At 41.3% G+C, this 72,089-nt stretch overlaps 2 protein-coding genes across 2 annotated transcripts; one reads left to right on the forward strand and one right to left on the reverse strand.

The window, feature by feature from the left end:
- The first annotated feature begins 20,945 nt into the window (after nt 1–20,945).
- Nucleotides 20,946–39,190, forward strand: LOC147453394 (protein DELETION OF SUV3 SUPPRESSOR 1(I)-like). Its single transcript, XM_086517127.1, has 2 exons — nt 20,946–21,045; nt 38,908–39,190. Exons 1-2 carry the CDS (start codon nt 20,946–20,948, stop codon nt 39,033–39,035), a joined length of 228 nt encoding a protein of 75 aa, XP_086373253.1. The 3' UTR covers nt 39,036–39,190.
- Nucleotides 39,191–50,832: 11,642 nt separating this feature from the next.
- LOC147453395 (magnesium-protoporphyrin IX monomethyl ester [oxidative] cyclase, chloroplastic-like) lies at nt 50,833–53,437 on the reverse strand. Its single transcript, XM_086515583.1, has 5 exons — nt 52,825–53,437; nt 52,146–52,204; nt 51,701–52,028; nt 51,520–51,618; nt 50,833–51,324 (listed from the first exon to the last, which is right to left on the reverse strand). Exons 1-5 carry the CDS (start codon nt 53,335–53,337, stop codon nt 51,061–51,063), a joined length of 1,263 nt encoding a protein of 420 aa, XP_086371709.1. The 5' UTR covers nt 53,338–53,437; the 3' UTR covers nt 50,833–51,060.
- Nucleotides 53,438–72,089: the final 18,652 nt, after the last annotated feature.

The raw sequence follows: 72,089 nt of genomic DNA on the forward strand, positions 1-72,089 counted from the left end.
CCATAAGCTCTCTCTTTCCCTAAGAACTAAAAGGAACCTTGAGCAATAAAGATCACTAATCTTGAGAGAAACAACATTCATTCTGCTGCACCTAACATCTCAATCCCTAGCTGATGTGATGATGTGCTTATCTAACCAATAGTACATTGCATCCCATAGGATAAATGAGTGTCCGTATGTCCATGTGTTTCTGGTATCTAGTGGAATTAGGTCCTCCCTAGCGAACTCTGGTCGTGTGAGAGAAAGGGATCGTGTATCCACGAAGTGCTAGAATGGTGGTAGTCTACCCAAGCTGGAGCCATGAGACTGAAACCATGATGTCATGTGCCCATACCAGCATATGGGCTGTGAGAGATGCAATACGAATTCCTCCGAAGGCCCACTTTCTACGGTGAAAGCAGGCTACTACCGATTGTACAAATTTCTACAATGCAGTGGGCTTGTCAACGATGTTGATGACGATGAGGACGACGATGAGCCTAGCTGGAAACTGAAAATGCTAAGAGCTGAAATCTATAAGACTCTATATCGGTGAGAACAATGATGATGACGACATGACAATGATGCGTTGAAAATGCACATGTCGAGATCTGCGAACAGCAGGTTGAACATGCAAACGGTAACTAATCTAACCGTGCGGCGAGGACCTGCTGCGTAAAGGTTGTCTCCATATAACAACTCGCATATATTTACTTCTGGTGTTATTCTCCTGAATCTGTCAGTCTCAACCTCTAACTGATGCAATGGTGTGGCCGTCTAACCAATAGTACATTGTATCCGATAGGATAAATGAGCGTCCGTGCATCCATGTGCTTCTGGCATCTAGTTCAATCAAATTTTGTCTAGCGAACTCTGGTCGTGCGAGAGAAAGGGACAATGCATACAAGGGGTACTGGAATGACGGTAGTCTATCCAAGCTGAAGCCAAGAGACTGAAACCATGATGTCATGTGCCTATACCAACATATGGGTTGTGAGAGATGCACTATGAATTCCTCCAAAGGCCCACTTTCTATGGTGAAAGCAGTTTACTATTGATTGTACAAATTTCTACAATGCAGTAGGCTTGTCAACGATGTCGACGACGATGAGGATGACGACGAGTCGGGCTGAAAACTGAAAATGCTAAGGGCTAAACTCTATAAGACTCTATACTGGTGAGAACAGTGATGATGACGACGTGACAACGGTGCGTTGAAAACACACATGTCGAACTCTAAGAACAGCGGACTGAATATGCAAACGGTAGGTAACCTAGCTGTTGGGCGAGGACCTGCTGTGTAAAGCTGACATATGCGAAGTTTGGGGTTTGCGGTGCGGAATCTAACTGCTGGAAACTGAAATTTGAAAATACTGATGCAAGGGAGGCAAGTACTTCCGTTGTTTTCTACCATCAGCCTCATTGAAAAACTAGATTTCCAATCCTGGTTTGCATGGTGAATTTGTCACATCTGAGTACCAAATTTGCATTTTCTGTACCTGGGTTTCAGTTCGTTACGTCAATGCTGACGTCGTGGATTATCCGGAACTGCTCATTTCCCCGTCGCCCTCCTAGTATAATACTCTTTTATCGCTTTACCTCCAGTGAGGTTGTAAGACATAGTGCCACCGTCATTACTAGTAGATAGACGAGTAAAATCACATTTAGAGTCTCCACAGCGAGTTTGTTGTTGCTGAAAAGGGAAAATCTTGAATCTATATCTTCTTAGCGATCAATAGCCATTAATCCAGGGCCAACATTCCAGCCTGAGATAACCACCATGGGAGTCCGCAAGCATTGTGACTTTGCACTTGGAACCACATCTTTTACAGTCGAAAGCCCTCTCTGAATGGACAGTGAAAGCGGCCTCGTACCTCACAGTACACCGAACAATGAGAAATGTGATGTAGCTCTGTCTTTGGCTCTACATGACACAACTCGCATACCTTTGCTTCTGGTGTTACTCTCCTGAATCTGTCAGCCTTAATCTCTAGCTGATGCGATGACGTGCTCATCTAACCAACAGTACATTGTATTCCAAAGGATAAATGAGTGTCCGTATATCCATGTGTTTTTGGTATCTAATTGAATCAGATCATGCCTAAAGAATTCTGGCCGTGTGAGAGGAAGGGATGGTGCATTCAAGGAGTACTAGAATGGCGGTAGCCTATCCAAGCTGAAGCCATGAGACTGAAACCATGATGTCATGTGCCCACACCAGCATATGGGCTGTGAGAGATGCAATACGAACTCCTCCGAAGGCCCACTTCCTCTGGTGAAAGCAGTCTACTATTGATTGTACAAATCTCTACAATGCAGTGGAATTATCAACAACGTCGACGACGATGAGGACGATGATGAGCCGAGCAGGAAACTGAAAATGCTAAGGGCTGAAATCTGTAAGACTATATCGGTGAGAACAGTTATAATGACAACGTGACGGCGATGCGTTGAAAATGCACATGTCGAGATCTGCGAACAACGGGCTGAATATGCAAACGGTAACTAATCTAACCGTGCGGTGAGGACCTGCTGCGTAAAAGTTGCCTCCATATGACAACTCGCATATTTTGCTTCTGGTATTATTCTCCTGAATTTGTTAGTCTCAGTCTCTAGCTGATGCGATGATATGCTCGTCTAACCAGTAGTACATTGTATTCGATAGGATAAATGAGCATCTGTGTATTCATGTGCTTCTGGTATCTAGTTGAATCAAATCCTGTCTAGCGAACTCTGGTCGTCCGAGAGAAAGGGACGGTGCATCCAAGAAGTACTGGAATGGTGGTAGTCTACCCAAGCTGAAGCCGTGAGACTGAAACCATGATGTCATGTGCCTATACCAACGTATGGGTTGTGAGAGACGCAATACGAATTCCTCCGAAGGCCCACTTTCTATGGTGAAAGTAGTCTGTTGCTGATTGTACAAATTTCTAAAATGCAGTGGGCTTGTCAATGATGTCGACGACGATGAGGACGATGACGAGCCAGGCTGAAAACTGAAAATGCTAAGAGCTAAAATCTATAAGATTTTATACCGGTGAGAACAGCGATGACGACGATGTGACAGCAATGCTTTGAAAATGCACATGTCGAAATCTAAGACCAGCGGACTGAATATGCAAACGGTAGGTAATCTAGCCGTGCGGCGAGGACCTACTGCGTAAAGGTAAGATATGCGAAGTTTGGAGTTTGTGGTGCGGAATCTAACTGCTAGAAACTGAAAACTGAAAATACTGATGCAAGGGAGGCAACCTCTTCCGTTGTTTTCTACCATCAGCCTCATTGAAACACTAGACAGCGGACTGAATATGCAAACGGTAGGTAATCTAGCCGTGCAGCGAGGACCTGCTGCGTAAAGGTAAGATATGCGAAGTTTGGAGTTTGGGGTGCGGAATCTAACTCCTAGAAACTGAAAACTAAAAATACTGATGCAAGGGAGGCAACCTCTTCCGTTGTTTTCTACCATCAGCCTCATTGAAAAACTAGATTTCTAGTGCAAGTTTGCATGGTAAATTTGTTACATTCTGAGTGCCAAATTTGCATTTTTTGTATCTGGCTTTCAGTTCTTTAAGTCAACGTTGACATCATCAATTACCTAAAACTACTCATTTCTCCATCGCTCTCCTAGTGTGCTACTGTATCGCCTTACCTCCAGCGAGGCTGTAAGGCACAGTGTCATCGTCATTGCATATCCATGTGTTTCTGGTATCTAATTGAATCAGATCTTGCCTAGCGAACTCTGGTCGTGTGAGAAGAAGGGATGGTGCATTCAAGGAGTGTACTGGAATGGCGGTAGTCTATCCAAGCTAAAGCCATGAGATTGAAACCATGATGTTATGTGCCTATACCAGCATATGGGCTGTGAGAGATGCAATACGAATTCCTCTGAAGGCCTACTTTCTATGTTGAAAGCAGTCTACTATTGATTGTACAAATCTTTACAATGCAGTGGGCTTACCAACAATGTCGACGACGATGAGGACGACGACGAGCCAAGCTGAAACCTGAAAATGCTAAGGTCTGAAATCTATAAGACTCTATATCGGTGAGAACAGTGATGATGACGATGTGACAGTGATGCACTGAAAATGTATACGTCGAGATCTGCGAACAGTGGGCTGAATATGCAAACGATAACTAATCTAATCGTACGGCAAGGACCTGTTGCGTAAAGGTTGTCTCCATATGACAACTCATATATTTTTGCTTTTGGTGTTGTTCTCCTGGATCTGTTAATCTCAATCTCTAGCTGATGCGATGTTGTGCCCGTCTAACCAATAGCACATTGTATCCGATAGGATAATGAGCGTTTGTGTATCCATGTACTTCTAGTATCTAGTTGAATGAAATCCTGTCTAACGAACTCTGGTCGTGTGAGAGAAAGGGACAGTGCATCTAAGAAGTACAGGAATGGTGGTAGTGTACCCAAGCTGAAGCTATGAGACTGAAACCATGATGTCATGTGCCTACACCAACATATGGATTGTGAGAGATGCAATATGAATTCCTCCGAAGGCCCACTTTCTATTGTGAAAGCGGTCTACTACTGATTGTACAAATTTCTGCAATGCAGTGGGCTTGTCAAGGATGTCGACGACGATGAGGACGACGAAGAGCCGGGCTGAAAACTGAAAATGCTAAGGGCTAAAATCTATAAGATTTTATACCGGTGAGAACAGTGATGATGATGACGTGACGGCGATGCGTTGAAAATGCACATGTCGAAATCTAGCAACAACGGACTGAATATGCAAACGGTAGGTAATCTAGCCGTGCAGTGAGGACCTGCTGTGTAAAGGTAAAATATGCGAAGTTTGGGATTTGCGGTGCAGAATCTAACTGCTGGAAACTGAAAACTAAAAATACTGATGCAACGGAGGCAAGTACTTCCGTTGTTTTCTACCATCAGCCTCGTTGAAAAACTAGATTTCCAGTCCTGGTTTGCATGTTAAAGTCTTTAAGTCAGCGTTGACGCTGGTGATTATCCAAAGCTGCTCATTTCTCCACCGCTCTCCTAGTGTGATACTCTATCGCCTTACCTCCAGTGAGGCTGTAAGACAGTGTCATCGCCATTGCTAGTAGGTAGACGAGCAAAATCACATTGAAGAATTTCTGCAACGAGTTTGTTGCTGAAAAGGGAAAAGCCTGCATCTACATCTTCTTAGGGATCAGTAGCTATTAATCCAGAGCCAACGTTCCAACCTGAAGTAACCACCACAGGAGTCCGCAAGCATTGTGAACCTACATTTAGAACCACATCTGTTACAGTTCAAATCCGTTTTTGAATGGACAATGAAAGCGACTCGTACCTCACAGTACACCGGGCAATGAGAAATGTGGTGTAGCTCTGTCTTTGGCTTTATATAACACAGTTTGCATACCTTTGCTTCTGGTGTTACTCTCCTAAATCTGTTAGTCTCAATCTCTAGCTGATGTGATGACGTGCCCATCTAACCAACAACACGTATTCCAAAGGATAAATGAGTGTCTGTATATCCATATGTTTCTGGTATCTAATTGAATCAAATCCTCCCTAGCGAACTCTGGTCGTGTGAGAGGAAGGGACGGTGCATTCAAGGAGTGCTTGAATGGTGGTAGTCTATCCAAGATGAAGTCATGAGACTGAAACCATGATGTCATGTGCCGATACCAACATGTAGATTGTGAGAGATGCAATACGAATTCCTCCGAAGGCCCACTTTCTATGGTGAAAGCAGTCTACTAATGGCTGTACAAATCTCTACAATGCAGTAGGCTTATCAACGATGAGGACGATGACGAGCCGGGCTGAAAAATAAAAATGCTAAGGGCTGAAATCTATAAGACTCTATATCGGTGAGAACAGTGATAATGACGACGTGATAGCGATGCGTTGAAAATACACATGTCGAGATCTGTGAATAGCGGGCTGAATATGCAAACGGTAGCTAATCTAACCGTGTGACAAAAACTTGCTGCGTAAAGCTGAGGTATGCTAAGTTTAGAGTTTGCGGCTAAGGGTTGAAACCTGTAAGACCTCTATATTGGTGAGAACAATGATAATGACGATGTGACGGCGATGCGTTGAAAATGCCCATGTCGAAATTGCGAACTGCGGACTGAATATGCAAGCGGTAGCTAATCTAGCTGTGTGGCAAGGACTTGCTGCGTAAAGCTGAGATATGCGAAGTTTGGGGTTTGCGGTACGGAATCTAACTGCTGGAAATTGAAAACTGAAAATCCTGATGTAAGGGACGTAAGTACTCCCGTTGTCTTCTACCATCTGCCTCATTGAAAAACTAGGTTTCCAGTCTTGGTTTGCATGGTAAATTTGTTGCATTCTGAGTGCCAAATTTGCATTTTTTATACTTGGTTTTCAGTTCTTTAAATCAACACTGATGCTGTCGATTATTCAGAACTGCTCATTTGTCCACCGTTCTCCTGGTATAATACTCTGTCGCCTTACCTCCAACAAGGCTCTAAGACATAGTGCCATCGTCAAATGTTTTTTGCGTTATTTCGTGAAACCTCGTTGTAGCTATTTCAAAAGCTGATAGACGACGCCCATCTTGTTGTAGCAAGCTTCCTGCTGTTCATTCCAACAAAGCTCAGTCTGTAGCATTCAACAAGCCGCCAAAACTAGAGAAGATACTCCATTCGATTAGATCCAAAAGAAATGATGATACCAAACAAGAAGAATATTCTAAGAACTAATCACCTGAAGTTTGTTAATTTTTTGCATGGCTAAAGCAATTTAATCTTGCGGTGACTGTAAATTGTGGAGATATTTCAGAGTACTGCACGAGAATGCTATCAAACCTTCCTCTGAAGACACCACTCCCTACGGTGAGACTGATCTACTATTGATTGTACAAATCTTTACAATGCAATGAGCTTGTCTACGATGTTGACGAGGAGGAGAACGATGATGATATGGGTTGGAAATTAAAAATACTAAGAACTGAAATCTGCAAATCTTGTTGTTGCTGAATTCTGACTGTATGTCGGTGACGACGGCAAAAACGCCATCGCAACGATGACGGTGTAGATGATGAAATCTATGAACAGTATACTGAATCTACAAACGTTGGTTGACCTAATCATGTCGTGAGGATCTGCTGCAAGAGGTCAGGTCTATGAAGTTGACTAGTTACCTGAAGGTTAATTTTTTATATGGATAAAGCAATTCAACCTTCGTGATGAGTGTAAATTGTGGGGATATCTTAGAGCATTGCATCAAAATGTTGTCAAACCTTCTTCTGAAGACACCACTTCCTACGGTAAGATTAACCTACTACTAGTTGCACAAATGCCTATAATACAATGGGCTTGTCGACGATATGGACAACGAGAAGAATGATGATGACAGGCTGGAAACTGAAAATACTAAGGCCTGAAATCTACAAATCTTGTTCCTGCTGAACTCTGACTCTATGTTGGTGACGATGGCAATAATGACCACTCCCTACGATGATACTAATCTACTACTAATTGCATGAACCTCTACAATGCAATGGACTTGTCGACGATGTGGACGACGAGGAGAGCGATGATGACACAGGTTGGAAACTGCAAATACCTTGTTGCTACTGAATTCTGACTCTACGTCGGTGATGACGGCAAAGACGCCATCGCAGCGACGATGATTTAAATGATGACCTATGAACAGTATACTGAATCTACAAACGTTGGTTGATCTAACCATGTCATGAGGATCTGCTGCAAAAAAGTCAGGTCTACGAGGTTGACTAGTCACCTGAAAGTTGTTTTTTTTTTACATGGATAAAGCAATTCAATCTTCGTGATGACTGCAAATTGTGGAGATACCTCAGAGAATTGCACTAAAATACTGTCAAACCTTCCTCTAAAGACACTACTTCCTGTGATGAGACTAATCTACTACTAGTTGCAGAAATGCCTACAATGCAACAGGCTTGTCGACGATGTTGGCGACGAGAACGACGACGATAATACGGGCTGGAACTGAAAATACTAAAGACTGAAATCTACAAATCTTGTTACTGCTGAACTTCGATTCTGTGTTGGTGACGATGGTAATGATGACGACGCAACGATGGTGATACAGATACTGAAACCTGCGAACAGTGAGCTGAACGTACAAACGTTGACTGGCTTGACTATGTCGCGAGGATTTACTACAAGAAGATTAGGCCTGCGAGGCTTGGGGGTTGCACTACGGAATCTAACTATTAAAATTTTTGAAAACACTGATGTAGCGAGGGTAAGTGTTTCCGTTGATTTTTATCACCGGTCTTATTGAAAGCTGCATTCCAAGCCTTGGTTCATATGATAATTAGATCAGTTGCTTTCAAAAGGGATTGACATCGGGTCGGCGATGATAAGAACGACGACGGACTGAAAACTGAAAATACTAACGCCTGAAATCTGTAAATCCTATACTTGCTAAAGCCTGATTCTACAAGCGATGACGACGACGTGACGACTATATACCGAAAACGTAGATATTGAAACATACGAATAGCGGGCTGAACGTGCAAGTGATAGCTAGGCTGACCATTCGGCAAGGATCTGCTGTGCGAAGTTGAGATATGCAAAGTTTGGAGACTATGATACAGAATCTAATTATTGAAAATTGAAAATGCTGATGCAAGAGAGGTAAGTACTTCCGTTGTTTTCTACCATTGGGCTCATTGAAAACTGGATTTCCAATCCTGGTTTACATGGTGATTATCCATTACTCTCCTAGTGTAATATCTTATCGTCTTACTTCCAGTAAGACTATAAGACACTGTACCATCATTACTACTAGTAAGCGGACGAGAAAAATTATACTGAAAGTCTCTGCGATGAGTTTCTTGCCGAGAATGGAAAGGCCTGAATCTACATTTTAAACTGAAAATACTAAGGATTGAAATCTACAAATCTTGTGACTACTGAATTTTGACTCTATGTTGGTGATGACGGTAACGACGACGCCGCAACGATGACGCTGCAGATGCTGAAATCTATGAGCAACGGGCTGAAGCTATAAATGCTAGCTGGTCTGACCATGTTGCGAGGAATTGTTGCAAGAAGGTCAGATCTACGAGATTTGGAGGTTGCATTCCGGAATCTAACTGCTAAAAAATTTGAAAATATTGATGCAACGGAGGTAAGTGTTTCCGTTGATTTCTACCATTGACTTTGAATTTACGTCTTCTTAGCGATTGGTAGCCATCAATCTAGAGCCAACGTTCGAATCTGAGGTAACCACTATGAGAATCCGCAATTATTGTAAACCTACTCATACTGGCACAATAAAAAAACAATCTCTTTATCAAACCTTGTGACTCTCTTCCTCATTCCACAGGCCATAGGGAAGGTGGGCACTTGGACAGTCCCCACACACACACACACACATGCACTCACACTCACTCATCCCTTCCAGGGCAGGCACAGAAGTGAAGCAACTTCTCAAGCTTACAAATCGCTTCCCCTCTTGGCTCCTTTTTTGGGTACTCTGTGTTCCTGCTAAGGCTCTGTGTGGAGCATTCTTAGTGTCCTCTTAGCATCTTTCAAAATAGATAGAGAGAAAGAATGGGCGACTCCAACCTCCGACCTTACACTTTGCTTGGGATCCCGATTACAATAGTGCCAGCTGAGAACACAAACTACACAACCAGAAGGTGTCGAGCATCTCTCTTTAAGCCATAATTGGGTGTTTTGTACTCTTCTTCTATCATTGCACTGCCCTTTTGACTGCTTTTCGTAGACCAGCTATGGCTTCAATGGGGGTGAAATTGCACGATTTCTTCTGTATCCAAAGGTTGAAAAGAAAAGCATGTTTAAAGTAGTATAGAGCTTGTATGTGGAGCATTGTGCAAGGAGACAAGGATTTATCTAGAGCTTCCATCTTTTAGTAATTGAGTCAAAACCACAAAAAGAATCTCTATCTAAGGAGTGTTTGCAAAGTGAAATCCCGGTGTACCTATTCCGCAAGCTAGCAGATAACGTCCATGCTGTTGTAGCAAGCTTCCAGCTGTTCATTCCGACAAAGTTGAGTATGTGGAGGACTGGTCACCTGAAGATTATTAACTTTTTACATAGCTAAAGCAATTCAATCTTTGCGATGACTGTAAATTATGGGAACATTTCAGAGTACCTCACCAAAATGTAGGAAAGAGCTAGTTGAAATGGAATCATCCAATATCGAACAGGTAAGAACTTACATTGAAAAAAAATTCATTCATTTTGTAAAAGAAATTAGATACAAAATTGTTGAATTATTTAGGCCTAGATTTGTAATCGACCATACCATTCAAAATAAATACTGCAAGCTAAAAAAAATACTCGCACTACATTTAGCTGCAAAGAGATTGCATATTTGAATACACTACTTTGACTAGTCAAAATATAAACACAGTATAGAATACATATTTTAAGAGTGTAAACAAGTAATTCGACTGCAAAGAAATTACACGTTTGAATATATTACTTTGGTTGATTAAAATATAAACACAGTATAGACTACATACTTAGACGATGGAAATAAGTAAATAACTTTGATGAGAAATACTATTGACAACTTCTTCCCCTTCCTCTTCTTTGACCTCATTTTTTTAACTTTTTTATTAATCAGATCGTTCCTAGTAATACACTTGTAATGAAGGTTGGAGATTTCACTGAACAAATGAGATCTGGATTAGTTTTCGAAGGCTACATACTTAATAGGTACGGAACATACGACCAAGCCCTTGCTAGAAATATGACTCCATTCCTTCAAGCAGATCTCGTTGATAAAGAAGGGTTTATAACAATTACACTACAAATCAGTAAGTCCTAGATAAGCAAGTTTGAAACCATTATTCAAAAAAGAACATGGGTTAGAATAGAACGTTTCTTAATCCAATTGAAGAAACCTTTATACAACAAAGGCAACGCTCCAGTGATCATTGTCCCCGACAACAATACAGTAATGCGTAGACTTCCAGCGAAAAACATAGAAATCATGTTTTTCTCAAATACAAAAATCATTGAGCTAACTCATATTCCAGATCACATTGAAAAAGAGGACACGGTTTCTGCTGTAGTAATTCAAGATGGAGGTACAGAAATTACAGGCAAAGATAAGACGATTTTTCACATACAATTTGCAGATGGTGTAAACGAATATGATCGGCGTACTGTAAGTATCCAACTGACCTTCTTACATAGTGCTTACACAAAATTTTATATACTTGCTAACATTTTTAAAAATATATATGCATGAAGATTGTTTTTATGAGTGGATGCGAAGAAGACCGGAATTTTATTTTGAATGAGTTCTACAACAAACAGTACGCAGTGTTCGTACTAAAGAACTTGTTCTCCAGCTCATACAGAGGCAAACGCTCTTTACAATTTCGAACTTCTTCAATTGCAGTTCCCGTCATTGACAATGACTGTAAACAACATTTACAAAATGTTGCCAACTTTTGAAAAATGCTGAAAGAGGTAATATATAGTATTATATATGGTTCTTATCTTTATAAACCAAAAAAAAAAAAAAAACTCTACGTGCTTACACTTTCAAATACATGTACATAGACACGAAATTTAAACTATGTTTATTTGTATAGGTCAATGGCTGTTTGGTATTCTCTTCTCCAACTCGACCATTCTACATAGGCTGTGAACACTGCAACTCCAGAGTTCAAGATAGTTCTTGCTCTTTATCTACCATCGATACATTGGAACTATATTGTACGCAATGCGCCAGAAATACTCGTGTGAAACTTATCCCGTGCTTAACGGGAACAATCCAGAGTGACGAAATCTGCATGAATATATCTATTGTAAACGAGTGGGTGGCAAAACTCCTTGAAATAAACAAACCGATCCATTTATTTTTCCAAAATCATAAAAAAGACTTTTACAAAAAAGTAATTACCGCATGTATCCAAGGCCATTTCAAAGTAGATAATACGAACACTATTGTTGATTATGAAGGAGGCTCTTTTAAGAAAGCTAAAATTGGTGAATCATCACAAGTACGTACCATTCTTAATAAATTTTTAAAAAAATACTTGTTCCTTTTTATTTTTCTCATTTTTTTATGTCCCCATTTGCAGGAGTCTATCACACGCTCGCTGGAAATATAAACTCAGGTACTTACTTCCACGGTCGTGTAAATTTTAAATATTTTTATTGCAAAATGATATTTCTAATATTTGTTGCAGGATCTTGATACAAACAATTCCGAACATTCCAATTCCCTAAAAAGCTGTAATTGTAGATGTACTTAGCTCCTCTTTCTAGTATACAAGCATTTTATACGTACATGTTGTACACATACTTGTAAAAAATAGCAAGAACCTCTTTTAGCTTTATAAACCAAAATAAAATATGTCAAACAATTTGTCATATGCAAATTACACATATCTTGAAGTAGGATTACAATGTCCAGAAGATTATATATATGTACCAGGTGACTGTTTGTTTAATACCTTTAGTTATTTATTGCACAAAAGAACTTCTTCTACTATGATTCATAAAACTGTCATCGATAATTTCATTTCTTCTTTGCATAATCATGATAATAAGGCTCTAACATGTTTTAAGAACGTTTTTATCACTCGATATTTTATTGTCTCTACACAATGTCCACTCTTTAAATGAGAGTTTTGAAAAAATGCGATTGCCAACTTCGACTGGAGGTTTATGGGGAGATCACTTCTGCATTTTTTGATTTGCTCATTTATTTAGGAAAAGTGTTACATTATGGTCTAAAGAAACAAAAAAAAATTATATTACTTACTCAGCTGAGTTTAATGAAACTTTACATATGCTGTATTATGATCGAGCTGCATATACTGGACATTTCGAACCCTTTATCCGATATCGAACTATATCGACTTCTAGTTGTACAAATATAATAATGCAAAAAACTAATACACAATTTTCACAATTTCATGACTTTCAAACAATTAAAAATTTTAATTTTAATAGTGGTGATTGTATGTTTGACTCCATTTTATTTCTCTTCAATGACCGAAATATAGAAGGACAAACAGTTACTACAAGCGAAGAACTAAGACAAAAGTATTACTACACTAATTGAAAACTTCCGTGAAAATGATCCTACAGCTATTGAAACTGTACAAGTTCATTTAACATAGTCTTTTTTACAAGAAACTAATAATATTAATACTGTAGAAGAATATATGCAGCGGATGATACTGCCATCAGCTCTAGGTGGTTTATGGGGAGATGCAATTATATTATATTGGGTTGCACGAGCTTTTAATTTAAATATTAATGTTTGGGATTCTTCCCATCATACAGTACTATTTAATACAAATTTTGTTAGTAACAGTGAAACACTAAATTTACTTTTCCACGACGAGTGCGGAATAGACGGACACTATGAACCTCTTATTCTAATAAATAGAAATAAGAATAAGAGAAAATCAACTCAAAATACTAAATATCAAGACAAAAAAATAGCATTTGGAGAAAAAAATAAACTGCCTGAAAATAAGAATAGAAAAAACTATAATTTTACTCCTCAAAATGGAAAAAAACAAACAAATACAAACAAAAAAACATATACAAAATGAAATAAAAACTTGGAACAGAACTTACTAGAAACCTTTGACAATAACATACATTCGACAAAGAAAAAAATATGTAGTATATTTTTGGAACAAAATCAAGATTTTGTAGCAACGTTAAGTGCAATAAACATCAAACTTAAAAGATTATTAAAAACGTGTTCTAATAAAAATTTTGAAAATATAGAACACATCGTCCCATTCAAATGGACACCAGACATAAATGTAAAATTACTCAATCAATATAAAGAACAACCATTAGCATCCAAAAAAGAGATTTGCACTAAGTTTTTGCAACATATTAATATATCGACAAACAATTTTAATAGAGTAAAAAAGTACTTTGATTCTCTGATCAAAAAAAATATTGACATCCAGTTAGAAGAAAATACAGCATTCAATGACGTTGATGATGAAATCCAATATGCCATGAGAGAATTCCATGAAACTGTACGAGATACACCCACAAATCCTTGTATCTGTTGTAAACGATTATACTTCTCCTACCAACTTAACACAGATTGTATGCACGAAATACGAACAATTGAACATGAGACCTCATCTACTTTTAACATCCATGATAATACGTCAAAAAATCAGCTTTGCAACAGTTGTATATATTACTACAAAAAAAACAAGATCCCAAAGTTTACATCTCTTTCATTTATTCAAATGAACAAAACCATTCCATCGATCAACATTCTTAATGAACTTGAAGAACGTTTAGTTGCACCAAGAAACACGTTTGGACAAATCTATCAATATTTACAGTACGGACAGTTTTTGCTATGAGGAAGTATAATTAATAATCCAGCAGCAGTAGATATAATTTGTAGATTGTTGCCGCAAATAAACATTGAAAATACGACTATAGGTGTAGCTATAAAATGAAAACTAGAATACAAATCTATTTATAAGAGTGGTCAAATTCAACCACGACATGTAATCGAAGCTTTATTCGATTTGATCCACACTTCATTGAACAGAGAGTACTCAATCCAAATTCAAGAACAATTTATTAAACAAATTTTCCAGACGTAAACGTTACTACCTGATGGTAATAAACATGAATTTCATTCATTAGATAATACAAATTTCGAAAATCTTAACGTCAAAAATACCGAGCTACATGAAGAAGTAGTTGAACCACATACAGATACTTTAGTACAAACTTTTTTAGATTCAAACGACTTCTTTGATGCTTCTTCAAATATTCTAACTATTGCACCTTGCCAAAACAAAAAACCATTAGGTATATTTGTTGATAAAGACTGTGAAGAATTAAACTTTCCTTCCCTTTTCCATGGAGAAAGACTTTGTAAACCACTTGGACCCTACCAATATACATACCAAGATATTTGCCAATGGGAAATTATGAATAGAGACCGACGATTTGCTAACCATATAACAAATATATATTTTAAAACAATAAAAATAATGATACATCAAATTCATTCATCAGTATGAATAAGGCTTCGAAAAACAACATTGAATGATCAAACACTTCGTGTTAGACATTAAAACCAAAGGAAGCCTTGAAAATATACTACAATCAAACATTGGCTATAGAGATCTTCAGCGATTACGAATTTCTCCTGATTATTACGAGCAGTTGAGAAAAAATATTTTTGCAATGATTCGTCAACTTAGACCACCTACTTTTTTCGTGACATTCACGAGTGGAGAACGGAACTGAAAACCACTACAAAATGCATTATGACTTCTTTCAAAAGACAAACTGCACCAGAAAGAAAGACCAACTTTACAAGATTACATGAGAGAAGACCCAGTCACATGTGCACGATATTATAATCATCGAATATCATGTTTACGAGATATGTTGAAACGTACACCATACATATATGGAACAGTAAAAGATTTTTTCTTTGTTACTGAATTTCAATCGCGTGGCAGTGAACACGATCACGGTCTTCTTTGGATCGATAACGCCCCGGTTTACGATGGTAAAAATGAAAAAGAAATAGTCGATTTTATAAACTGCTACATATCCTGCGACAAAATGAAAATTGCAGAACATTTGCGTCAAAGTCAAACGCATCTCCACACCCACACATGCAAAAAATATAATAATAAAAAATGCAGATTTAAATTTTCAAAACTGCCACTTCCAAATACAGTTATTCTCAAACCTTTAGAGAATGTAACAAGCAATGATAAAAAAAACGCTAGTAAAATTCAACAATATTTAGAAACATACGACGGGAGTCAGTCTATTGATTTTCACCAGCTGCTTCTTATTTTAGAAATGACCGAAACTACTTATTTAAAAGCAATACAATCAACAATTAGAAGACCGACAATTTTTTTGAAGAGAAGTTTACAAAATATACGTACAAACGCATTTGCAAAACACCTTATTAACATTTGGGAAGCTAATATAGACTCCCAATTTATTTTAGAACCATATGCAGCAGCACAATATTGCACTTCATATCTAACAAAAGTCGATAACACTCTCACGAAAACTTTCCAAGAAATATTGAAACGTAAAAAAATAGAAGACACACATGCAAGTGAACAAATTAAACAACTTGGATCAGCATTACTAAATACACAACAAATGCCAATACAGCAGGCTATCTATATAATATTGTCATTACCTTTCTTCTATGCAACACGAACATTTCAATTTATAAACACAGCACCTAGAAATGAGCGTGTCTTCCTCCTGAAGCATCCACGTGAATTAGAAGCCTTACCAGATGAATCTATAAGCATAGTGAAAGAGTCAATTATATACAAATATTATCAACGACCATCACATCTGGAGTACTACACACTAGCAGACATTGCTGCCGAATATAACTATGAACAATATTTCAAAAAAAGAAAACAAACCAAAATAATTAGATCAATCAAATACAGTAAAGCCCGAGATCCAGAAAATTACTATAGAGAAATGGTACGTACGTATTTACCTTTCCGACACAATGAAGAAACCCTTACCAACGGACATACAACTTGGAAAGAGGTATTTGAAACTAATGAACAAATAATATAGATAAACTACGATAAATACAATTACAAATTAAATAGCACTACACAAAAACAGTGGAGCAATATTGAAGAACTGATAAAAAGTATAGAAGACAATTCAGACTCCGACAATGACGATAACGACTGTATTAAAATTACGAATACCACAGAAATAGAAACTGTTGATATTGATACTCAGATTGGAAAACGATAATATAAAACGTTGGAATACCAAATACTACCATTCCCTGGTTCAATTTTAGAAACACCTCAACATCATATGCAAATACGAAATCTTAATATACCACAACGATGTTTTTTTTATGACATACAATACAGATTACATTACGATTAAGAAAACCAAATATTTGCCTTCGTAACAGGTGGAGCTGGAACAGGTAAAACAACTCTTCTACGAGCACTCAGTGAAGAACTTATTAGATTTTATAACTCCAACAAAAACTGTGAATTAACAAAACCAAAAGTTCTTAGACTAGCATACACTCGTAAAGCAGCATACAATATTGATGGTACTACAGTCCATTCAGCTCTGCATATACCAATAAATCAAAAAACCTGGACACAAATTCCAGACATACACTTAGATAATTTAAGTAAATTATATAAAGAGGTAAAAGCTATTATTATTGACGAAATTTCATTGAAAGGAGCACGAATGTTTTCGTACATAAATAAACGCCTCCAAACAATCAAACATATTTACCATCTACCATTTGGAGGATTACATATGTTCTGCTTTGGTGATTTATATCAACTCCCTCCCGTAAGAGATAAATGGATATTCTCAGATCTTCATCCACTTGCATCAAATATTTGGAAAACTCACTTTATGCAATATGAACTAACACAAGTTATGCGACAAAATGATCCAACTTTCATAAACATATTAAATAGAACCAGAATCAATCAACAAACAGAAAGTGATATCCAAATTTTGAATAGTTTATGCTTGAGAAAAAACCTCTACGAGCTCTGCATACCCCACTTGTTCTACACACAGCAAGAAACTCAGAAACATAATAACAATGTTCTTGAATCAACAGAAGGACCAACTTTTACTCTCATAGCATTAGACATGCCTCTTATAACTAACTCTACAATCTTAACTAACGCAAATAAAACTGCAGGTCTACATAGCATCATAAAAATAAAACCATCGATGTTAATTGAGCTATGTGCAGGAAACTACGATATTTCTGATGGCCTTGTAAATGGAGCAGACGGGTATTTCAGAACTATTACAATGTACAACAAAAAAAAAGTCATGTGGATTCAATTTTTAAATAAAAAAGTAGGCCAAAACACACGTACAAAATATAAATTATTATACGACTCTACTATAGATTGTACGTGGACATCTATATTTTCAACGACGAAAGAATTCCAATTATGAGAAAATACTAATAAACGAACATATAGAACACAATTCCCAATTCAACAAGCTTCTGCTCGAACAATACACTGATCCCAAGGACTTTCATTACAAACAATGTCATTTTCTCCAAAAAATGCCATCGCAAACAATGGCATTTTCTCCACTTTCATTACAAACAATGGCATTTTCTCCAAAAAAATGTAATAAGCATGGATTAACTTACACAGCTCTATCACGTGTTCGAACATTGGAAAACCTATACCTATTGGACTCCTTATGTAAAGAAAATTTTATTTTGAATAAAGACGTTGAAAATGAAAACCGTAGACTTTCTATAAAAGCAAAATGGCATACAATAATTCCAGAATTCAGCATATAGAGCGAAAAAAATATCATAATAACAACATTAAATACTATATCATTTTCTAAGTACTACGATGACATACAACTACATCCTTTACTGCAATCAAGCAATATAATTTGTTTCCAAGAAATGAATACAACAAGCCTTGATTTATCAGACTGGAATACAAAATTTAACTTAATTTCGACTCGAACTTCGCATAATACAACAATAATGTATGATTCATCAACAACACTTGTTTCAAAAAGCATATATACATCTAATGTATATGACATCATTGAAGCAAAATTTACAATTGGTATAAAAAAAATTACAAGTAATAGCAGTTTATCGATTCCCAAATACGAATATACAACCATTTCTTGATATTCTCGAGACAATTTTAGTTGAATCTCCTCACAATATACAATTATTTGTTCTTGGTGATTTCAATATTGGCATGCTCAAACCATCTCATCAACAAACGAACTTACAAGAACTCATGAATAAAAAAAAACTACAAATCATAAACAAATTACCGACAACCATACATAAAAGTTTACTTGATCACATATGGATTAAAAAAACACAAAATCTACTCGAAACAAACAACTATCCTTTATATTTGTCAGATCATGATGTTGTATTCTTATCAATACAAAAAAGAAACGCTTCTTAATGTTGTCTGAGAGAGAAAAAAATAAATACCAACTTCAAAAAAACAAATTATTTAAAAAATCAGAGCAATATTAAAATACAAAAAATAATAAATTCCAACATATATTCATTCTACAAATGTGTAATAATATATACTATAAACCATTACTCCTTTTAAAAAAAACCATAATTCACCTTAATTTAAATAACATTTGTGCTTTGTTTAAACAAGATAAAAAAAACTTATTACACATGTTATAATCTTGTCTAGCAACATCACATTTGCTGATATACCTTATTTTTCAATAATACAAATCCATTTAATTTTACAAATATATAATGATGGAGAAATTAAATAAACGTCTTGGACAGCACAACTTAACTGTTTTAGATGATGCAAGCAATATTACTGTTCTTATGATTTTTTTCAAAATCTACAAAGCAAGTATACAATTGCTACTTGAATGATCGACTTCTTATAAACTACTACAAAAGTATTGATTCATTCCCTATACGTACGTGACCTACACTTACCATAGAACACTAAATATAATAAACAAGATTTCTATGAACAAAAAACAGAGCAGCTCCAAAGGTAATACTCTACAAAGTTCAAAGATGACAGTCATTTTCCTAACCAAAAGTCATTCCTCACCTCGAAACAAGTGCCCACCGTCCGAGACTTTTTTTATTGCAATTTGAAAATGTTATCAAAAACTCAAAAAGAAAAAATCCCCACTGCATAGCTTCCCTAAAATCAAATAAAAATAAGGAAAAAACACGACGATTCGAAAGCTTTTCAATCATTATATTCCACTTTCTACCGGACAAGGCATTTTAAAAAAGGTACTTCTTAGCATTCTTGCAAAGAGCAGACCAACAAGAAAATATGTTAACACCGTGTAATATACACACAATACGAAGACTTATTGCCACTTTACCACTCAAATAAAGACTACCGTCGCAGTATTTGTCCGTGATAAAACGCCATCGAGATTGATTTGATGCACCTTTGAATCCGACTCAATGTGGGCTACCAGTGGCCTCTACCGAGCTGAAATGTGCAATCAATATAGAAGAAAAATTTGAAACCGCAGATATCAAAATTACCAACGACAGATATCAATGGAACACTTGCTGCAGCAAAGAAATGGCTGAGAAGAAGCTCAATGGATCCGCAAAGTCCCAAGACACGATGGAACGGAGTGATAGTATACTTAAATACTACCAGTATACCTCACCTGCCCACCGTACTATTCCTACCCCAAAGTAAAATTTATTTATATTCTATTTTATATCTCGATTTTGATATACAAACAAAGCCTTACCATTATACTATTCTTGTTTGAAAAAACTTGCAGGTGGATTATTCTCAGTCATGCATATTCCTGCAGGACGAATTCAACAAAGATATACAAAGCTTGAAATATATATTACCAAAAATGGCCACAAGAAGATACACTCTTCCCCTTGTTTTTGACTTCTGAAGGAGAAATCAACTTTCTTCTAGCCAGAGGATTTGTGAAAACAGCAGATTCAACCTTGCCTTCCTTCATAAATAAGACGCTATGCAATGCAGAAAATGTAATAGCAGTTGGTTTGAGACTAGAGCCATCGCCTACAATTTCTAAATACTCTGCTATGTAAAATGAAATAAAACAATAGAAACACTTGCTGTTTATGTAAATCTTGTATAAACTCAATCTCTTTTTCTTGATTAGTTCCAACTTTGTAAACTTCCAACTCCCTTCTATTTCCGAAGCCAAACCATCTACCAAAAAGTACTTTGATGATGCTTTCAATAAACCTACAACCACTATTAATATTTCTAAATTTAATCACTCTCTCAAATCAGCATATACTGAACACATAGATAACAATTTACGTTGCTTATTGTTGTCGACCACTACATTTGTATAGTTTTCTGTAAATATAATTCAATAATAATTCTACCTAGTAACTCTAATCCTTAATTAAAGGCAGTGCCTTCGTCTACTGCAGACGACCTTGTTACGTTGGGCGCAAGTCTGTCTGTGTGACTATGGCGACTCAAACTCCACCTAAAGACGCCCCAGCCACTGAAGATCCTAAGCTTGATCTTTTTGAAGACGATGACAAGTTTGAAGAGTTCGAGAACGAAGGTTCTTTCTCTCACCCTCCAGTGTTTTTCAGCGTTTGATGTCATAGACCTAGGTTTAGATTTGTATGTGAGATTTATGGTTTTCCTCCGCTCCAACAGTGCAAGCACGGTGTATGTCTCATGTGACTTCTGTGGAATCTACGTTGTCTTCTATTCTGATATATTCTTTCTTTTATTCCTTGCGATACACTTATGAGAATTGCCAACATGCAAGAAGGTTATGTACTTGTGGCAATATTTCACTGCACAGAGAAAAATATGGACGGTAACCCTCATTGATTTTGCAATGCAAGTATCATAGGGAATTGCTGATAATTGTGCCCTGCAAATAAATTCGCTATGCTAGAGAATAGAATGCCTAAAAGTATAGGAGTTTCGCGGGGAAAGAGGATATGTATTTTAGAGTGACCAGTAAATGGCTGTATAGCAGGAAAGAAGAGGAAGACCGGTGCCATCTCTTGATTGTAAGAACGAGTGGATTGAAAATTTTTTATATTGAGGTCATCAACCGTTTACAATTAGTGTAGGGGGGATGATTTTCCAACACGGTAGCTGGGTTTGTGGACCCCCTAATCATCAAATCTACTTGACACTGCGTGGGTCAAAGACTTCTTCATTGAGGTTGTGAACTGTCTGATGATGATTGGAGTTGGGGTAAACATTGAGTGGCATAATATTTCACACATATTGTGGGCAAAAGTCTACTTGTGCTATGCGGGAACATACCTTAGTTAGCAGAATATCCCAAAGGCCATGGAATATGCCATCCTCACAAAATATTCTAGATGCCAATACCATCCCATAGAAAACTTCTAGTACCATCTTCTTCTAGAAACTTCTGCATACTTCTAAACAAAATATCTATAGCTCCTATATAAAGGCACCTACACATAGACTGTAACATCGTAACTCTAGAGGAAGAAACCATAGAGTAGAGCCAACCAAGAACTAACTTCTCCTTGCGAGGTGGGATTGCCTCCACTGAAGAAGAACCATCATCCATATCAGAATCGGAATCTGACATGGCATGATCGGATGAAGCAACTGGCTGCGGTATAGAGGGTACAGGATCAGGAACAGGGATCGGATCAGGTGTAGGAGGTGGGCGAGGAGGAGCTAGAGAAGGTATAGGCTTGGATGCTACCCCCTTTGCAGGTGTGCTGAAGAGCTCCATGAAAGTCACATCACGGCTAACTGTGGTGGTTTTGGCGTCAGGATCATAAAGCTGGTATCCGTCAGACTCTCGTAAATAGCCTAGGAAGATGAGCTTCTTTGCCTTGAAGTCTAACTTCGGTCGCTTCTCCTTTGGCACATGGACAAAGGTCCGACACCCAAAAACTCGAAAGTGTGAGACCGAGGGCTTGCGTCCACATGCGCAAGCATCGCACGAGCCATCTCCATGATAGTCCAATTTGTCCACTCAACAACTCCGTTCTAGAAAGGAGTGTAAGGAGTAGTCAGCTGGTGTTGGATGCCCTCTGACTTGCACCACTGTGCAAAGTCCTTCGAGGTGAACTCACCCCCTTTGTCTGAGCGAATACATTTGACGGCAAGTCCTTCTCCTTTTCAACCATCGTCTTCCTATTTCGAACAAAACTGAAAGCCTCCGACTTGAGCTTTAGGAACCAAGCCCAAGTGTACCTACTGAAATCATCCACAAGTACAAGCAAAAACTATGAGCCAGAAAATGAAGGAGTGCTCATCGAGCCACATAGATCAATGTGAACCAGTGCAAGTGGTGCCGAAGCTTTGTTGGATGCCTGCTTCGGAAAGGCAACCATGTGTTGCTTGCCCATCTGGCAAGCCTCGCATACGCCTGATGAGGAGCGTATCGTTGGTAAACCCTCCACCATAGAGGTCCTAGCAACCTGTTGAAGCTGCTGATAACATAGATGTCCAAATCGTGCATGCCATAGAGAAGAAGACTCCATGGTCCTAGACAGAAGAGCAGTGAGGCGGTATAGGGAACCATCGCGCTCACCGCGTGCAAGGATGTACCTGTCGTAGAATCAGAGATGGTGACTGTGCCACTCCCAAATTGTATGTCAGCTCCATGAGAGTCCAAACTCGACTCAGAGAGGAGGTTAAAGGCCATGTCCAGAATGTAAAGCGCCTCCACTGACCTGAACTTCAAGTCTGAGGTTTGGCCTGTGCTAGACACTGGAATCTCATGGTTGTCACCATAGTGACGGTCTACCCGTGAGTTTCCCTGAGAGAGCTAAACCATGATTTTTGGGGAGTCATGTGAGTGGTGGCTCCACTGTCAACAACCCAAGTACCTGATTGTGATGTATCAACAGCGTGGTCCATCGTCGCGACAAGAGCGATCCCCGCCGTCTTGTGAGAGGCTACTACTGCAGTCGAGGCTGTCTGTTTCTCCTTGTTGACCTCGTCTCGCTTCTTCTTTCTGCATTCTGATTCTCTATGCCCTTTCTTGTGGTAATGGTAACATTCGATGTCCTTGTTCTTCTCCTTCTTCTTACCTTTATCTTTCTTGTTACCTTCTTGAGCTATCAAAGCTCCTTTTGTAGCAACAGCACCTCCGGCTCTGAATGCGGAGTGCCCCTCAATCTGTCTAAGGGAAGGGAGAATCTCGTCCCAAGTGGGAAAAGAGGTACGTCCAGATGTGAGCAAACTTTGAAAATAGGTATCAAAGCGTGGGGGAAGCTTGAATAGTAAGAGGCCAGCCATGCTTGCCGAGGTGATGTCACCTCCGGCAGAGACAAGGTTGTCCTAGAGTTCCCGCATGTGGCGGGTCAACCCATCGAGTGAGTTGAAATCCTTGAACTGGAGGTTGTACAACTCCCATTCAAGTGTGATCTATTTGGCAAACGTGGTCTCCTCAAACTGGTCAAGAATCCGTCTCCACAATGGATGTGCATGCTCCTCTTTGGAAACTTTCTTCATGATGCGGTCCGAGAGGTTCATCATAAGAAAGGTGAAAACTTGTATATCCCGATCCACACACTCGTCGATCTGGGCCTGAGTGGCGGTGGGAAGGGAAGGCTAAGTAGCCGAATGGGTGAAATCATTTAACCATTCCCAGAGTCGATGGTAGGTAATAATTGTGCGGACTCGTGTCCTCCACACAAAATAGTTGTGTAAATCCAACTTCTTCTCCTCAGCAAACTGGGTGAAGGCATAATTGTTGGATGTAGCGTTGGCAGATGTCGACGTAGTCGCAGAAGTGGAAGTGGCCGTAGTCGCAGAAGATGTAGTGGCCCCCTTCTGGGACTGCTGTTGTTGTCCATTTTGCTTCGAAGTCGACATGTCGCGTGCTCAGAGAGAAGTCCCAAAGGTGGATTGATAAGATCGCAAGTCATCGATGAAGGTACCGTTCCCAAGGCTGTATCAGTCCAAGATAACCGCACGGACAACCGCCGGATGGTGTCCTGACGAGCAAGGGAGGGTTCAACCGCACAAGAGGTCAAAATTCAGCGTGCTGTCTGCCCAAAAATCGTTGCAAAGGGTGATGAAAACGCTGTTGTAATAGGGATTTCAGCGTGCCTGTACGCCACCAATCGGTGCGGGAGCGTCGTAGAGTGTCAGAGGAGTGGGTTCTCGTACTTTTCAGCCGTCGAGGGGCTGAAAACAGAGAAAAAACAACAAGTAATAATTATCGAAAATGGTGTTGATTGGGTGTAGATACCTGTCCAAGGTGTAGATCTGCAAGTTCCAGGCATTGTAGAAGACTCCTGGGTATTCCTTGGCCACTCCCTTAGGTGCACAAGATCAGCGTTTTGTGTAAAAACGCCGCAAATCACCAAAAACGCTAGCAAAACACGCAAAAAGGCAGTAAGATCTGCAAAACGCAGATTTGTCAAAAAACGCTAGGTGTTGCAAAAACGCTAGCAGATTTTTGGTGCCGGATTGGTGCGATTCTGCTGTAGGGGGAAGCGCTAGGAGTTGGGAGTGCAGATCAGGCTACAGATGCAAAAACGCTATTGTTCTTGCAAAAAAAAACTAGGACTGAAAAAAAAACGCTGATCAATGTTTTTGAGATCCGCTGCGATAGAAACCGGCAGATGTGCTAGCGCTAGCCTCAGGAGGAGAGATCGATGCAGATTCTCCATGCTTGGCGGCTGATACAACGTGAGAGTGAGCAGCGGAAAGAGTGTGAGCCACGCGCGTCGAAAACACTGGAGAGAGAGAGAGAGAGAGAGAGAGAGAGAGAGAGAGAGAGAGAGAGAGAGAGAGAGAGAGAGAGAGAGAGAGAGAGCGTCACGTGACACATCCAACCCTATGTGTCCGTGGACAAGCTACAACATGACAAGGGTTCAGTTCAGTCAAGTCGGTCTAGAATAGGAAGTGATCTGGCACTTTTGTGAGTCTATTCGCAGACCGTGCATGTCCAGACACTTAGAGTAGAGGCATATCCTCTGGTTGCACACAACATGATCATCAACTTTCCCATCAAATTCCATCAGGATCATTTTACAGGGAAGAAACCCTATTTTCCCTATTTTTGACATTTTTCACTTATTTATTAAGTGACTTTTGTTGGGAACTAGATAGGGTAAATTTCATAAGTTTGTATCTATAGAAACCTAGCGCTAGCACTTTCTGGTAGAAGAGGCAGCAGGAACACCTTGCTCAACAGGCAACTTCTCAACAAGACCGACCCCTACGACAACTCTAGCGTTTCAGCATTGCAGAAGGCCTAGCGTTTTTGCACTTGCAGATTCACGGCGACAGTAGACAGCAGATCATCCCTAGCGTTAGCAGATTTCCACCGCAGAACCCCAAATCAGCCTAGCATTTTTGGATCAGTCAGAGACCTAGCGTTTTTGCAGATCTTCATGACAGAAGCAGCAGTAGCACCAACGTTTTCAGTTTTCAGGAGTTAGACTCCGCAGTAGAACCCCCAAACCTCGCAGATCTCACCTTCCCGCAGTAGATATTCGCCGCACGGTCAGATCCATCGAAGTTTGCAGTTTCACCCCGGAAAACCAGGTTTCAGCATCTGTGTTTTCAATGCGTCGTCATTGCATCGTCGTCCTCAACATTGTCACCAACATAGAGTCATAATTCAGAAAATAAAGATTTGCAGATTTTAGCCATTAGCGTTTTTAGATTCAGCCCGTCTCGTCGTCGTCCTCATCGTCGTCGACATGTCGGCAAGTCCAAAGCATTGTAGAGATTTGTGCAATCAATAGTAGACCGCTCTCGCCATAGAGAGTGGGGCCGTCGGAGGAGGGTTTGACAACATTTTGGTGTTGTTTTCTCTTCTCTCTCTATCTCTCAGTCGTCTCAGCACCTTCATTCACAGTGTTCATCACTTTGTTTGTGTCCATTGCGCTCTCTCACTAAAGGAACGGAAGGCTCTTTCTTCCGTAAGTAAAAGGAACCTTGAGCACAGTTCGGAGCACTCATCTTGAGCAAAGTTCAACAATCACTTCCTGTTAGGTGCAGCGGAATGACTGTTTGCGCCTTGCTCAAGATGAGTGCTCCGAACTGTGCTCAAGGTTCCTTTTGTTGTTATGGAAGGTAGAGCCTTCCGTTCTTAATGAGAGAATGCTATGATTACAAACAAAGTGAATGGACACTGTACGTGCAAGTGTATGCGACTGAGAGATAGAGAGAGAAGAGAGATAGGACACCAGAGACGGTTGTAAAACCCTCCTCCGAAGGCCCCACTCTCGTCGGCGAGAGTGGTCTACTTATGATTGCACAATTTGGTACAAATGGAATGCATGAGACATGCAAGTCTAGGCTATGTCGGCGATGACAACGGTGATGACGAAGTCGACCTAAGGGCTGAAATCTGCAATCTTCCTACTGCTGTCCAAAAACGCTATGGGCTGAAATCTGCGACTGAGCCAAAAATGCTGATTTGGGGGCTGTTTTCTATGGGTTTCTGTCGCTGAAAATCTGCAGGTTTAGGGCTGAAAACAGAGGATCTTCAAGGCTGAAAACTGACGGTCTTATCGGGGCTGAATCTGCTACCTTTTTGGGCTGGTCTTGTTGGTCTTTCTAATGCTGAAATCTACTAACGGTGGGCATGCAAAAAACGCCAGGCTGAAATCTGCTAACGGTGGGCATGCAAAAAACGCTAGGCTAAAGGGATAAAAAACGCTAGATGCTGGCTTCTTCAAAAACGCTGGCTGATGGAATCTTCTTGGCGATGGTGCCCTGATGCAAAAACGCTAGCTGAGGGTGTCTGGCGAGGGTGCTTACTGGAAACGCCAATGCTTTGGTAGGCTATGGCGAGGGTTGGTCTTTGCTTGGAGGAAAATCCACCAAATTCTTACTTGAGAAGTTGCCTGCTAAGCTTGGCTCCTGTTGCCTCTTCTGCCAAATAGTGCTAGCTCTAGTTTGCTTATATACAAACTTAGCAAAATTGCCCTACCTACTTTCCAACAAAAGTCACTTAAAAAATAAGTGAAAAATGTCAAAAATAGGTAAAATAGACTAAATGCACTGAAAAATTCCCGTGAAGGATTCTGATGGGAATGCTTATGATCATGCTGTGTGCAACCAGAGGATATACATCTACACTAAGTGACTGGGCATGCACGGTCTTCGAATAGACTCACAAAAAGCCAGATCACTTCTAATCTAGACTGACGGGACTGACTGAATCCTTGTCGTGCTGTAGCTTGTCCATGGACACATAGGGTTGGATGTGTCACATGACACTTCCGCTGCACCTAACATTGGTATCAGAGCTTTGGCAGTGTTCTGTATCACTCAAGGAAAGAACCACAAGAACCACAAGAGGTCGCACGACCGAACCCAAGTTCACTTGGGCGTGTCGATTCCTAATCGTGTTTTTGAAGAGTGACATTAGGAAACCCAAGAAAGAAGGGCTTGTCCAGGCTCCCCTTGTTCCTCTTTTCACTCATTGAGAGCGGACCGTGCACTTAGCGGCCGACCAATTGACGTGAGGTGGAAAAAAGCAACCTTGGTGTGAGCGCAAGGCCAAAGGGGTGCGGCCGCGGAAAAGAGCAGAACTCAGGTGAAGAGAAGATCCTTATCTAGCACAGATTGCAAGCGAAAGAAGAACCTCAAGACCCTCAAGACATTAGGAAAAATATGAACCCTCTAGGGGCCCTTTGGGATTAAGGTTAATTAGAGGTCAGCCAATAGGAAGAGGCTGGTGGACACACTCTATACCCTCAAAAAAGTAGGGGGACAAGGTAGCCTTACACCTCTTAATTGTCTCTTACCTAGTGAGAAGGTAAGGGAGGTGGCTAGGGGAAAGAGGGGGGGGGGACCACTTTGACCTCTTTTCCCCCACTTTTTGGCCCGGATTTAAAAATACACTAAAAATTTCAAATTTTCAAAAAATTTCAAATTTCAAGTTTTCCCTCCTTAAAAGGTCCCCAAACCTATTTCATGGTCAAAAAAGTATTTTTGACCTTCAAAAGTTAAAAACGTGCACTAAAAAATCCAAAAAATTGATTTTTTTTTTAAAAAAATCAAAACATCATTTTCACCCTTCAAAGTCTTTCCAAACCTATTCTATAGCTAAAAAGTGTTTTTCTCTCTCTACAAACCTTTTTCCAAGCTCTCCATTGCTGCAATAACCACATGCACCCCCTATAGTCCATCATTATCTCTCTGCTAGCTTTCTCCCACCTCCATTGTAGCACCAAGCAAGCTCCTCCTCCATCTCTTCCCCTTACCCACCACATAGTTTCACACCAAGTTAGCTCCTCTCCCTTCTCTCATCTCCATTACAACATGAAACAAGATCCTACTCCTTCTACTTTCATTCACTCACACTACATGGAAACCTCTACTCCCGAAGGTGGCAAAAGTATGAGCTCACATGAGTTGCATACCACAACAATAGGAGGTGTGAATATTGCGTGGGCATTGCAAGGGTTCATCTCCAACATAAAGATAGAATGGTAAGAAAACTACCCTTGTAGCTTACATTCAGAGCTTAACATCATCTCCATCTTTAAGTTTATCATGCTAGAGAGAATTAACATCTTTATGGATTTCAGTGTTTAGGCTTCACACCTCATAACACTGGGTGGTGCTATTTTGTTGATGACTTTGGAGCGCCATCTATAGTTGTGTAGCATGTGATTTGAGTCTCACAATGTAAGTAAGTTGTGTTATCTATGGAGAGTCGTCAAAGATTTTTCTTGTAATTTATTCTTCGTATAATTGTCATTAGATAATTGGAATGATATCATTTTGTACTTTATAACTTTGTGCTCACATAATCTTTTGTTTACTTACAGATTCAACTTGTTTTAAGAGGACATGAGCAAGCAACCATGTGCAGAGATGGAAATCACTCTATTTTTGTTCCTTGAGGAACCTTTCACTACCATGTTAAAAGATTTTGATAAGAATAGTAGGTGTTTTTTAGAATCTTGAACCAATAGGGACTCTCTAGGAGCTCTCATAGAAGCCATCCATATAGTTCTACTATCTTCCCTAGTGTCATAGACACACAAATACTCAAGTGTATATGAATCTCTAGATAAGGAAGACAAATACTTGTAAGATAAGCCTAACAGCAACAACATTGTCTCCATTTGTAATTATTTTTCATGAGGCTGGATTCCTCTATAAATGCAATATAAATATGTTTTTTTGTTAAATGGTGTCGCATTGAGTGAGAGTATTTAATTTAGATTACTGAAGTTTCATACAGATCTGAGAAATATTGTTTACTTTTATGGATATTTTGATTTGCCTGTACGATGATTCAAGTCGCAAGTCTTAATCATTCCACCTTGAAGAAATTCAAGCAATATTTTGATTTCAGTTTAATCATTAATGGTTATTCTTATTAAAGTGGATCATAAACTTTGTCAAGATGTCCTCATTTGGGGATGTTGAATATATATCATTAGCAATGTTTCACAAGAACACTAGGTGGACACAAGGAAGTAAAAATTGGCTCCTTGTTTGGTCGATTTCTAGTGTTTAATGTTTAGTGCACAGGATTTGTGAGGCCGTTGACATGGGGAGTTCACTAAAGTATATGTAACATAGCACATGTGTTCAACAGAAGGGATTTTATATTCTTGTAAAGTTACAGAAACATGTGTAGATAAGGCCTATAAGGGGTACTTTTAATCCATTCTAGTGAACGCACGTGATATAGGAAAATTTTACATAGTGAATGCTCCGAACCTTTGAACACAAAGAAAGGGGGGGGAGGGGGGGGAGCTCTAATTACATCTGAGTGAAAAGAAGTGGAATTTGTACTGTCATGTTGCATAAAGATTTGCTTTCACTTAATCTAAAAAAAAATTGGTATCCTGGGGTGCAGACAAGGCCATATAATGCAAAAAAAGGGGTGGCCACAAGCGCGCGTAGTGAGCCATCCAAAACTGCTGGATGGGCATATGTGGGCCCTTGTGGCCACCCTTTTTTTGCATAATTAGGCTATTGCTGCACTCCAGAACCCTGGAAAAGATGAGATGAACCTAAAATTGAACTTTTCAAGCACATTATGCCTTCCTTCAACTCAACTTACTAGTTCCCTGCACCAAAAGGGAAAATCAAATTGGACAGTATAAAAATCTAGTCTCATGCTGCATAAACATCTGGTTTCATCAAATATTAACATTCTTGCTATTATAAGGGGCAGACAAGGCCATATAATGTAAAAAAAGGGTGGCCACAAGGGCGCGCAGGTGAGCCATCCAAAACTGTTGGATGGGCCATCTGCGCGCCCTTGTGGCCACCCTTTTTTTTGCATAATTAGACTATTGTTGCACTCCAGGACCTTGGAAAAGGTGAGATGAATGTAAAATTTAACTTTTCAAGCACATTATGCCTTCCTTCAACTCAACTTACTAGTTCCCTGCACCAAAAGGCCAAATCACATTGGACAATATAAAAATCTAGTCTCATGCTACATAAACATCTGGTTTCATCAGCTATTAACATTTTTGCTATCCTAAGGGGCAAACAAAGCTAGAAAATGCAAAAAAAAAGGGTGGCCACAAGGGCGCGCAGATGAGCCATCCAAAACTGCTGGATGGGTCATCTGCGCGCCCTTGGGGCCACCCTTTTTTTTGCATTTTCTAGCTTTGTTTGCCCCTTAGGATGGCAAAAATGTTAATATTTGATTTAAATTTAACTCTTCATGGCCAAAACCACTTAACTTAAAACACATGGATAAACCGAAAAGCCAAATCACTATGGAGACAGTAGACACAACTCTTAATCATTCTGTCATTGCAAAGTCATCTGAAATGATTGAGCCTCTACAACTTCTTGAATAGTCTCCAACGCTATTGCTTGCATTTTATACTGATTTCCATAGCTTTGAAGCACCTCCTTCACCATGTGAGCATATTTTTGATGCATGGCCATGATTCAAGTGTTAAGGTTTTTTTTTTTTTTTTTTTTAAGTGTTGAACTTTTCGGTTGTTTTCAACAGCTTCTAGATTTCAATCGGCTCCGAATCTGTCTGGGCTTGTCTCACATGAATTTGTTCATCTCATCGCGTTCTTCGACCATCGTGTGATGAGAAAAAATCATATCTTGCTCGCATTCTTCAAAAATCAATGTGCAAGTTGACAATTTATTTTAAAATGATGTAAAACATACATTTTTTACTTTTTTCTTAATCTACGGGCTCCAACGAGCATTAAAACCATGGAATTTGAAAATACTCAAAGAACCATTGTTTTTTATTGTGTTAAGGACTGTATTTCCTACATACAAAACTTTCTCAAAATCTCGCCCTAACACCTTCAAAAGTGGCTTCCAAGGAGTGTACTCGGTCAAAATTTGAAACTGAAGAAAAACAATCAGAATGAACTCCTAGACTGTGTATAAACTTTAGAATAACCAAAATTTCCTTCAAAAAAAAGTTATGCTAAAAATTTGAAAATAGCCCTCCATTGGACTCACCACAACGATAGAAGTCAAAGGGTTCAAGGAGAGGTATGGTGTCACAAGTGCATGGTGGGAATCTCATCGATGTTTATTCCGTCAAGATCTCTTGTACTTTATCATGTCTTCTCATGTACAATCTTACAAAAAAAAAATGATACTTTAAATGACTACAAATCTTATTTAACTTATCAAACAATCTAAAATATGGTAGACCAAGAGTGCTCTTACACATCAACAAACAAAAAAGTCCAAACTTCTTCTCATTAACTTTGATAAACATACATTCGTGAACAACTTCCAAGGGGTAGTGCAGTCATAGTTCTTACATTCCATGACATGGTATGCTCATGGGGTGACCTATCATATAAAAATATCTCTGGTGGGGGTGCCCTCATGTTAGGAAAGGGTGTGCTGCTGATGAAAAGTTGTTGTATTGTCCTACTAGGGATCTCTCCATGTTAGCATAGTGATTTTTGGTGTAGTGGGAGCCACATTGCTTGAGGAGAGCTTTGTGCCACCGTAAAAGCTTCATGTTATGCTAGTTCCTTGAGCCATTCTTGCATTAGGATGAGATTACCCACCTCTAATAAGGATGGATTTGAAGCACCTACCTGCAAGATGTAACAAAGAAGGCTGTTTTAGAGGAAAAGTGGTGACACTTGACCTCTCTAACCTGCACCCACTGTTTCTTGTAATGCCACTATTTTGAGCTGAAGAGCTTGACATTCGTGCATCCACGAATGCAAAGAAGCACCTGCACCCATACACAACCAATTGCAATAGCCTAACAAGCCTACTTCTCCCCTCCCAAGATATTGAAAAACCATATACATTCGTCTCACCGACAGTATGACGATCTTGGGATGACCTCTGCTCACCCTCACGTGCGGCCTTCGGTGCAAACACCACGGACAAGCAATATGTACACTTTTGTTGTGTGGAGTACATGGTGGTGGAGGGATACGATTTGTGATGTCCGTGAGCACCATGGCAGTTGTTGCGTGAGGAAGCAAAGAATGAAAAGAAAAAGGGGGGAGGGAGAGGGAGGAACATGGGAGGAGAGAAGGGGGCAGAGGGGGAGAGGGAGAGAGAGGGGAGGAGGAGGAGAGAAGGGGGTAGGGAGGGAGAGGAGAGGAACATGGGAGGAGAGAAGGGGGCAGAGGGGGGAGAGGGAGAGAGAGGGGAGGAGGAGAAGAGAAGGGGGTAGGGAGGGAGAGGAGAGGGAGAGAGGAGGAGACAACAAAGGTTTTTTTTGGGGGGGATTTTTTTTTAAAAAAAGTGGACTTTTAGTGTTTGTAGGTTTAAAAAAATGTCAAAAAATGATTTTTTAATGTGTATATATGTTGGGAGGGAATTTTAAGTCAAAAATAAGTAAAAATAACTTTTGTTGAAAAAAAGTCAAATTTTGGCTCTTAGTGACCCACGTTTTTGCTAATGTGGCCACACCCCTTTACTCCCTTCACTTTTCAAAAGCTAGAGAGAGAAAGTGACCTCTTAGGTTCACATCCTACATGTGTCTAAAAAAAGGCTAGAAAAGTCTACTCAAAACTAGCTTCTTGAATGCCCTTGTCTCCTTAACCCTACACAACATTAGCTTTAATCCCTAAAAATTAGGATTCCTTACAAGGCCCATGCAAGGTTCATATTTCTTCTAATGAACCCATGTTCGTAGTGAACTTAAGAACCCAAGACCACAAGAACCCACGACTTCAGTGGATGGTCATCACTCGAAGCGGAATGGATACTTCGCTTCGAGGTGATGAGCAAGAGAGAGGCGAAGAAGGATTTTCCTCACCAGGAGGTTTTTCCGAGCCTCCTCTTTCCCCATCTACGCCAAGGAGTGCACTAATTCCTATGGAGGCTTTGGACCAGACATTTATGGAAAGGAAGTTAGAACGCGAAGCAAGACAAGCAGAAAGAATGGCAGAATTTGATCGTGAATGCAAAGAAAGAAAAGCAAAAATGGATCGTAGACACGCAGAAAGAGAAGCAGAAAGAAAGGCAGTCATAAAGCGTGAGCATGAGCAAGCACGGCACATGCAAGAGTTGTTGCGACTCTTTTCTCAAGTGCAGGCACAGATACAAGAGATTCGGGAAAAGGAGACTCTCTCAGTCTCTTCTTCTCCAAAGCATGACACACAGGATTTTGCATGATGATAAGCATGATGATTTGAATGACAATGATGAGCATGATGATTTGCATGATCAAGATGTGATTTCTCACAAGCATGATGATTTGCATGAAGATGATGTGATTGTTCACAAGGATGATGTGTTTGTTGGTACTTTCTCTAGTGAAGCTAACCTCATTGCAGATTCGATCAATCACAAAGAACTGATCTTGGCTCTCGAGTCAAGGTCAAAAGAACCCACACAGGAAGATTCGACCAATTAAGAAGAACCGATCTTCGCTCTTGAGCCTAGGTCCAAAGAACCCTTACAGGAAGTACTATGTATTCAAATGATTCATCAGCATACATTGTACGAGTGTTTCTTTCGTGATTGTTTCCTGTATTTTAGTCAGTGTCTTTATGTGATTCCTTTTTTAGGCATGACACATTGTACGTTGAGCACGTTTCACTCATGAATGAGCACGGATGTTTGCGGATTTTTCATGAAAAGCTGAAAGGTATACACCCAAGGAGTTCACATTCCATGTCTCTTCCTTGGCATGACACAGTCGTAGAAAGAGCACAAGAAGGATTGAGCATCAAGCATCGGCATTTCCCTTATGATTTGCCACAGTTGATTGATTTAGATCAGAAAGAAAAGATTCGATCTCATTGTTTGCATGTGTTTGATGAACGGTTTGGCACTTTGTCTCTATGTTCATCTACATTGCATGCACAGTCTTTAGAGAAGACGAGATTTTTTCCAGGCACTTTACATGGAATGGGTATGTTCATGTTTTTGTGTTGAAAGTGGGTTCAGGAATTTTTAGCATCGGAGATTCTTGAAGAAGTTGGACACATGACTATAGACGAAGTGGAAGCATTGAAGGAGACTCAAATGACTTTGTGTCGCTTTTGGCGCAGCCCAAAGAAGAAGACTTTGCATACCTTTATGAAGTTCAAGTATCGCATGACCCACACATCAGAGTGGACCGGTGAAGAATACTTTCCGGGATTCTGACAGTTGTTGGCGATCTCCCTCGACGCCATACAGTTCGGTACCAATACTTCACTTTGAAAAGGAGGGGATGTCACGTGACACATCCAACCCTATGTGTCCATGGACAAGCTACAACATGACAAGGGTTCAGTTCAGTCAAGTCAGTCTAGAATAGGAAGTGATCTGACACTTTTGTGAATCTGTTCACAGACTGTGCATGTCCAAACACTTAAAGTAGAGGCATATCCTCTGGTTGCACACAGCATGATTATCAGCATTTCCATCAGATTCCATCAGGATCATTTTACAGGGCAGAAAACCTATTTTCCCTATTTTTGACATTTTTCGCTTATTTATTAAGTGACTTTTGTTGGGAACTAGGTAGGGTAAATTTCATAAGTTTGTATATATAGAAACCTAGCGCTAGCACTTTCTGGTAGAAGAGGCAGCAGAAGCACCTTGCTCAACAAGCAACTTCTCAGCAAGACCGACCCCCGCGACAACTCTAGCATTTTCAGCATTGCAGAAGGCCTACCGTTTTTGCACTTGCAGATTCACGGCGACAGTAGACAGCAGATCAGCCCTAGCGTTAGCAGATTTCCACCGCAGAACCCCAAATCAGCCTAGCATTTTTGGATCAGTCAGAGACCTAGCATTTTTGCAGATCTGCGCAACAGAAGCAGCAGTAGCACCAGCATTTTCAGTTTTCAGCAGTCAGACTCCGCAGTAGAACCCCCAAACCTCACAGATCTCACCTTCCCGCAGTAGATCCTTGCCGCACGGTCAAATCCATCGAAGTTTGCAGTTTCAGCCCGGAAAACGCAAATTTCAGCATTTGCGTTTTCAACGGCAAGTCCAAAGCATTGTAGAGATTTGTGCAATCAATAGTAGACCGCTCTCGCCATAGAGAGTGGGGCCTTCGGAGGAGGGTTTGACAACATTTTGGTGTCGTATTCTCTTCTCTCTCTATCTCTCAGTCGACTCAGTACCTTCATTCACAGTGTTCATCACATTGTTTGTGTCCATTGCACTCTCTCACTAAAGGAATGGAAGGCTCTTCCTTCCGTAAGTAAAAGGAACCTTGAGCACAGTTCGGAGCACTCATCTTGAGCAAAGTTCAACAATCACTTCCGTTGCACCTGAGAGAGAGAGAGAGAGAGAGAGAGAGAGAGAGAGAGAGAGAGAGAAAACACAACTGCTTTGCAAATGATGCTCTCAATATACAATTTGTATGACTACAAGACCCTAAGCATTCTATTTATAGAATCTTAGGTTGAGGTAGAGCAAAAATGTGTAACTGGTGCAAAAAATATAAAAGCCCAAAAATGGCTAAAAATGTGTGCACCCAGCCAAGCTCAGAAAATGACCGGCCGGACACGTGCTAAAAGCGTCCGCCCATGCAATCTACATGATGTGCAATGGGTGGCCAACCCAAGACAATTACTAGCCGTACAAAACGGCGAAGCAACGGTGGTGTAACTCTTAACATGTACGAGGAGATCTATCATGATAGATCCGAGATCTATTGGCTGCCCGGTCCCGAGAGGAGGTTTGCTCGTTGTTATAGACAAGATCGTCACCCGATTCACCCTTTCCCATTGCACCTTTGACACCACGTTAGTTGCTTAAAGGAGCGGATGGGATAGGATGAACAAGTCGTTCCTTTGGAGGAAGTCCTGAATTTTGAGGATACCACTCATTACATGCTTGATCAAAGGGTCAGGCAAGCCCATTCTGATACGGGTATGCGGGTAGAGCTGCCAAGGGTCTAGAGTCCAAGTGTGGTGATCACACAAGAATCTAAGATGTCTCACAAGTGAGACCTGAGTCCTTATACGACTCACGGTGGCCATGTTTACACTTGGCTGGGCATAGCTCAGGCGCCCATTCTATTGTCTGAGGACGTAACACTCCCCCCCTATTATCCTCGGTTATAAAAATGGGGAAACAACTGCTTTACGCTTTCGCCGATTCCCAATTAGCACTTGTCTCGGTTCGGTGCTTTCACTTGATCAAATAATAGTCCGTTAGCTGCAAGCTCCTAGTTTGGGGATGAGTCCATATTGGCTTTACGGCTGGGAGGTGAGCTTGATGTTGCTCTCTACCCTTGTCTTCGTGTGAGTATGGCGGTCATTTGTCTCGAGATTGTACATCAAAAGGCAAAGGCAAGAGCTCTCAAAAGAACAAAGGCAAAGGCAAGCTTGATGAGGACAATAGTGACAATGATTCTGCCAAGGACTCAACCGAGTCTGTTGGTATAGTGCAGACTTCACTGGCAATAGCTCCAGCTGTCTAGCTCAACATGCTTCAGCCAGAGATAGGCATGTGAGCGGCAGAGAAGATTTCAAAGCACATTGCATCTATACAAAACACTATGGATGTGCTGCAGATAGGTAGGGTGTGTTCCAATTCAAAGTTCATTGTCGTGAAGAATCTTGGATGTGATGTTCACAGTTCACAAATGGGGTATATTCAATTTTTTATGACTAGTGCTCAAGATGGCATCTTCATTATGGTGACAAGTTGGCAGCTCCAAATCCAAGGTGTATCCACAGTAGTAAGACATACTATGTCTATGGTAGCTTCTTCTTCTACTTCGGCTTACTACATATGACCAATATGCATCTTTTACTTATTGGACACGAGGGGTCGGGCAATTCAATTGAGGAGTATATAAGGACCCCCAGCCCCCATTGTAATATCTATGAATGCCTATGTAAGAGGCTTGTAATCTCTCTTACATAATAGTCCTTTTTTATCTCTCTCTCTCACGCACACTCCAGGAATGCTACACTCACTATTCCACTGTAACAAGGGACATGGGTCGGTAGTGTTGGTCATGCTCTGATTTGTACCGAATGTATCTTGCATGTGGATGAGACCATCATCTGGACTGAGAGTATCTGCCAGATCACCTCTGTCTTGGGTGTGCTTCGATGCTCATATGGTTTGGCATGGAGTTCAAACTTCACGCTCTGCTATGCTGAGGGGATCTTTGCACGGGCTTGGGGTGTAGTCGGTTGGCTGCTACAGTTTTTGGGTTCTCACCTTAACTTATGAGAATGGATGTGATGATCGTGCCTTGTTGTTGTCCTAGGCGAGGAGCCTTGGCCTTTTGGCATGCTGCTAGCCACTATCCATGCGTTTGAGTTGCAGACTCGTGAGAAAGTTTCTTTGACTGTGGCTGCTAAAGCTCTATGGATGTGATTCTTCCTGAGCTTCCACAGTCGAAGGTGCTCTTCTGCATTCTGCCCTCCCTTCTCCCTCTTTCCTTTATCTTTTTCTTTTCTTGTTTTCTTGTCTTTTGTTTCATTTTTTGTTTTGTTTGTCTGATTGTTTGCTTGTCTTTTATCGAAACTTGCTTTTGGGTAAGCGAGTTCCTTGCTTGGGTGGGTGAGTGGATCTTGTTTTGATAGTGGTTTTGTTTGGTTTTTGCTCGTCTCTTGTTTTCCCCCTTCTTTGGTTTTGGGTGTTCACACTTTTGTTTTTTGTTGTGTACGTTTTGCAAGGGGTTCTCTCTTCTCTCTACCGGGTTTTCTGTTATTGAATATCTTGGGTTGGTCCCGTAACTCTCCCTCACAACAGAAAGAGCCTCGGCATCTACGGGTTACAGGAGCCACCTTCAGCAAGTGGAATGTTCCTCCAACGCGAAAGTCCTTGTTCTTTCCTGTTCAGTGTTCATGTTGGTTCTTTTTAAGCTCTCTTTGCAGATCATCTGGTGATGTCGGTTGTTTCTTGCCTCTCATCTTTGTCATAGGCTGAGACCAGGTGGTGGGTCTTGGCCCGACTTCAAGCTACTGCCTTGAGGAGCTATGTTCATTATTGCAGGCTGCTTTGTATACAGCTTCGATCTTGCCCTCCGGTCAAAATCAGCTCCTTTTTATTGCACGTTGCGCGCCAGAGAGAGAGAGAGAGAGAGATGTTTTTGCAGAGTGGGATGATGAAGAGGAAGGAAAAGATGCTTTGCAACAATGGGAGGATGATTGGGATGACGATGATGTGAATGATGATTTCTCACAGCAGTTGCGTAAGGAGCTTGAGAAACGATCTGACAGCTAGCTGTTAGCGGTTTTTCTTGGTGGAAGGACTAAGTTTATTGAGTAGGGCCATCTACTGTCTTCGAGCATTTGTAAAATCTCACGGGCCTGGTGAAAGCAAAACTACAAAGATGGTTTCTTAACCTTTACCTGTTTTATGCTGAAAATTCTCTTTTTGGCTCAGTGTGCATACATCTTGAATCACTGTTGAAAGTTAATAAATGTTTTAAACATGTTTTGTAGTCTTTCAAGTAAGTGTCCGAGTCAATGCATCTAGGTTACCAGTAGGCCCCCCTAGTATATTGAAGTCCTACCTAAAAGTGGAGATTGTATGCATAGGTACAGAATTATAACGAATAAAGATGTTGATTGGATGATCGCTGATTGCAAGTAAAACACCGCCGCCGTGTGTCGATCTATTCACACTCAGAAAGCATCATGCAAGTAGCTCCAAAAGTTCCATTTGGTTTGACCAATGGATGCGAGTAAAATGCACACAATGCCTTTAACATACAAAGAGCATCACATAGGTCACCACAAAAATACCCTTAAGGTGATTACAGCCATTATACTCAAATAGAAAAATCGGTGATTATTCTTCTTATTTAAGCATCCTCGGATTATATTCATCTAATTCAAATCCAACCATCAAGAGAAGATTGCGTCCCAACTTTATTGAAGTCTCATGAAGTTTGGAGTTGTGGCTGTTTCTTAAGGGTTTTCCATGGCTCAGTAAGTGGCTCTTTTGGTATTGAGAAAGATAGAAAAAAAATACAAGCAACTTACCTAGCTATGGGGGTAGAAGAGGGACCCACTCACAACCACAAGTGCTTGTGAGTTTAGACTGACACCATTACATGGGTTTACATGGGTTTTCCAATGGTCTTTAACTCGTAGGATGATTGTGTGGCTAAGGTGAGTTCTCACCTAGGATTGAGGTGAATATTTGAGCTTACACCTTGTGGCTTACTCTCACAAAAATTGTTTCCCTTTTGGGCATTTAGGGGACTCACACACATGCCTTTATTCTCTCAAGGAAGTTGCTCCTCTCTAAATCCAGTTCTTGAGGTTGTAAGGGCGTATCCTGCCCATACTATCAAGCATAGACTTCTTCGTGAAGACACGTAACTTAGCAACTTGATAAAAAACAAATGCGATTCGCGCTCATGCCTAAAAATTCATATTTTATGCAAAGAGGAGAGATGAGATTCCAAAGGATCACCACTCTAGTTAGATGTTTATAAACAGAACTTCCAAAACCAAGACAAGTGAATTCTCTTTCTTGAAACGGTAGGAGAGACATTGATACTTGTTTTTTGGCATGCCAAGGTTCCTTATAGTGTCAATTTTGCAGTACACTACGCTTACCTTTCTCCAATCGATTGTCGCCATGTACGCACCTTTGAAACCTACTGTTGTCATCTGTTTTTTCTAGATGTCATTTGTTATCACCCTATGTCTCACCACATCTCTTATTTTGTTCTTAGTGGGCTTAACATTGCGACGGTCATGAAGGCTCTCGGGTTTGGACCCAAGTTGTGTGCGTTAGTGCATACACTTGGGGAGGGGAGCTACTCTGAGCTATTGTTCAACAATAGAATAGTGGGTATGTTTGAGGTCAAGCGATCGATCAAATGAGGTTGTCCCCTTGCTCCATTGCTCTTTGTTATTGGCTCTCTCCCACTAGTAACCTTGCTCGAGGACAATTCTTCAAAAGGGGAAATACAAGGTCTATCACTTCCTGGAAATAACAATTGCTTGCAAAGTTGTTTGCAGAGGACTCTCTGATGTTCCTCAAAGACAAGCCAGAAGTTCTTAGAAGAGCCCTTGAGATTGTCCAGCAATTGGCCACGGCTTCCGGCTCGTTGTGCAATATTGAGAAGTCAACTTTATCTGAAAGCGACTCCTTTGACCCCACGGGATGGTCAGGGCAAGTTATTGGGAAGGACACTGTATTGAGGCACCGCACCTGGGTGCCCCATTGGGGGTAGGCCTATTGGATAAGCAGTGTTTTGACTGGGTATTGAACAAGATTAATAGCAAAATGAGAAGATGGGATTTTGTGCTCCTCCCCTTCCATAGCAGAGCCACTATCATCAATGCTTTCATGATCCCTTACATTACTTTCGTGTTGCCATTGCCTAAGTTGAGCAAAGCCAATTGGAAAGAGTTTTTGAAGCATATTAAACGATTCTTGTGGAAGAGCAACACTAAGACCACGACCTCTTGTCAATGGTCAAAATGGGAATGGTTAGCAAGACCGAAGAAACAAGGCGGCATTGGGGTCTTGGACCCCATGCTACATGCAGAAGCATTGTGTGCTAAGCTAATTATATCGTTGTCAGAGCAAAAGCAAGAGTGGACCATCATGGCTTGGGATATGATAAGCAAAGCAGAGCTTATCTCGAAAGGGGGCAAATGGAAGGAGGCTACAATGCACACCTCTCTGGACGTCCCTTAAGGTTGGGGGCAATGCGGGGGAACTGGCATGAAAGTGCAACAAAGCGGCTCTAACCCTGGAATGGGGGGAGAAGTTTAGGTATTTCAAGGGTTCCTCTCGCCAATGGTCCCCCTGTCTTTCTAAACTTGGAAGGGGTCCTTTAAATCTTTTCTAGAAGGAAGTTGCCCGCTAGGTCAGCAACAAAGGATTTTTTAAACTGTCTCACCCCTTGGATGATGGAAACCTCTTCCGGAAGGATGTGGAATTATTAGTGCAGCAACATAATTTGGGCCTTTACGAAAGACTTCTGATCAATAGACTCTTGGAAGTACTGTCAGCATCAGCATCTCCCGTCTTCGGGGGCGGAGTTAGACTGGAGAGCTTGTCATTGGCCAAAAGATAGAGTGTTCTCTATCCCCAAGACCCACGATACATATTGCGAGTGAACTTACAAAGTAGACTCACTCACCAAAATATGGAAGTCTTTCTAAACTTGGAAGGGGTCCTTTAAATCTTTTCTGGAAGGAAGTTGCCCGCCATGTCAGCAACAAAGGATTTTTTTAACTGTCTCACCCCTTGGATGATGGAAACCTCTTCCGGAAGGATGTGGAATTATTAGTGCAGCAACATAATTTGGGCCTTTATGAAAGACTTTTGATCAATAGACTCTTGGAAGTACTGTCAGCATCAGCGTCTCCCGTCTTCGGGGGCGGAGTTAGACTGGAGAGCTTGTCATTGGCCAAAAGATAGAGTGTTCTCTATCCCCAAGACCCATGATACATATTGCGAGTGAACTTACAAAGTAGACTCACTCACCAAAATATGGAAGAAAAATTGGTCGAAAGAGTGATGGCTAAGAAGCATTAATGACATATGGGAGATCAAATGGCTAAGAAGCATTAATGACATATGGGAGATCAAATGGCGGGATTACATGAAGTATTTTATTTGGAGGTGTTGTGGGGAGCCATGCCAACTGGGATTAAGGTTTGCGCTATAGGGATCCGCATTGACACTTTCCTTGGTTGCATGGCGGCTTTTGAGGACCCTCTACATTTGTTTAGCAAGTGCCCGACCTAGCGAGGATTGGCCGCCAAAGTATGCAAATGGGTACGGAAGACTTGCAAGATTAGATTTTTACCAATGACCTGATTTTGGGAGGGCAGAGCTATCATAGCCAAGCCATTTCGGTGTGCACCCAAATCACCAGATTTTTCTACCTTAATCAAGTCTAAAAATCAAAGAACTTTCGGGTGTTTGAGGCAAAACTCGTGGTGGCCCATTTCATGATATAGTGCATCTTAGTGCCGAGCTCATCCATGTTGTGGGAGTTAAAAGAGGGGCAGTAGGTAGAGATAAAGAATGGTGTCATGTACTAAGCTGTCTAGGATTATCATAGCATGTTTTGGTTTTGTTGGGGTTGGGCTCATACCATATGGAATTGTTGACACCTCAAGGCACATGTTGTGCTTGAGGGAAATTGTATTCTTTTCTAGGTAATATAATTCCTCTCCTCTACAGTCGTGATGTGAGTATGGGGAAAAGAACATAGCTTGAGATTTGTCAAAAGCAATTATGATGGAACAATGACTAGGCCCCCGATATTTAAATTAAATCAACCATATTAGAGTTCACCGGGAGACACCCCCTTCTTAAAAGAATGTTCTCCATTATTTTGGTGAATACAATACATACTCTACCTTTTTTTACTCACAATGGTGAGTGTATTATATTAGCATAACCAAAAAATTACAATCTCAAGTCATGCTTGAGTCGAACCATGAAGTCTCCTCAGAACCATAGGTACATCAGCTAACAAGGGAGCCACCCCGTGACACATTGTAAGGGACCTCTACTTCAATAAGCACCCAAACAAAGTATTCAGCCAATGCGGTATCAATAGCTATAATCCACTCTTCATATGCCTCCCCAAGGCAACAATCGATTCCCTTCTTTTTTGTATAGTCTCCATGAATCTAGTTGTTTCAAGGGCATTCTCAAAAACTGGAGAGTTCTTGGCGTTCCACACATGTTTGAAGTAAAAGAATCTCACAATCTGCGTGTTGATAAGCAGGCACTTGGTTCTTGAAAACCATCCCTCCCAGGAAGAGGTCGTTCTTGAAGAATCCAATCGTCCAGGTCTTTTGCACCCATTTGCAAATTTTTCTTGATAGGCCACTTTTCGCCATGTACTCCTTGACTAAATGACGGAGATCCTCTCTAGTCATTTTGCATTGCGAGCATTATCAGAGCCAATACCTTTGGCTTGAATCTTCACACCCATTGAAAAGGCCTGCCATAGAACTTTCCAAAGAAAAACTTTCATTTCAGGTGGTAGTTGTGGGCCCCATATATTCTTAGCTATTGACACCCATCTTGATTCCTACAATTGCTTGCCCCATTGCTTATTCAAAGGGGAAAACCAATCCGTCGAGATCATAATGGTGTTATCCTTCGTTTTTGGTCTAACGAAATGTATGTCCTCGGGCCACTGTCGTGCCTTCCACTCGAAACTAGATTCACAAGAGGGTAGCCCACCTCTGTTAGACGTTCTAAAGCTCTACTGGCAAGCAGACTTTTAGTCCCGCAGAGATAGAACTGGGAAGCCAGTTGGTATGTTCCTTTCCAGCTTCTGTTGTTGCTATCCCAAAAGTGGCCCATATATTTATGTCCTTTGTTACTGATCTTTCTGGCTATTTCCCTCCAGAATGGATTCAACATCATGCTTCCTGCCTTCAACAACCAAGGGGACCAATGCATAATAGAGTTGTGAAAGTACCTGGTTAATTCTCCCCATTCCAAGGCCTCCATTACTCTGTTGTACTTACAAACAAATTCGCCCGTTATGCCACCAAGTTTCAGGATAGCCCACCGCAGGCAAACACCTTGTCGTGTACCTCCAATCCTTTCCACTATCCACCTTGCGAGATTAGTTGGGCGATGTCTATCATTGCCTTAGCCATGATAGCCCATGTCTAGACTTGCTTCGTAATTGCTACCATAAACTTGGCACATTGGGCCTCTGCATGATTACAAGGGTTAAGGATCCCAATATTGCCTTGCTCAAAAGGTCTTGCAATGGAATCCCAACCTGCCACTACCAAGGCATCAAGTCTTTAGTATGGAATCTTCTCACAGGTTTTAAGAACTCTTCCAGTTGCATTTTGCGAGCTTAAGCAGAGGCCCATTGAAGGCTATGTTTGGGAGAAAAATTGAATTGATCACCTTCACACAACTCAAGAAAGATAGAAGCACATGCTCCCATCTTGCACCTAAACTTATCCAAGACCCAAAGGAATATTTGCTTGTGGGTAACGTCCAAGCCCAACAGGGCCCCCAGGTGCCGGAACACCTTCCCTTTTGACACTATCTCCCCGAGCCAAAAGGTCGGATCAACTGCTTCGTTTTTTGTGAACGAGATCCATCTAGATTTTTCAATACTACACTTTGACCTTGATGCAATGGCTTAGGTTTGTACAATTTGTAGAGCTTTCTTGATCACTTGAGGGCACGCTTTGAGGAACAGAAGGGAATCATCCGCAAACATCTTCGCAAGAAGTTGGTCATTGTTAGGAAGAGATAACCCTTGAATCTCCCCTCTAGCTGCATAGTCTTCAAGCATTGTTACCAAAGGATGCGATCGAATGGTGAATAGTAGCAGGGCTAAGGGGTAGCCTTACTTGATTGATCTTTTGACCTCGAATGCCCCCACCACTCTTTCATTGAACGGCAGCTCAGATTGGCTACCAGCACGAAGGGTGTTGACCAGGCGACACATTTGCGAAAAAAATCCCAATACTTTCATGACACTTCTTTTACTTATAGCATCAACAGGGTGCTCGTGGATCGCTCAACAGTTGATATCCTTGACTTCTTCCTAGAAGATTAAGCTCTTCTTCTAGGCTTTGAGCCTCTTCACGTTCCATGATTGCAAAATAAAGCCTTCCATTATTGAGAGAGGGATACGAACTCCTCCACCTCAAGAACTCTTCTTTTGTGCCCTCTTTCATGATTTTCTCCTTCATTGGTCCTATCCCCTTGTCCCCAGTTACCCTAAGGTTTTTTGGGTTGGCATCCTGAAGAACCTCAAAAGATGTTTTCATAGAGGAAAGGGGATTTTTCTTTTTATAAAGAGCATTCTCCATTCTCAAGTCGTTTTTAGGCGGCAATGAAGTCCAAACTTGAAGCGCTCATGATGCAAGAGAATTTAAATCTTCTAGAAAAATGAACAAAGGCCTTCATTGAGCAACACGTACAAAAACCAAATGTAACCCCCAATTGGAATATTGGCATTTAGCATCATCTACATGATGCACATACTTAATTCACAACATGTGTGAACTCTTTCTCGTTCACATCACATATGCAATAGATTTAGGTGGGTGTCACATCAGGGCACCCAAGGGCTGGCCATGCTAACCACCAACATTTCAAGCTTGAAGGCCATCTGCAAAAGGCATAGCGAGACTTGTCAAAGTCGACATTGCGGAAGCATAGAGCAACGGAGAGAATACAAGAGAGAGAGACTCTTGAACCAACCAACCTTGGCAATGAATTGATGGTTATACACTGGAGGCTAGGTGTACTTATATAGTCACCTTAGCAAATTTCCCTATAAAACTTTGACAAATAAGTAAAATAAATACCTAAAGCCAAAATAAATATCGGGATCAAATTGGGCCGTTCACTTGAGATACCATAACTTTAACACACACTTTGCAGCTCATAGTGGACATAAATAGTGAGACCAAGTCAATGAAGAAGCTACCATGGGCACCCTAACACCAGTGGGATACTGAATACACCTCGGTTATGCTACCCTCAACTTTTTACCTAGGAAAAATGCCATTTTGAGCATCAGTTGCCTTGTAGAAAATTGAATTGTAGATCACACTACGTCCAAGAATCCCCATTTGTGAATTGTAAACACATCACATCCAGATTTTCCAAACAATGAACTTTGAAATACATCCTGTCCATGATCTGCCCGACAACAATGAATTGGTGCACTCATCCATAGTGTTTTAGATACGTGTGATTGCTTCCTTACCAGCTGCAGGTGCCTTGAACTCCGACCCACATGTTCAAACACCGATAACTTGAACTCCAACACAAGGGTCCAAATTATTTGTAGGGAACTTCATTTTGCCCCTCTTACCGCCCACAAGCCTCTCTCTGTCTGTAGCTAGTTGCAGCAACCATCAACTGACTAGAACTTTGGCGTCATGGCGATTGTGGCCACCACCACATGTGCCATGCCAATCTCCTTTGTCAATGCTTTATCATCATTGTCTCTATTCAGCTTGCCTTTACCTTTGTCCTCTTGTGAGTTCTTGCTTGTGCCTTTGGCTTCGCATTTCAAAGCCAAACAAAGCATCTTCTCACATTTATAACAATAAGTCTTGGTCCTCGTGGGTACCAAGGCAGCTAACTTAGCACTGGCTCTGTCATCCTTGTTAAGCTTTCCTTTGCCTCTTTCCTCTAGCGAACTTGTGCATTTGCTTTTGGCTTCAAACTTCCGAGCCAAACAATTTGATGGTTTCCTCAAGAACTCATAGGCCGCTTAATTGGGTGTTGAACAATACAATTTCCATAGCCATTTGGTTTCACTTAGTGCCTTGTACAACATGTCAAAAAACAACACATGTTGGGATTTACCTTGCTGGGATGGCATCTCAAAACGCCCGCAGCAATGCACACACAAACTTCCACAAGGAGGGGGCCTACTATGGGCATCTTAAAAATCTCTATTGGAATGGGACCACTAATCTTGTAGCGTTTGAAATGCGTGTCAAAATGCTCCTGAAAGGAGAAGCTTTTGGCTACATATTGAAATACTGCATCTAGAGAGTCGCAAGGCCAAGGGGAAAGTTGGGGGGTAGATCTGCCAGTGGTGTCCTCTGCTACCAACATTTTGAAACGCAGTGAGATCAAGGTGCCGCTTAAGACGTCGGCATCGAGAACGCCACCGCTAGAGCTCCTCTTGTTCATCATGCCACGATCTCCTCCCTTGCGATCAACGAGCCTTGTGCTTTGATACCATGTCAAAGTCGAAAGTCGACCATGTGGAAGCGTAGAGCAACAAGGAGAATACACGAGAGAGAGAGAGAGAGAGAGAGAGAGAGAGAGAGAGAGAGAGAGAGAGAGAGATGAACCAACCAACCTTAACATTGGATTAATAATTATACAATTGGGACTAGGTGTACTAATATAGTCACCTTAGCAAATTGCCCTAGCCAGACTTTGACAAAAAAGCAAGATAAATACCTAAAGCCAAAATAAATATTGGGATGACATTGAGCCATTCACTTGAGATGCCATAACTTTAACAAGACTATGCATGATTCGTTTCGAATTGTAGCAACCAACAGGAGACCCATAAGTGTTACCACTTGGCAAGCAAATGAGAAGGCGAACTTTTCGTTTTTAACCCAGTGTGACATGAAGTGGGTGGTCGCAAGCAAAAAGCTCACTAGTTGTCCCAGTGTGATGTGGGCCTTAAGGTGAGTTGAATGAAATTTCATTCCATGATGGCCTACCAATTAAAGAGTCGTCGTTGTCAAAGTCGACGATGCGGAAGCGTAGAGCAATAGGGAGAATAAGAGAGAGAGAGAGAGAGAGAGAGAGAGAGAGAGAGAGAGAGAGAGAGAGAGAGAGAGAGAGAGTTGAACCAACCAACCTGGCAATGAATTGATGATTATACAATGGGGGCACTGCGTACTTATATCTACCTAGAGTTTGACAAATACGTAAAATAAATACCTAAAGCCAAAATAAATATTGGGATCACGTTGGGCTATTCACTTGAGATATTTAAACTTTAACACCCTCTCTACAGTTCATAGTGGACATAAATAGTGAGACCAAGTCGATCAAGAAGCTACCATGGACACCTAGAAGAAGGCCTTGGACTATTGGATGCACCTCGGTTTTGCTACCCTCAAATTTTAACCTTAGAAGAATGCCATCTTGAGCATTGTTTGCTTCATAGAAAATTGAACTATAGACCACACTACGTCCAAGAGTCCCCATTCGTGAACTGCGAGCACATCACGTCTAGACTTTCCAGACATTGAACTTTGAAACACATCCTGTCCATAATCCGGTCAACAACAATGGATTGGTGCACTCAACCATAGTGTTTTGAATACATTTGATTAGTTTCTTGCTAGATGCATGTGCCTTGAACTTCGACCCACGGGTTCAAACACCGATAACTTGAACTCCAACACATGGGTCCAAATTATTTGTAGGGAGCACTTCTTGCCACTCACAAGCCTCTCCCTAACTGAAGCTAGTGGCAGTAATTGCCTCATGACTAGAAATTTGGCGTCGTGGCCAATGTGGTCACCACCATGTGCCATGTCAATCCCTTTATCAATTCTTTATTATCCTTATCTCTATCTAGCTTACCTTTGCCTTTATCCTCTTGTGAGTTCATGCTTTTGCCCTTGGCTTTGCATTCATGAGCCAAACAAAGCATCTTGTCACATTTATAACAACGGATCTCGCACCTCGTGGGTACCAAGGCAACTAATTGAGCACTGGCTTTGGAGTCCTTGTAAAGCTTGCCTTTGCCTGTCCTGTAGGAGCTCGTGCATTTACTTTTGGCTTCGCAATCTCGAGCCAAACAAATTGACCGCTTCCTTGAAAACTTCGCTTGTGCATAGGCTGCTAAGTGGGAATCGATCGATCCGCTTTTAAGCCGATAGTTGGTGTTGGTCTTTCGAAGTCGTCGATGGCCAAAGCTTCATGGTTCTATCCAAGGAGGACTTCAAAAAAGCTATCAAGATGGGATGTAGCTCATCGCTTAGGCTAGTGCACTGTCGTTGCCTCAAGGAAAATCTCCTTAACGTTTCAGAACACTCAACGACCATTGCCATTGTGGGAACATCCCCATCAGGCGCTGCCCAAAGCCCAACCATAGCACTTTGTCCAAAGCTCTACCAAGGAGTGTTCGGGGCAAATGTGTCTCAGCTTAATATCGTGCCGTTTTTATTTCACAAATGCCGGGTGAGGGCAAGTGCAAAAGGAGAAATTCCGCCCCAAAATAGAGAAAAATAGTGTAAAATTTTGAAAACATAACCTTTTTATTTAAAAAAATCCTTTTGACAAGTTCAAGAAAAGGAATTTTGTATGTTTTGCGAAAATGGTATTTCCCGAATACTGTTAATAATAATAACAAAGTTTGAAGGCTGGCAGTAGCCCTCCCAGTGGTCCCTCTTCACTGCCGTTGTCCACGTCTGTCGCCTCTCAAAACGCTGCCGACCGTTCCCAGAAGGACGCTGTCAACCATCGGCTGTCAGGACGCTGTCTTGATGATGCAACCTTAATGAGCTCCTCTAGCCTAGCATTTTAGAACGCTGCTACCGCCTAATCTGCCTTCTATCACACTATTTTAAAAAGGGTTTCCGAGCCACCTGCTTCCACCTTCAAGAATTGCCGGCAATGGACGTGTTTCCCTTCAGCATTTTTAAAATCGCTGTTGCAGAAAGGCAAAAAACGCCACAATGGAGGTCGCCTCCAATAAGAACCACTTCTCGTCTTCTATTCCTCCTCTTTGTGCCGCTACGATCAACAAACACGACAATCTAATACCATGTCAGTCGAGGATGCAAAAGTGTAGGACGGGAGAATATACGAGAGAGAGATAGATAGATAGATAGATTTTATTATCGTCCTCGGAGGTCAAATATGACCTATGGGACCAAAGTTACATGTGATGTAGTATGTGTATGGCTGATGAGTGACTCTCGATGCTCCAAAATTATAGTGATGAGAGTCGCAATGGAGAGCTCACACTTTGGCTGGGAGAGGAAAGTGTGTAGGTCTAAGTTATGGCTGAAAATGTGAGAGAAGCAAGTTCGGATGTGATCAAAAGCTGAGCACTCTAGTAGTGTGTGGTACTCAGACTCTCGAACTTGCAGTGAGCATAATGTGCACAATCGATTTAACTCTTCTCCGTTGCCCCAACGCCCTATCTCGCATCGAAGGAAATGGGAGCTAAGCCGAATTGCTGCGATAGTGCGTATCGCGGACAAGGGAATAGGTTCAAGCACATCCTGCCGGGCAGCCAGTCTCCGGTGTAGTCCACTCCCCACCTCTTCCAGCCATAGCCAACGGCACCTTTCCATCCAATCCGAGCAGGCATTTTCAGAAAAACCGTCTCCTCGAGGGCTGGCTGGAGCAGTTGTGCTCAAGATTGGCAGCCAGCCATGGAAGATTCCTCAGAATCTTCTGGCTGGCCAGTTGGCCGCCAAAAAGTGAGCTGCACACGTAGGTTAACACCCCTGCTAGATGCCTTTCAGCTGGTCAGCCGTCCTAGATGTGCTCATGCTAAGAGAGAGAGAGAGTGCTGACAAATAAGTAGAATAAAGTATACAAGAACAAAGTTTTACATTACTTCGTGATAAATACACTCAGCAGCTAATATACAAGAGCAGAGTTTTACGTTTCCACACAAAACCTCTCAACCCAGAGACAAGGGTAGCCACAAGAAAATTTTCTACATACACTGGCATTCGTCGAGTCCACCTCCTACACGGGAAGACACCTCCTGGCCTTCTGTACTATCACCTCAATTTAAGAGCAATGTGCATAATGAGGCTTAGTACACAAGCTGAGGTTCAAATTCAGCAAGGTCGACCGACCCAGAGTCGACAGGGGACATGAAATACGCAGCAATAATTTCCCCAGCCAGACCTGCAATAGCTGGTAGCCTCTGCAAATTCTTCATGAAGTCTGGGGCATCGCTCTTCCCAATGGCCATGAGCTTTTCATTGTACTCCACCATCCGGTCAAGTTTGGCCTTGAACTCAGGATTCTCCACATCCAGGACAGCAGGGAAGTTTCGAGCAGTGATCCTGTTGGTCTGCATGCCACAACATCCCATTGAAATCAGCTCACAGCAAGCACATGATGCTACTATGACAAAAATTGCACAAACAAGAATCTATGAAGCCAGACACAATGATGCAGCAAACGCCTTTGAGAGCCTCTTCATATAAGAGATTAAAACAGTCTACACAGAGCAAAGCAAGTGCATAGACAAATTCCTGCATAATACCTCAATAATAACATGCATGTCAAACTCCTTGGTGTCAAGGCCAATGCCCTCGTAGAAAGTTGTCCGTTGGCAATCATTGAGATACATGGTAACATATACCTGTCACATAAAAGCCAAACGACAATTAGTCCCCTCATCATGCTTCAACACGACTGGTACAATGAAGCTGAAAATGACTTACAGAGAGGCAAAAGAATCGCGACCACAATTTGGCTTGCCAGTCATTCAAGAATTGAGGCTGCGCCTTCAAGAGCGCAGAGAAGAAATCACCATGCCGATTCTCATCCTGGCACCAGTTCTCAAAATACTTGAAGATTGGGTACAATTGATACTCAGGGTTCTCCTTGAGGTGCCTGTATATGGTAATGTACCTCCAGTACCCGATCTTCTCAGACAAGTAAGTAGCATAGAAAATAAATTGCGGCTTGAAAAAGGTGTAAGTCCTTGCTTTAGTGAGGAAACCGAGGTCAAGAGCGAGGTTGAAATCAGATAGGCCCTTGTTAAGGAACCTATATAATAACAACATGGGGCTCAATAAAGACAATTATAACCCCACATAGGGCGTCTCTTAATGCAGCAGTAAGAAAGCTGTTGCACATTAACTATAATTTAAAAAGAAAACATACCCAGCATGTCGTGCTTCATCCCTGGACATAAGGGTGAAGATTTCAGCTACCACTGTTTTCTGTAAAAGGTATACAAGCCAATTACAAATTAGTGAACATAACACATGATACACACCTACATACACATATACAAAACAGATGACACCATAAATTCTTGCGTTCAGGCAAGCACGCATACAGCCATCTGTTTTGCATGCAGAACAGACCATAATCATGATATCATACTCACATGATGACAACCACAAGCCTGTTTCAAGTTTTGACTTCACCCAGAGTTTCCTCTTGACTGTTTACCGTACGTGGGGATTTGAGGTGTTTCCATTAGGTCAAAGGATTTCAGGGATTTAGCTGGCGTTTGTATGTGCACACAGCACAACTCACAGATAATCACTTGTACAAAACATTCTTGATTATTCTCGTTACCAACATTCACATTTCGCGTATGCTACTCGTGCGTTAACTCGTTCACAAAACTTCATCCCCGGACACCCAATCACCGAATGAACATAAACATAACAAACAGTAAATTGCATAACTTCATGCAGAGAGAAAAGTGATCATAAACAAGTGCAACATCATAAGTTGCACTTTCCAGATGCAAGTTGCAGAGGTTGCGATGTGGCCTTAGTGATTTTGGTATCTAAGTGAAATGCAGGTCTTACACAACTCACAGAATTACCTTGAGTCTTCGTCCAAGCTCCTTATAGAGGAGGAAACCAGAGAATTCAGCAGTGCAAGATCTCTCGAGAAACTCCACAAAAATCTGTCTCATGGGCCCCTGAATCTGCTCGGCAGCTTTCCGGAACTCAGGGTTCCGCACAAAATGAGTCTGGTTGTAATCCGTTTTGAATTCCTGGAGCAGAGCATCAAACTCCTCCTGCTTCAGATGGTTGTTGATTTCCTTGTTAAACATACGCTCCATCTCGTCGAAATCAGTGGTGTAGAAGCGGGGCGTGAGCAGAGTGTCCTTAGCCAACTCCTTGGAACCTGCTTTGGGTTTCTCTGCCACAGACGCGTCCATGGAGACTCTGTGAGCGGAAATCGCTGTTGAGGAAAGAGGGTAGGGTTTGAGGGTGAGAGAGATGGAGCCCCATCGCACGGACGCAGGAGCAGGGGAGGCAGGGGCAGCAGGGAAGACGCGGCTAGCCGCGAATTCCGACGAGCAGGAAGAAGTAAGGGCCGCCATTGCCATTCCCGCCCAGAGAGAGGGAAGAGCACTGGCAGGCAGAAGCTCTTACAAGCTGCGCAACAGTAGCAACTCCCACGTCGAATGTTCCCTTCCTACGTCGCGCTATCAGTACAACACTACGTGGCGTTAATCGGTGCAAATATCGATGAAATAAAGTTAGTTTTAAAACTAAAAAACGTTGAAATAAACACACATCAATGTCGAATCGCCGGTATAAGTACCGATATTATGAGTGTCGAAATAAACCATGAAATGAACGTCGGAATACGCAATAAAATAATCGTTGGTAATATTATTGCATATTTCGACATTGCTATCGAGGTCTATATCGATGTCTGTACCGTACTTTGTATCGATGACCAAACTTATAAAATTGTTTTAGGCAGAGAGGGTTGAGAACGGATGCTGCATGTACTGCAACAAAAGTGCACAAGCAACCGCACTCCACCTACAAGCCGACGCTCAAGAGCGAGAGTATGGCAATTAGCAAAATTGTAAATAAAACATAACCACAAAATTAAAAGCTTGATCATGGCATAACGACATAAAGATTTTATAACCATAATTAAAACATGAGTTGAAAACTGCAAAACCATAAACATAACTTGTTTGCCATACCATAACCATTACCATAACTTGTTTGTCATACCATAACCATAACAGCCATACCATCATTACACAATCATAACCATCACCATCACATGATTGCCATACCATCATAGTAAAACCATAACCTTAACTTGACTGCCAAATCTTAACCATAACATTTGTGCCATACCATAAACATAACCATAAACCATAAACATAAACACTACAAAATTGTACATATGCAAACAATCATTGAGTGAGAAGACCCTCATGGTAATGCCTCCCAGTCGACGTCCTCTCCCTCCTCCTGCAGCTAGGTCAAAAGGGCCACAAGTCCATGCTTGTACCCATACTTCTCCTCTCGGCGTGTCGGAAGGCGCTTCACGACAACTTCCTGCAAAATTATGGTTTAATCATTAAATAAATCTTCAAATAACATATATATTTTTCATAATTTAAAGCATACGTATAATACTTACAAACTCATGTCGAAGCGTATCGTGGCCTCCACTTCCAAGATTTGACGCTCCAGCAGACTCCAAACGTGCTCTGGCTGCATCTCTCTGCTGTTGAAATCTCTAAGGATTGTCTTGTGTGTCTCTCATGCAATCCTCGCCCACTCCTCTGTGTCCAACCATGCCGACTTGGGACTGCTGTCATTGTACTTGTCACTCGTCTCTGACCGACGGTGTGACATTGTGAACTTCGCCACGCTCAAAATCCAGGGGTTCGAGATTGGATCGTACCCCTCTACCGACATGTACTCTCTGTGAATGGCCTCGACGATGTAATTCTTTCTTTCAACATTGAAGTTATCCCAAACTTCCATCTCAGAGTGACCAAACTGAATCGTACAAAGCTGTCGAATCCTCTGTCACATGGCCTTTCCGACCCTATCCGCCACAACAGTCCCATCCCTGCTCTTGTGCACCTTTTTAGGATCATGCTCGTGTGATCCCCAAGGTGTACGTGGTGTGCCAATCGGTGAACTATCTACTGAAGAGAGTGGTGGACGCTCTCTCGGTGGTGTGGACGCATCGGTAGAACCGCTACCACAGCAACCACCGCCTCCAGAACGACGTCTACCTTGTCTCGAGGATGAACCACCCATCGGTGTAGGGGACACACGAGTCCTAGGCATAGGGGGCACACTAGACTGAGGTGTGGGGCCGCTCGGTGTAGGGACCACACTAGCCCCGGGCGTAGGGTCAACCGTAGCAGGTCTAGAGGGACCTGCTGCCCAAAGGTGTTGTGCCATCGCGATCTGCTCTGGTGTGAACTAAAACAAAAACGAGCCCATCTGCTCGGGTGACATGTCGACCGGAGTGACAGAAAAACTAAAACTAGGAGAGTATGGCTTATCGTCATCGGCCATGGCTAATCACAAACAACACCCACAAAATATGTTAGTTTATAGAAGAAATGCTCAATCCATACAAATAACAAATCAACGAAGCTGTTATACAAATGAATGAATCTAAAGTGTATTGTAGATTAATAAAAAGAGTTTAACAAAAGAGTTCCTAGCCAATCGTGCATGGTCCACATGAGAATGCCTTGCACATGTACATTTTTTCGTTCAATTGGTTGGGACATATCAACCACATCGATTTCTATCCACAAGATTTGGAACTCTTTTATAAGTGGTGCCAAATAGACGTCCATATTCTTTGCTTTGTACTTTCCTGGGACGATCAGTGACAACAATAGATGGCCCTTCTTGATAGCGAGCCATGGTGGAAGATTATAATTAACTTGATAAATAGGCCACGTGCTCCATGACGAACTCCATAATCCAAATGGGTTTACTCCGTCCATTGCCAGACCAAAGCGGATACATCGAGGCTTGTTCTTAAATGTAGGCCAACTTTCCTCTATGTGCTTCCATGCACGAGAGTCAACAGGTGCCCGCATCACATCATCTGTCGATCTAGTATTTGAGTGCCATGTCATCAAAGCGACTATGGACTTGCACCTGAACATGCTCTTTATTCTTGGAATGATAGGAAAGTGTCGGAAGGACCTTTGCAGGGATACATTTTCCTTGTGTGTCCTCCCTGTACCTGTTTGATCCACAATTGGGACATTGTTCCAAGTTTGCATACTCATTGCAAAAAAGTATACAATCATTAGGACATGCATGTATTTTGTGATAATCCAACCCCAAATTAGTAAGAAGCTTTTTAACGGCGGCTCGACAGGTAGGGGACATGTGATTCCCTTCTGGCAAGATTTGCTCATTGATCAACCTATCGTTACATGAACAAGTCAGCCTTTTGATCACTTTATATGAACTATAATTTGCACTTTATCATGCTTAGGATACAATGTATTTACCTAAAAAGCTCTGTGGACTGAGACGTCATACCAACCGTAGACAAACTGCAAATTAAGCATTGCCAACGCGGTATGGAGAACTGAGATTTGCACCAGTGTAGAGCGGCATGCGTGCAAGACTTTGCATCATCTCGCCCTCTTTATCATTGCTATCATGTCGTCGATATGAACGGGATGGCTGAGGTTGGTCCACAGTACTGTGTTAAATGTTGTCGCCTTCTATGTTGAAATCCATGTCAAAGAACGCGTCTAACATCTGCTCCATCTCTACTTCTTGAAAGAGCAAGGGTGTGTCACTCACCGCCCTACGCTCACCTTCGTAGAGGATTCCTCACCGTGAAGGAGAAGGAGCTACCGTCGTGCCGCGCTCAACCGCCTCACCATCGTCGTGCCTGTAGACATGTAGTAGTGTTAGTGTGTATACACGCTTCACCAGGGGCACTTTTCTCCCACTAGGTTTTTTCCCCTAGACATCTGGTGTGAAAGGACACCTTATCTCTTAGGGTCTCATATAAGCTTTGTAGCTCTGAGTTTGTATATACTCTATTATTCTAATACAGAGAGAAAGACTACAGAGATCTTGTACGCAAGCTCTGTGTCTTCTCCTTCTCCATCTTCTTCCTACTCTGAGTTGCTATCTTCCTTCTGTTTCCTGTTTCATCATCTTCAACAATTGGTATCAGAGCAAGGTGATTTCCAGAGCCTCTACTTGCGTTTTCGCGTCTGCGCGCGCAATCGCAGTTTTCAGGCAGTTTTCGGAAAATTTGCTCGTGGGAGCATCCTTGACGTTCCGGGAGTATTCTCAGCAGGTGACCTAGGTGACCTGAGGTTTACCCCCCTTTTGAATCCATTCGAGCCCTCAGAATTTTGTTCTGAGCAGCGTAGCAGAAGTTACTTTTCGGAGGCGTTTAGATCAAGAGGGTGTGCTTTTTGACAGATTTTCTTCAGGTAAACAGTTCTTTTGGGAAGCAGCTTGTCTTAGCTTTGTGCTAAGATTTTGTGTAGAGTTTTGCTTGCATTGAAGAGGAGATTTGTGAATCTCTTGGAGGTTCTTTTGCTCTCTTGTGTGCATCCACAATATGGCTCAATCTACGAAGAAAGAGATTTTTTGTGCGTTTACATCCGAAGACAAATTGGATGGTACCAACTATTCTCTTTGGTCTTTTATGGCCAAAAATGTTTTGGTTGGTAAAGGATTGTGGGATTATGTATCTTGAGATGAAGTTCGTCCAGGTAGCATTGCACCTGCCACGTCTGGTTGTGGTGCAGCTGTTGGTACAGGACCCTCACAAGTCACTCCAGAGCAAAAGAAATGGGATACTAAAGATGCACAAGCTATGGCTGTGATTGCCTTAACCATAAAGATGACAATCACACCACATATCAGATCTTGCAGAACTTCTGAGGATGCTTGGAACACTCTGCAAGCTATGTTTGGAGGAAGAAACGCTGCCAGAATAGAGTTTTTGAAGAAACAACTTGACAAAATACAAATGGACGAAGGTGACGATATCGTCGAGCATCTTACAAAAATCAGGGATCTTAAAGAGCAATTGCTTAGCATTGATGAAGTGATTCCAGAGAAGGACTTGGTTTCCAAAACACTCAATTCACTACCACCATCTTATTTGACTTTTCAGACTTCTTTGACTCTGTCTTTGTGAGCTAATCCTGAGCCTCTTCGTTTTGAAGAGTTAGTGGCTGTGCTATTGCAGGAGGATCAATCACGTAAGAACAAGTCTTTACAGGTGGATGGTATGGATCATGCTCTTGTTGTACAGAACAAAAACAAGGGTAAAGAGAGTGCTCATCACTCCAAGTCTGGTGCAGGACAGTCTTCAGAGAAGTCTAAAGGTGATTCCGACAAGTCCAAGAAGAAAGATAAATGTCACTACTGCAAGAAACTTGGTCACTACATTAGTGAGTGTAAAAAGCGAATTGCTAAAGAAAAGAAGAAAGAGTCAAGTTTGGTTGTTTCAGCTTCCGGTGATTCTTCTACAGCTAAAGAAGAGTCTGCAAACTTTGTGCAGGATTCTTATGCTTTCTTAGTATATTCAGATTTTTCTGCTTACAGTGTTGACGAGACACAAATGATTTGGTACTTTGATAGTGGTGCATCCAGGCATATTATTTCAACGAAGGATTTGTTTTGTTCATTGGGTGCAGGTCTAGCAGGAAAGAAGGTGACATGTGCAAATAATGCTTCTTATCCAATCAAAGGCGTTGGTAAGATTTTGATTACCATTTCAGATGGTTCAGATTTATGCTTGCCAGATGTCTTATATGTTCCAGGGATCAAGAAGAATTTGTTGTCTGTATCCTCTCTTGCAAAAAATGGTCTTCGGGTCATTTTTGAGGATGACAGATGTGTTGTACGAGATCAAGAGAATGGTTATTCTCTTATCACTACAGGTACGGTGGAAAATGGACTATTTGTGCTAGATCGTTATGAAAATCAAATTCAGGTATGTATTGCAAAAACAAAGACTCAGGCCATGCAGGATGCTGAGTTGTGGCATGCTAGATTTGGGCATGTTGGTTATGGCAGTTTGATGACTTTACAACGTCATAATATGGTGCATGATTTGTCTTTATTGGAGATGCCACCAAGACATGTATGTGAAGGTTGCGTTCTTGGAAAGATGCACAGATTTGCATTTTCGCAGGATGGTTCAGTTAGAGGGACACGAAAGTTGCAGCTTGTACACAGTGATGTATGTGGTCCTATGAGGACGCCATCTTTGGGAAACAGCCTTTATTTTGTGACCTTCATTGATGACTTTTCCAGGTTTTGTTGGGTGTATCCACTCAAAGCAAAGTCAGATGTGTTTGCAATTTTCAACATTATGTCGCCATGGTTGAAAATGAAACAGGTTGCAAAGTATAGATTCTTCGTATCGATCGAGGAGGTGAATACATGTCAGGTGCATTTAATGATTTTTTGGGAAAGAAAGGCATTAAACACCGATGCACTATGCCATACACACCACAACAGAATGGTGTTGCAGAAAGGAAGAATAGGTCTTTAATGGAGACGGCTAGATATATGCTCAAGGCTAAGAGTTTGCCTCATAAGCTATGGATGGAGGCAGTTGCTTGTGCAGCACATGTTTTGAACAGGTGTCCTACTCGTGCCTTGAAGACTATTACTCCATATGAAGCTTGGTATGACAGAAAACCTTCAGTCAGTTATCTTCGTGTTTTTGGTTGTCTTGCTTATGCTCACATCCCTCAGCAGTTACGTGGGAAGCTTGATGATAAGGCAATCAAATGTATATTTGTGGGGTACAGTGATGGAAGTAAAGGTTATACACTTTACAATCCTACTACAAACAAGATTTGTGAAAGTCGTGATGTAATTTTTGCAGAAACTACTGCTCAACCTATGGTTGCTTTTGATGTACCTCATATGCAGACGCATGATGTATTTGAAGGTTTGCTTCCTTCTTTTGTGGAGAATCAAGAATCACAACAGGTTGATAATCTTGATCAATCTTTTGATCAGCATGTGACACCTCATGATGTAGAGGAAATTGTGTGTGAAGAGCAAGAAGTTCTCAGGGAAGAAAGAACCTTGCCTAAATGGGTTCAAAAAACTTTACAGGATAGCAAGTTGGATGCATCGTTGCCACGAAAAACATGTGTTGGTACTACTTTTGGCAGAGAGCAAGTAGATTTGGCTTGCTTTAGCACTCTTTGTGATGCAGATGAGCCTGATTCATTTGAATAAGCTTTAGAGTGTGTTTAGTGGAAAGATGCTATGCAGCAAGAATTGATTCTATTCATAAGAATCATACATGGGATCTAGTGGACTTGCCTACAGGTAAAAAGCCTATTGGTACAAAGTGGGTTTTTAAGGTAAAAAGAAAACAAGATGGTACTGTTGACAGGTACAAAGCAAGGCTTGTGGCAAAAGGCTATGTGCAACAGAAAGGCATAGATTATGATGAAACCTTTGCTCCTACTTCTCGTGTGTCCACAGTTAGATCACTAGTTGCAATTGCTGCTCATCATGGTTGGAAAGTGCATCAGTTGGATATCAAAACTGCTTTTTTGAATGGTGATTTGCAGGAAGAAGTTTATGTAAGTCAACCAAGTGGTTTTGTTGTAAAAGGTCAAGAGCAAAAGGTATGTAGATTGCGTAAAGCTTTGTATGGTCTCAAACAGGCTCCAAGAGCATGGTATGAGAAGATACATACTTATTTGATTGGCCAGGGATTTCAGAATAGTCCAACAGAAAGTACTTTGTATGTCAAAAAGAGAGATAGAGTTCTCATTATGCTAACACTTTATGTGGATGATATGCTTCTTACAGGAAATACTGCAGATGAAATTGAAGCGTTTAAAGATGCTTTGAGAAAAACCTTTGAGATGTCTGATCTTGGTTTGCTACATTATTACTTGGTTATTCAGTTTGTGCAATCAAAGGATGGCATATACATGTTGCAGGCAAAATATTTGCATAAAATTTTGGACAAGTTTGGTATGCAAAATTGTAAACCAATCTCTACACCCGTAGAAACTGGATCAAAGTTGAGCATGCACGATGCTGGAGAACCTTTTGATGTACATACTTATGCAGCAGCGGTTGGTTGCTTGATATATTTGGCAGTAGGCAACACTCGTCCAGACATTCAATTTGGGGTTTCACAAGCAAGTAGATTTATGCACAGCCCAGGTATGCATCATTGGCAGGCTGTGAAGCGCATACTTCGTTACCTTTCAGGTACCCCTAATCTTTTCATGTTCTTTCCAAGGGGGGATATGTATGGAAAGCACAGTTCTATGCAGCTTCTTGGTTACAGCGATTCAGATTGGGCTGGTGATTTTGACACACGACATTCCACAAGTGGGAATTATTTTTTCTTGGGAAATGCATGTATATCTTGGCTAAGCAAGAAGCAACCCACAGTGGCTACATCAACTTGTGAAGCTGAGTACAGGGCAGCTTTTGTTGGGGTATAAAGCCCAATGTGATCGCCCAGGTAAGTGGGCGGGCTGCCAGGTATGTACACATATTCCTTTGTAAAAAACCTAATAAGAACTCACTATGCTCTACACATTACAGTAGAGCGAGTTCACCATATCGTCGTGCTCTTCTTCTCGCACTCTCTCTCGCGTCGCACTTCCGCTCGTACTCCTTCAACTGGTATCAGAGCTCAGATCGAGGATCGGGGCGGCACTGCAGGAGGCTAGAGTCACCAGCTCAGATTGGAGTGAAATTCGACAGGCGAAGACACGGCTGAGGTCATCTCGGCCACCGTTCAGCTTCGACAAAGGTCTGCGCAGGCCATTCTCGACTACGTGGTCTCGGCGGGTGCAGATCCGACTCTGCAAATTTGGGGTTTTCGGCCTACGATTGCAGGTGCTGAGGATATCGACACTCCCAGAGTGTTGATCTGTGGCTGTCTACACATCGAAGGACGGCTCACAGTTCTTGGAGGCGTGTCACATACAACACGGGCGCATCTACACACAAACTGTAGGCGACATCCACTAGTTCATCAGGTAGCTTGTGTTTGCTGCTTGATATTCCAGATTTCATCCTGACATTGCAGGTACTTCCACATGGGATGTATTGTCAGAGATGATGTATGTCTGTTGAGGGTTTGCTGGCTGTGAGTCACGCAGCAAACAACCGCCGCAGCGGTTACAGCATACAGTGGGAAATTTGTGGATGTATGACTTTGTGGGAAGTCTATGTACTGTCAGATTTACTGCAGCCTTTGTTGAGGGTCGAGTGAGGTTTTATTGAGCTGGGGGATTCTCGAATGTTGAGATCCTTTCGGTGATACAGGTCTTGGAGCGATCCCTCGAGCACCCTTAGATAGGCAGCTAGGATGTATTGACTATGAGTTAGACAGTTGGGATTGCATTTTTGCTTTACTGCCGTTGAGGCATTGTCGTAGTCTATGCTTACAGGACAGTGACAGGACAGTCAGAGACAGTACAGGTGCAGGACAGTTTTACCCGCAGCTTACAGTGTCAGAGAGACAGTGTTTTTGAGCTATTTTTTGGTCTGTTTTTTAGTACACCAGAGCCATTTTACAAAGGAGACTCTCCCGAAATTTATGCAGAATCTGAAGCTTTTTTGGTTCATTTGACAGGTTGATATTGGTTCAGAGGTCAGTTTACAGGGGAAACTCTGCCGAATTTTTCCCAGGAAAGTAAACCACTGTGAAGCGTAGCTATGGCTGGATCACAGGACACTGCTCTTTACAATATCAAGAAGCTGGATGGAACCAATTTCCCATTGTGGAAGAAGCAGATTTGGCACGTGTTGGTACAAAAGAAGCAGATAAAACCTATAAAGCTCAAGGGGATAAAACCAGAAGATATGGACGAAGATGAATGGAACGAAATGGATGAATTGGCACTTTCTACCATTATGCTGACTTTGGCAGAAAGCGTTTACTTCAATGTAGCAGACGAGATGTCGGCTTATCAAGCATGGTTAAAGCTGAGTGATCTTTATGAGAAGCAGAGTGCAGCTTCACAGGTATATTGGCTTAAGAAGCTTGTTGACTTGAAGATGAAAGAAGGGATACCTATGTCCAATCATCTGAATGAATTCAACACAATCTATAGTCAGTTGTCAGCTCAAGGTGTCAAGTTTGATGAACCTGTTAGAGCTATGTTCCTGTTGATCACATTGCCGGAAAGTTGGGACACTTTTCGCACAGCTTTGAGTAATTCTGCACCTCCAGATGTTTTGAACATAGCAGGTGTAGAAGGAAGTCTGCTTACTGAAGAAACCAATAGAAAGACAATGGACAAAGGCAAAGGAACAGCCTTAGTTGTCAGGGGAAGGACCAAAGAAAAGTACAAAGGTGGAAAGAGGAATCAGTCTCGTAGCAAGTCCCGCAGTGCTAAAGGCAAGAGTGACATAGAATGCTACCATTGTGGCAAGAAGGGTCACATGAAAAGAGACTGCAGAGAAGGGAAAGCAGAAAAAGGCAAAGAGAAAGCTGAAGACCATGGTGAGAAGAACAAGTCCTCAATGAAGATTCAAGAAATAAATGTGACAAACACTGTTGCAGAGGATGACAGTCTAGCGTCAGGAGACATCTACTTCTTGAAGAATACAATGGACTCAGCTCTTCTTACAGCATCTGATGGAAATGCACTGAGTGACTGGATTATAGACTCAGGGGCATCACTTCATGTGTCTCCAAACAAGGAGTGGTTTACCTCTTATGTGACCACTAAAGATCATGTTCGGCTAGGCAATGGGCAGACATGTGAGATCTTAGGTGTTGGAGATGTTCAATTGAAGTTTCAGAATGGCTCTTCTTTCACGCTGAAGAATGTGAGACATGTTCCCGCAATTACAAAGAGCTTGATCAGCACAGGTTTACTTGATGATGCTGGCTACGTCACCACTTTTGGACAGAACATGTGGAAGATATCCAAGGGTTCTATGACAGTAGCACATGGAGTAAAGTCTGGAGGACTTTACATGATTTATGTATCAAATGTCTCTAAAAATGTAATCAATGTAACCGAGCAGCCGAACATTTCTTTGTGGCATAGCCGGTTAGGACATATGTCCAAGAAAGGAATGGAAATCTTGTCTCGTTCTGGTTATTTGCCTGGCTTTTCATTTAATGATTTTGAATTCTGTGAACATTGTCTCTATGGTAAGCAAACACAACAGCCACATAAGCATAGAAGCAGTAGAAGAGATACACAGTTGGCACTTGTTCATAGTGATTTGTGTGGACCTATGCCTAACCTATCTCTAGGGGGAGCTTCTTACTTTATGACATTTATAGATGATTACTCGAGGAAAGTATGGGTTTACTTTCTCAAGCACAAGGATGAAGCGTTTAGTGTTTTCAAAATGTTTGTGACACTTGTGGAGAATCAGAGTGGCAAGAAGCTTAAATGCTTACGCACTGACAATGGTGGAGAGTATGTTTCAAAGTTCTTTCACGACTTTTGTGTGTCAAAAGGTATAAAACGTGAACTTACTGCTCCTTACAATCCTCCTCAAAATGGTGTTGCTGAGAGGATGAATAGGACCATACAAGAGAAGGTCAGAAGTATGTTGTCTAATGCACAGCTGCCAAATGGGTTTTGGACTGAAGCTGTATCAACAGCTGTTCATCTTGTAAATAGATCTCCTAGCAAGGTTTTGCAGAAGAATTCAGTGCCTAAGATGGTATGGTCAGGCAAAATGCCCTCATACAAGCATCTCAGAGTCTTTGGCTATGAGGCATATACTCACGTTCCAAAGGAATTTAGGAACAAACTTGAGCCAAAGAGTAGAAAGTGCATCTTTCTAGGCTATGGTAATTCTGGTGAGATGGGGTACAGACTTTGGGGTTGTCCGCAGCAATGATGCTCATTAAAGAGGAGATTAGAAGAGTTGTCTTCCAAGAAGATGGACCTGCACGTGCAAGACAAAATGTCAGGGCTCAAGAGGAGCAAGGACAGGATAGAGTGGAACCATAGGTTGTGGCTGAGCCTGAGCCACCTATCGTGCATAGATCTGGACGTGTCACGCAACCCCCTGATAGGTTTGTTCCATCTATGAACTATGTCATGTTGAATGATTGCAATGAGCCTTCATGTTACAAGGAAGCAGTGCAAATGAAGGACTCCGGGAATTGGCAATTGGCCATGCAGTCAGAGATGACAGCTCTGCATAAAAACCAGACATGGAAGCTAGTTAAATTACCACGGGGCAAAAAGGCTCTACCTTGTAAATGGGTTTACAGGTATAAGATCACCGCTCATGATAGTCAACCAAAGTACAAAGCAAGGCTTGTTGCCAATGGCTTTAAGCAAGAACAAGGCATTGACTTTGATGAAGTCTTCTCTCCGGTGGTCAAGATGACTACATTGAGATGCTTTCTTGCATTGGTTGCCATATTAGATTTGGTGTTGCACCAAATGGATGTCAAGACAGCGTTCTTGCATGGTGATTTAGATGTGGAAATTTACATGTAGCAGCCAGAAGGGTTTGTTGAGAAAGACAAGGAAGATTGGGTATGCCAGTTGTTAAAGAGTCTTTATGGCTTAAAACAATCACCGAGGGCATGGTATTATAAATTCCACAAGTTTATGCTTTCTCAAGGCTACAAACGTAGTGAGTTCGATCACTGTCTATATACAAAGAAGGCTAAGGATGGCAGTTGGCTGATCCTTATTTTGTATGTGGATGACATTTTGATTGCTGGCAAGCACTTGGAAGAAATTTCAGCTTTGAAGTCAAAGATGACAAAATCGTTTGACATGAAAGACATGGGTGAGGCAAGTCATATACTTGGTATGCGCATTGAGAGAGACATATCAAAGAAGTTGATTTGGTTATCTCAAACAGAGTATATTGACAAGGTTTTGCAACGTTTCAATATGGAGAAGGGAAAGGCACTGAGTGTTCCATTGCCACCATATGTGAAACTTAGCAAACAAGATTGTCCTGTGTCTGAGGAAGAACAGGCTGAAATGGATCAGATTCCATATGCGTCTGCAGTGGGTAGTTTGATGTATGCAATGATTGCTACTCGCCCAGACATTGCATTTGCAGTGGGAGTAGTAAGTCGATATATGTCAAACCCAGGCAAGAAACATTGGGAGGCAGTGAAAGGAATATTGAGATACCTGAAGGCTACAAAGAGTATGCGTATATGCTATGGGAGTCAGCAGCTAAGTGTAAAGGGTTTTACAGACTTAGATTATGCAGGTGACTTAGACAACCGAAGGTCTACGTCAGGGTATGTCTTTACATTGGCTGGTGGAGCAGTATCATGGCGTTCTAGATTACAAGATTGTGTTACTCAGTCTACTACAGAGGCTGAATATGTTGCAGCATCAGAGGCATGCAAAGAATCAATTTGGCTTAATCGACTAGTAACAGATTTGGGAATCAAAGAAGAGATGCCTGTGTTATATTGTGATAGTCAAAGTGCTATACAATTGGCTCGCAATCCAGTTTATCACTCAAAGACAAAGCATGTGGATGTGAAGTATCATTTCATCAGGGAAATGCTCGAGGATAAGCAACTTCAGCTTGTCAAAGTTCACACCACAGAAAATCCTGTTGATCTACTTACAAAAGGACTTCTCTCAGAGAGCTTTGCGCATTTTCGCAAGCAGTTAGGTGTAGGGTAGTACATCACTTCTCTACATCTCTTGTATATTAGCTTGTATAGTAGCTTCTCTCACACTTAAAGTACCACATTGGACTTCAAGTGGGAGGTTGTTGGGGTATAAAGCCCAATGTGGTCGCCCAGGTAAGTGGGCGGGCCGCCAGGTATGTACACATATTCGTTTGTAAAAAACCTAATAAGAACTCACTATGCTCTACACATTACAGTAGAGCGAGTTCACCATATCGTCGTGCTCTTCTTCTCGCACTCTCTCTCGCGTCGCACTTCCGCTCGTACTCCTTCAGCTTTCATGGCAACAATTGATTGTGTATGGATACGTAGGTTATTGGCAGATCTTTGTGAGTGTCAACAGGCACCCACTACCATTTTCACTGACAGTCAGAGTGCTATGGCAGTTGCAAGGAATCCAGTATTTCATGCAAGAACAAAGCACATAGAGGTTAACTACCACTATGTCAGCGAAAGGCTACATGCAGGGGAGATCACACTAACTTACTGTCCTACACAGGATAACATTGCAGATCCATTTACGAAGGCGTTATCACGAGAAAAGTTTGAAGCTTTCCGAAAAGCTTTGGACTTACTCTCATACACATGATGATCTGCTACCTTGTACGGATTCACACTATCACTACAGGGGAGATTTGTAGACATGTAGTAGTGTTAGTGTGTATACGTGCTTCACCAGGGACACTTTTCTCCCACTGGGTTTTTCCCCCTGGACATCTGGTGTGAAAGGACACCTTATCTCTTAGGGTCTCATATAAGCTTTGTAGCTCTGAGTTTGTATATACTCTATTATTCTAATACAGAGAGAAAGACTACAGAGATCTTGTACGCAAACTCTGTGTCTTCTCCTTCTCCATCTTCTTCCTACTCTGAGTTGCTATCTTCCTTCTGTTTCCTGTTTCATCATCTTCAACAGTGCCGTCATCGCAATGCTCTCTCTCTCTCGCACACACACACACACACACACACACACACAAGGAGATGATGAGAAGAAGATAGAGATGGAGCAAGAGCACTCTTCAATTGCACAAATGAGAGAATGAGTGATTTTTAGGTTTAGGTGACTTTTATATGAGCTCTCCCATTCACACTTGGGCACCCATGCTTAGCCAACTAACCCTTGAATGTTTCAGTTAGAGTGCATCTCTCAACGGCGATCACTCTTACCCTTTTCCTATTGGATCGACAAGCCCGATCCATGACTACTAGGAGTGGACATTGGTGGTTAACATGCCCCCCTTCCTGATGTAGATTCCGTCCTCAAAATATAACAGTGCAGCATCGGGATCCACGATAGGGGTTCCTGTGTCAGAAGAAAAACAACACTGTGAAAGCTCAAAGGTAGCATGTGGCAGGCGTGCAATAAGTGAGATGCATACATGATATTTTAGGAAATGCAAAAACAAATTCATGAATTGTAACATTGCCAACTAGAACAAGCGTAGTACCTGAATAAAATGCAATTGAGTTAGGGTCTACTAGGTCGACTCTAAGAGAAGTACACAAGAGCTAGGGCTAAAGTAAGTACTATATTGACCAACGTTAATTAAAAAATATCGACTAAAGAGTAACAAATCCTTGGAATGCTCGTCGCGGTCTAAAGACTAGTGATCTTGTCACTTATACCACTTAAGTGTGATCAACATAAAATACAAGGAAGTTTGTGCTATTTGCTTTTTCTTTTCTCTCTTTTTTTTTCTCTTTTTTTTTCTTCTTTTTTGTTGTTGTCATAGTTGCTACAAGTTAATGGGGGACCCGAGGTCTCAAATACCAGCAGCTGGGAGACTCGAGGTCTCAAATACCAGTTTGAGCATAAACTAGTCGAGAGACTCGAGGTCTCAAATACCAGCTTAACACATGGACTTCCACAACACAAGTCACACTTAGGTGGAATAAGCTAGAGAGAACTATATCCTCATAGCCTAAAACATTACTAAAGTTACTATAATTAATAGACTATTTAGGAATTAAAGTCATCAATTAAGTAGCTTAGTTTAGCTTAAGGTCCTTATACCTACTTAAAACCAACTAATAGACCAAACTCAAAGAGAAGAACAAGGTACTAGAGGTTTGAAAAAATTATAGCATCTAAATTGGCAATGTCACAACTTCATAAATTTTATACATTATTAGAAATTTAAATGAGAAGATGCAAATATGTATCTGTGGAAAGCATAGATAAAAGGAAGTAGTACACCTGATATAATGGAGAACATCCGTTGTAACATGTAATCATCCATTGTCGTTGTCCTTTGAAAGCATCCTTATGTAGTCACAAACTGCACAAAGTCACCACCAAACATCCACCTTCCAAAGGCATATCAGTGAGAAAAGGTACCAACACTTATTGAACACAATTAAAAAACATAAGGAACCCTAACCTAATTATTTGCACTCCCCCTATAGAGTCAAGGGAATGGGATATTGTAGAGATGGAGGGGAACCCTATGGCTAAACCCCTATCCTTGTCGTCGAGAAAAACAAAGTCATCATCCGTGAGACCACATGTGCCATCCGTGTAATCATGTAAATCTTCTTCATCATTAGAGGCACCAATGCTTACTAAGAAGGTCACTAGACGCCTATAGTCATCTTGGTCAAAAGGATAGGTTTGTGCAATGGGAGAGACACTATCTACTAAGTATGGATCAGTAGTGGTCAAGAGACGTATCAACCATTCTAACTCCTCGAAATTCTTCTCACATGCTAGCGAGGCACCAATGTTTACTAAGAAGGTCACTAGATGCCTATACTCATCTTGGTCAAAAGGATAGGCTTGTGCAATGGGAGAGACACTCTCTACTAAGTATGGATCAGTCGTGGTCAAGAGACGTATCAGCCATTCTAACTCATCGAAATTCCTCCCACATGCTAGCGTGCCTACAAAATCCCATTCACAGGCAAGGACCATGTGAAACACTTGTAAAAAGTAACGAGGGTACCTCTCACCCAAGGCAGGAGTGGATGACTCTAGTGTACTAGCCATATCTGTACACATAGATAGATGATGGTTAGAGTGCAAATATTACAAGGGTCGTGCTCTTGTGCATAATGTGTCTTTATGATTTTGTGTTATGTATATAACTTGTAAGTTTCCATATTATTGTTTGGTGGCTCTTACTCTTTTACTTTTATATCTTGTTTTTGTGAGTTTAAGCTTTATATATACATTCCCTAGGATTGGAGATTGAGAGGTCAGGGAGGAAGGTTGAGAGGGAAGCAAGTGAATGACGGATGTTAGCAAACATTCCCCTCTTCCTTGGGTAGATCATACCTTTTGGAATGATGTTGTCACCTTTTGAAACCAATTGTTCCAAGTTATCATGGGTGAAGGCTTTAACCAATAGTTTTCGACCGCCCTATGCGTTTCATCTAGTTGCAAGGGTGGTAAGGTACTCTTCCATAATTTTATTTGCAACGCTATTGTAGATAGTGAACTTACAACGGGAGGTGCAAATTCTTGTTTGTTTGTATGAATATGTACAATGGTAGGTGGAGGTTGTGTCAAAGCTTCTATTTCTATATAGGAGCTACATGAAGAGCAAGAAGCTTCATTTGACTTCCCTGTTCCTAAGCTAGGTGGAACAAATCGTTCTTTCTTCGGTACCCAAACTAGCTGTGGAGCGCGTGTATAGCATTCCGTGATTTTTTTCTTTCCGCGATCTTCAATTTGTTTTGGAGCCACAGGATTGGGCTCACATGGGCCAGATGACAAGTAAGAGCACAATTTACGTTTTGGCACCCAGATTTGATCATTTCCTTCATAGTAGCCTTGGGCTTCCAATAGTTTTTTAGGAATCCAAGGCAACGTTTTTTTACATTTCTTGGGGCGAGTGGGACGTCTCTTACCAGGCTCCTGTCTTTTAGCACTAGCTATGGTCGTTAAAGAAGCTTTAGGGACCCACTTGTATGTTTTCTTTGTTATATTGGGATGGGTCTTGTGTGTCTCAAGCTTTATTTCAAATACATCAATTGAAGCTCTAGAGAGTTGGGCTATGGGGACATATAGTTCAACCTCTTGGACATGCAATGTTTTGGGTTTTATTTCCTTAAGAGGCAATATCTCAGGGACTATGGCTTGAGTGGCAGGTCTAAGAGTTGGTTTCTATGTTGTGACACCCCCAGTCCCCCAATCAATAGTGCATTTTGTGGCTATCATCCACTTGCATCCTAGGTTTATATTACCCACCATAGTTTCAGCAGGCATGACCAAAAAGTCTTAAGCCACAACCCCATTGTCATAACTGACAGAAGTGTGTCAGATTCCAAAAACCACAGTTTTTTTCTTGTTGACACCCTTGACTTGGATAATACTCTTAGATAGAGGTGGCTTTCGAAACTGACACCACACCCCGTATGATAGTAGACTACATATGATAGTAGATTATACTTAGCACCCGTGTCCAATAAGGCGTTATATAGTACTTTTCCAAAGGCACTATTTAGCTCAATAGGGTATCGTAGAGGTGTGTCAGAGTCCAACCAATCCTCATCGGTTTCAACGTGGAATGCATGTGTGACTCCAAGGTTGGCCTCTCATTGGCGTCTTATGCGTTGCTCTCGCTCTTTGGCCTCAGCTTGAGTTTGTATCTTTTTCAATTTTGTTTGTGCCTTAACTGCCTTTTTTTTATGGATGGCATGTAGTTTCTTAAATAATCATAGTATCTTTTAAATTTTCTCCCATTGAGGAATCCAATGGTTTCAACTCCATCAAGAGTCTCCACATGAATGGTCCTTTGTGGGGTGATTTTCACATACTCTATATGGTCCTTTTCTCGCATATTTCAACTTTTTCTTTTCGTTAGGCACTCCATACATAAGGAATTTATCACCAACATTGATATCTTTGTTCTTTAGATGACGGTCAAACCATTCCTTCCTCTTATCTTCCTCCACAAGTGTATTTGGCACAGCTAATTGCCTCTCTTCATCTAGCCTTTCAAGGATATATAGTCGCTAAACTAAGGGGTTACCATCCCAACCTTCTTGAGAAGCTACTCGAAGACTAGGAACGACAAACTCCCATGGCATAACCGCTTCTTGGCCATACACAATCTTAAACGTTAATGGCAACTTTGTATGCAGTACGATAAGCCCATAGAGCTGATGTAAGCTTTAAATCCCAATCTGTACGATGAGTTTCCACCGTTTTGGTCAAGATAGAAATTAAGGTCTTGTTGATGCTCTCAGCTTGGCCATTTGCTTGTGGATAATAAGGTGTGGACTTATGGTGAGCTATCATGAAGTTGGTAGTGAGTTCTTTTATCACTCCATTTATAAAATGAGTGCCATTGTCACTCACAATCTCAAAGGGACAACCAAATCTTGTAATAATGTTCTCAAAGAGAAACTTGGCAATTGACCTTGCATCAGCCTTGCGTGTCGCCCTGGCTTCCGTCCATTTTGTTACAGAGTCACTGGCAACGATAATATATCGAGATTGAGTGCTACGAGCTATCATACTAATTGGGCCTACAAAGTCCAAACCCCATTTTTCAAATGGTTCAGTCACTTTAACAAGATGTAAGGGCATCTTATCCTTTCATTGTGTGATCTTGTAACGTTGGCATTCATCACATCCTTTTGCAAAAAGTGATGCATCCTTGAATAAGGTAGGCCACCAATAGCCTGATTGCAACACCTTTCTAGTTGTTAGTTCCCTTGAGAAATGCCCTCCGGCTATACCCATGTGGGCTTCTTGCA

The sequence above is a fragment of the Adiantum capillus-veneris genome, chromosome 7 (genome assembly GCF_014529385.1).
Source record: "Adiantum capillus-veneris isolate H3 chromosome 7, ASM1452938v2, whole genome shotgun sequence".
Lineage (NCBI taxonomy): Eukaryota > Viridiplantae > Streptophyta > Polypodiopsida > Polypodiales > Pteridaceae > Adiantum > Adiantum capillus-veneris.

What these genes read in the sequence shown, in the direction of transcription:
- LOC147453395 (XM_086515583.1), bottom strand. Translation starts at nt 53,337, where the DNA reads ATGGCAATGGCGGCCCTTACTTCTTCCTGCTCGTCGGAATTCGCGGCT. An exon ending in AGCTTGGACGAAGACTCAAG is followed by an intron (nt 52,205 to 52,824) that starts GTAATTCTGTGA and finishes TACCTTTTACAG; the next exon opens with AAAACAGTGGTAGCTGAAAT. An exon ending in CGCGATTCTTTTGCCTCTCT is followed by an intron (nt 51,619 to 51,700) that starts GTAAGTCATTTT and finishes TTTATGTGACAG; the next exon opens with GTATATGTTACCATGTATCT.
- LOC147453394 (XM_086517127.1), top strand. Translation starts at nt 20,946, where the DNA reads ATGGCGACTCAAACTCCACCTAAAGACGCCCCAGCCACTGAAGATCCT. An exon ending in TGAAGAGTTCGAGAACGAAG is followed by an intron (nt 21,046 to 38,907) that starts GTTCTTTCTCTC and finishes ATGTTTTTGCAG; the next exon opens with AGTGGGATGATGAAGAGGAA.